Here is a 54,267-nt window from a genome sequence, read left to right as displayed (position 1 = left end):
AAGGAAAAAAAAAAAAAATACCGTCTCACAAACCGTTGTACTTGATCAGAGAGCCTGTGGCAATATCCGTAATTTAAGTAGGCAAGGAAAGGCCAATGGGAATGTCTCTCAGGGACTAAGGCCTTATTTTCTACAAATATCCTACCCCTGAATACACAGGGTTTGGATCCTGGCTCTGTCTTTCATTAGCTGTGAGACTTCAGACAAACGACTTGATTTTTCTGTACCTCAGTTTCCTAATTTACCTGGTTCTTGTAAAGATCCAATGAGTTAATTACCATTAAGCACATAAAAGAGTGCCTGTCACACAGTATGCATATATTATATCCTATGCACTTATTTTGGAGTCCTGGTTGCACAGCGGTTAAGAGCTCAGCTGCTAATCGAGCAGCTGAATCCCCCGGCTGCTCCCTGGAAACCAACACTATGGGGCAGTTCTACTCTGTCTTATAGGTTTACTATGAGTCAGAATAGACCCAGAGGCAATGGGCTCTTTTTTTTTTTTTTTTTTTCTTTTTCTTTCATTGTACTTCAGATGAAGGTTTACAGAACAAACTAGTTTCTCCCCAAACAGTTAGTACATACCTTGTTCTATGATGTTGGTTAACAACCCCACGACATGTCAACACACTCCCTTCTCTACCCTGGGTTCCCTATAACCAGCTTTCCTGTTCCCTCTTGCCTTCTAGTCCCTCCCCCCCAACCCCCACCCCCCCAGGGCTGGTGCGCCCCTCTAGTCTTGTTTTGTTCCATGGGCCTGTTCAGTCTTTGGCTGAAGGGTGAACCTCAGGAGTGAACTCATTACTGAGCTGAAAGGGTGTCTGGGGGCCATACTCTCAGGGTTTCTCCAGTCTCTGTCAGGCCAGCAAATCTGGTCTTTCTTTCTGACTTAAAATTTTGTTCTCCATTTTTTTCCAGCTCTGTCCAGGACCCTCTACTGTGATCGCTGTCAAAGCAGTCAGTGGTAGCAGCTGGGCACCATCTTGTTGTTCTGGACTCAGTCTGGTGGAGGCCATGGTAGACGTGATCCATTAGTCCTTTGAGTTAATCTTTCATTTGTATCTTTAGTTTTCTTCATTATTCCTTGCTCCCAAAGGGGTGAGACCAGTGGAGTATCCTAGATGGCCACTCACAGGCTTTTAAGACCCCAGGTGCTACTCACCAAAGTAGAAGGTAGAACATATTCTTTATAAACTGTTACGCCAGTTGAGCCAGATATTCCCCAAGATCATGGTCCCCACAGGCCTCAGCCCAGCAATTCGGTTCCTCAGGAAGTTTGGATGTGTCTACGGGGCTACCATGACCTGCCTTGTACAGCTTGTGCTGGCTTCCTCTGTATTGTGTACTGTCTTACCCTTCAACAAAGTTTCCACTTATCTATTAAGTATTTTTCCATCGCCACTCCTCTCCTCCCTTGTAACCACCAAAGATTGTTTCTTTTTTTACGTAAACCTTTTCATGAGTATAGACAGTAGTGGTCTCATACAATATTTGTCCATTCATGATTGACTTATTTCACTCAGCATAATGCTGTCCAGATTCATCCATGTTATAAGATACTTGACAGATTTATCCTTGTTCTTTGTCCCTGCATAATACTCCATTGTGTGTATGTAAAACAGTTTGTTTATCCATTCATCTGTTGAAAAGCATCTGGGTTGTTTACATCTTTTTGCTATTTTGAACAATGCTGCAATGAACATAGGTGTACATATGTCTGTCCAAGTGACGACTCTTATTTCTCTAGGATATATTCCTAGGATTGGGATTGCTGGATCATACGGTATTTCTATTTCTAGCTTTCTAAGGAAGCGCCATATCATTTTCCAAAATGGCTGGATCATTTTGCATTCCCACCAGCAGTGCATAAGAGTTCCGACCTCCTCACAGCCTCTCCAACATTTGTCATTTCCTGTTTTATTGATTCCTGCCAATAATGCTGGGGTGAGATGGTATCTCATTGTGGTTTTGATTTGCATTTCTCTAATGGCTAGAGATCGTGAGCATTTCCTCAAGTGTCTGTTGGCTGCTTGAATGTCTTCTTTCGTGAAGTGTTTGTTCGTTTCCTTTACCCATTTTTAATTGGATTATCTGTCTTTTTGTTGTAGAGGTGTTAGATTTCCTTGTAGATTTTAGAGATTAGAACTTTATTTGATTTGTAATAGCCAAAAATTTTTTCCCAGTCTGTCGTTCTCTTTTTACTCTTTTGGTGAAGGCTTTTGATGAGCTTAAGTATTTAATTTTTAGAAGATCCCAGTTATGTAGCTTATTCTCTGGAGCTCGTGTGTTGTTGGTTTGTACCCTGTTAATGCCATGTATTAGCGCCTCTAGCGTTGATCTATTTTTTCTTCTATGAACGTCATGGTTTTTGGCTTTATATTTAGGTCTTTGATCCATTTTGAATTAGTTTTTGTATATGGTGTGATGTATGGGTCCTGTTTCATTTTTTTTGCAGACGGACATCCAGTTTTGCCAGCACGGTTTGTTAAAAAGACTATCGTTTCACCATTTGATGGGCTTTGGGCCCTTGTCAAAGATCAGGTGACCATAGATGGATGGATTTACATCTGGGTTCTCAATTCTGTTCCAATGATCAATTTATCTGTCATTGTACCAGGCTGTTTTAACTACCATAGCTGTACAGTAGGTTCTGAAGTCAGGTAGTGCAAGTCTTCCTACTTTATTCTTCTTCTTGAATAGTGCTTTACTTATCCAGGGCTTCCTCCCTTTCGATATAAAGTTAATGATAAGTTTTTCCATCTCTTTAAAGAATGTCGTTGGTATTTGGATGGGGATTGCATTGCACTTGTCAGTCGCTTTGGGTAGAATTATCATTTTCACAATGTTAAGTCTACCTATTCATGAGCCTGGTACGTTCTTCCATTTATGTAGATCTCTTATGGTTTCTTGCAGTAGTGTTTTGTAGTTTTGTTTGTATAGGGCTTTTACATCCCTAGTTAGATTTATTCCCAAGTACTTTATTTTTTAGGGGCTATTATAAATTTGGTATTGTTTTCCTGATTCCTTTTCAACATTCTCTTTATGGGCGTATAGGAATCCAACTGATTTTTGTATGTTTACCTTGTACCCTGCTCCTCTGCTGAATATTTCTATTACTTCCAGTAGTTTTCTCATGAAGTCTTTTGGGTTTTCTATGTATAGTATAATATCATCTGCAAATAGGGAGAGTTTAACTTCTTCATTACCAATTTGTATGCCCTTTATTTCTGTTTCTTGCTTTATTGCTCTAGCTAGCACTTCCAACACAATGATAAATAGGAGTGATGATAAAGGACATCTTTGTCTTGTTCCTGTTCTCAAGGGGAGTGTTTTCAGCCTCTCTCCATTAAGAATGATGGCGGCCATTGGTTTTGTATATATCCCCTTTATTATGTTGAGAAATTTCCCTTCTATACCTATTTTATTGAGAATTTTTATCAGAAGGGGTGTAGGACTTTGTCAAATATCTTTTCTGCGTTGATTGAGATAATCATGTGATCCTTTTCTTTCTTTTTATTTACATGGTGTATTCTGTTAAATGATTTTCTAATGTTGAACCATCCTTGCGTAGCTGGTGTGAATCCTACTTAGTTGTGGTGTATTATTTTTTTGATATGCTGCTGAATTCTATTGGCTAGAATTTTGTTGAGAATTTTGGTATCTATATTCATGAGAGATATTGGTCTGTAATTTTCTTTTTGTGTGGTGTCTTTGTCTGGTTTCAGTATCAGCGTTATGCTGGCTTCATAGAATGAATTCAAAGTATCACTTCCTTTTCTATGTTCTGAAATAGTTTGAGTACTGCTGGTATAAGGTCTTCTCTGAATGTTTGGTAGAATTCTCCAGTAAATCCATCTGGGCCAGGGCTTTTTTTTGTTGTTGTTGTTGGGAGTTTTTTTTTTATTATTATTATTATTGCCTTTTCAATCTCTTATTATGGGTCTGTTCAGATTTTCAACATTATTTTGTGTTAGTTTGGGTAGGTGGTGTCTTTCTAGAAATTTGTCCATTTCCTCTAGGTTTTCAAATTTGTTGGAGTATAGTTTTGCATGACAATCTGTTATGATCCTTTTTATTTCAGTTGGGTCTGAGCAATGCGTTCTTATGCACTTATTTATCAGAAAAACGTTGACTCTGCTTTGACCGAATCCCTGTACTTGTTAGGGGATTTCCTAAACACTAGGTTCCCTAAGATAAGTTCCCCTTCTAAATGCAATATCCATCATGAACTGCTTCGGAGCTGTTTCTTTTTGTTAACCACAAAAGCTTACACATCTTGTGCAAGACTCATGTGGGACATCCAATATTGTTCGTCTATCCTTCAAATCCTATTTAACTGAAGAAGTCTAGCTCTCCCTGGAGGTCCACTTGACCTAAACCAGCCCTAACTGACTTTTTTCTTACCAGTTAGACTTTCCAGCATCTCATTGTATACTGCTTTGCAGGTTCTTTCTGTTGAATTAAGTGTGTTAATCTTGTCTGCACAATTTAGCCTTGAGCTCCTTAGAATTAACACATGTTGTAGTAACATCACCTTTGCTTTAAAAGCCCAGAGAAACTGTCTGCCTGGGGTCACAGAGTCAGTTAGGGACACAGCAGGGACTACTCTTCCTACTCCCAGTCCAGTGAACTTGCCAGTTGAGAGCCAGGGTACATCCCATAGTTCCGCTGAGGTCCTCCAGTGCCCAGCACCATGATGAGCTCACTATCAGTGCTCACTCAATATGTACTTATTGATAGAAAATGCCACTCAAGTGCTTTCACTACACTTCTCTAATGAGTACATCGCAAGTAAGCCAGGACATAGGCCTTTTCTGGAGACTGTCATATACAGACACCAAGACAATGCAGACACATTGCCATGACAACGGGTGGGAAAGTGGTGATGATCTAAGCTGGAATAAGTTCTGAGAATTTTTCCTGAGAATCCCAGATGCTGTAATTCCATCTCGCCCCCAAGTCATTATGATACCAGAGAAGGAGTTTCAAGCAGATGCTGGGCGAGAGTCTGGACCTTGGATTCTCATTTTGGAAGATCAGAAACTCCTATCTGTCTTAACACTAATTTGGTCTTCCAAAGAATAGAATAGAACAGACCATATATAATGACCTTGCATCGAAGGTAATCCCCCAGACTTACCTAAATTCGTACACAATGACAAACCAGAACTGGTGAGCTATGGAGACTATAGAATGGAAAAAGCATGGTCTAAGATCTAGGAAGCTTAGCTTGCCTTCCTATCCCTGCTATTATCTAGCTTCTGGAACTGGGGAAAATTGTATTACTTCCCTGAACTTCAGTTTCCTCACCTGTAAATTAAGACGTTATTGTAGTTGATTCCTAAGGTCCTTTCCAGGTCTAACAATCATAAACTAGTCTTAGAGGTAAAACAATGAGACCTCAGCTACTTTTGACTCTGGGTCATCTATCACTACTCCCTTTGACCCAGATTCCCTCCAGGTCTTAGTCTCTGTAAAACAGAACTTTTCATTTGCCCGATTGTAAGCTTATTTACCACTAATTACAGAACCTACTTCTGTTAAAATAAAAAGTGTATCATCTTAACACAAGCACCTTAATGTTCCTAACTTTCATTTTAAAAAATAATGAATATTCATGGGGAAAAATATTGACAAATATAAAGAAGTAAACAAAATATCCCATAACCTGGGTATAACCAATGTTAACATCTGTATATACTATGTACTGGGTTGAATTATGTCCCCCGAAAATCCATGTCCACCCAGAACCTCAGAGTGTGACCTTATTTTTTTTTTATTGTACTTTAGATGAAGGCTTACAGAGCAAATTAGTTTCTCATTAAACAATTAATACAGATATTGTTTTGTGACATTGGTTGCCAACCCCACGACATGCCAACACTCTCCCCTTTTTGATCTTGGTTTCCCCATTACCAGCTCTCCTGTCCCTTCTTGCCTTCTCTTCCTTGTCCTAGGCTGGTGTGCCCGTTTAGTCTTGTTTTGTTTTCTGGGCCTGTCTAATCTTTGGCTGAAGGGTAAACCTCAGGAGTGACTTCAGTACTGAGTTAAAAGGATGTCCGGGGGTCATACTCTCGGTATTTCTCCAGTATTGTCACTATACTTTTAAATAGAATCTTTGCAAATGTAATAAGTTAAGATGAGGTCATACCAGCTCATAGTGAGCTCTAATTCAATGACTGGTACCCTTATAAGAAGAAAGCAGAGACACAGACACACAGAGAGAATGTAAGGACAGACACAGGGAATGGAGTGATGTATTTACAAGCCAAGAAACACCAACAATTGCTAGCAAATGCCAGAAGCTTCAAAAGGCATGAAACAGATTGTCTAGTAGAGTCACCAGGAGGAGCCAATCCTGCTGACACCTTGATTTCAGATATCTAACCCACAGAACTGTAAGACAATAAATTTCTGTTATTTTAAGCTACCCAGTTTGTACAAATTTATTGCAGCAGCCTTGGGAAACTAATACATAATCCTTTCAAATATTTTCTGAGTGTATGTGCATACACATAAATAGAGATTATACTGTATATTCCATTTTATATATGATTTTTTCAGTTAATTCTGTATTGTGAAAAATTTTCCATGCTATAAAATATTTTTCTGTAAGTTATCAAACAATGTCTTTAATATCACATGCAAGTAAAATTTTGCTGAAAATCACTCAAAAGTAGCGTCAGCCATATATCGACAGGGAACTGCCAGAAGTTCAAGCCGGATTCAGAAGAGGAAGTGAAACCAGGGACATCATTGCTGATGTCAGATGGAACTTCGCTGAAAGCAGAGAATACCAGGAAGATGTTTACCTATGTTTCATTGACTATGCAAAGGCATTCAACTGTGTGGATCATAACAAATTATGGATAACATTGTAAAAAATGGGAATTTCAGAACACTTAATTGTGCTCCTGAGGAACCTGTACATGGATCAAGAGGCAGTCATGTGAAGAGAACAAGGGGATTCTGAGTGGTTTAAAGTCAGGAAAGGTGTGTGTCAGGGTTGTATTCTTTCACCATACCTATTCAATCTGTGGAAACTCTGGTGGCATGGTGATTAAGAGCTACAGCTGCTAACCAAAAGGTCAGCAGCTCAAATCCACCAGGCACTCCTTGGGAACTCTATGGGGCAGTTCTACTCTGTCCTATTCAATCTGTATGCTGAGCAAATAATTCAAGAACTTGGACTACGTGAAGAAAAATGTGGCATCGGGATTGGAGGAAGACTTATTAACAATCTGCGTTATGCGTATGACTCAACCTTGCTTGCTGAAAGTAAAGAGGACTTGAAGCACTTACTGATGAAATCGAAGACCATGGCCTTCAGTGTGGATTACACCTCAGCGTAAAGAAAATAAAAATCCTCACAACTGGACCAAGAAGCATCATTATGATCCATTGAGAAAAGATAGCAGTTATCAAGGATTTCATTTTACTGGGATCCACAATCAACACCCATGAAAGCAGCTGTCAAGAAATCAAAACATGCATTGCATTGGGTAAAACTGCTGCAAAAGACCTCTTTAAGGTGTTGAAAAGCAAAGATGTCAACTTGAAGACTAAGGTGTGTCTAATCCAAGCCATGATGTTTCCAATCGCCTCATACGCGTGGACAATGAATAAGGAAGGCTGAAGAAGAACTGGAAACCCTGGTGGTGTAGTGGTTAAGTGCTGTGGCTGCTAACCAAAGGGTCAGCAGTTCGTGTCCTCCAGGTGCTCCTTAGAAACTCTGTGGTGCAGTTCTACTCTGTCCTATAGAGTCGCTATGAGTCGGAATCGACTCGACTGCACTGGCTTTGTTTTTTTTGGTTTTTGGAAGAATTGATGCCTTTGACTTGTGGTGTTGGTGAAGAATATTGAATACACCCTGGACTTCCAAAAGAATGAATAAATCTGTCTTGGAAGAAGTGCAACCAGAATGCTCCTTAGATGCAAGAATCGTGAGGCTATGTCTCACATATTTTGGACACATCATCAGGAGGGATCAATCCCTGGAGAAAGACATCATGCTTGGTAAAGTAGAGGGTCAGAGAAAAAAAGGAGGACCCTCAACGAGATGGACTGACGTTGTAGCTGCAACAATGCACTCAAGCATAACAGGGATTGTGAGGATGGTGCAGGGCCGGTGGTGCTTTGTTCTGTTGTACACAGGGTTGCTATGACTCGACATTGACTGGATGGCACATAACATCTTATTGTTGTTATTTGCTGTCCGGCTGCTCCAGCCCATGGTGACCCTGTGCATAAGGAAATAAAATGCTGCCCCTTTCTGTGCCATCCCCATAATCAGTTGCAGATCAGACCATTGTAATCCATCAGGTTTTCATTGGCTAACTTTGGAAGTAGATCAGCAGGGCTTTCTCCCTAGTCTGTAGTAATCAGGAAGCTGCAGTGAAACTGTTCAACATCATTGCAACACGAAAGCCTCCACTGACAGATGATTGGTGGCTTTGAATGAGGTTCATTGGCCGGGAATTAAAGCCAGGTTTTTTTTTTTTTTCTTCTCCCATATGACAGGGGAGAATCCTACCACTGAATGACCAATGTCTCATCTATCCATCTTGTTGTTGTTGTTTTTAGGTGCTGTCGAGTTGGTATTCTACTCAAAGCAACCCATGTGACTGAGAAGAACTGCCCCTAGGGTTTTCTAGGCTATAATCTTTACAGACCAGGTTGCCAGGTCTTTCTTCCACAGAGCTGCTGGGTGGGTTTGAACCACCACCCTTTCCATTAGCAGTGAAATACTCACCCATTGTGCGACCAGGGCTCCCTATCCATCTTAGTGTCTGAATATTCCATCAAATAGGTATATCAGCATTTATCCAACTGATTCCCTTATGTTAGAATAGTTGGTATGTTAAGGTACAGTCTTGATCTGGCCACAAAAGAAAGGCTTTTGAGAAAGGTCACTTGGAGTTCCAAGGACCCCTTTTTGCACTTCTCCTAAAAGGGAAGTGCACCTAGCGAGGGAGCTTCCAGCCATCTGCCTTTTTGGGGGCTCATGTTTTACATTTATACTGCTTGCTCTTACATAGCTATTGATCTGATCATAGGGGGCCCTCTGCTGTTCTCTCTCTTTCTCACAACATATCAGGAACTCTAGTGACAATGAAAGTAATACAGAATAGAAGACAGTTCTCAAATTTTCAAAAGGTCAAAGTATGGTTTCCAGACTGTAAACCTTATGCTGCATCTGTTGGTCATAATTAGAAAGTAGCCAACACAACAATAAAGAAAGAAAAAATATATATGTGTATACATAAGTTAACCATCTTCTTCTATCTCATGCTGAAAATTTTATACTGATTACGTTATATCGGCAGATACATAGAAATATATAGAGATCTATTTATTTTATCTGTTGTGGTTGGCCTTCATAATGTTTTCCTTGATCAGGATTTTCCCGTAAATGAAAAGAGACACATTGGGGAAAATTAGGTCACGGACATGAGCTTTTCTTTCCCTCCCCTTCCTTAATCTTCTTCCCCAATTACAGTTTTCTAATAAGCGAATAAGAGTTTGCATTCCTGTCTGAGGTGTTGATTTCTGGAAACTTTAATTTATATCCCTGAGAACTCTGATATGAAATCTTCTCAACTCACAGATAGTGACTCTGAGACAAAAGTGGAGGAATTCGCCCCAGGCCACACTGTGCATAAGGAGACGTGTCAATGTCAAAACTGAGGCTGCTGACTCTGAGTCTCATGTTCCGACCACATTCCCATCTGCGAGCGCCAGCCATTCTTGCATTTCTTGGGGTAAAGTCAGGATAGGGTTTCAACAAATAAGAGAGCACAACCTACTTATAATCTGAAGAGAATGAGTGTTCCTTAGGAAAATACCTTTCACATGAAAGAATAAGTGTAGTAAAGAACTGCTCATCCTTAAGGAAAGATATGATATTTTTCACTCATCTAATAAATATTTATTCAAAAGTACTATGTGTTACTTTGCTATTATTGTTGTTGTTAGGTGCCATCGAGTTGGTTCTGACTCATAGCAACACTATCTACCACAGAACAAAACACTGCCCGGTCCTGTGCCATCCTCACAATTGTTGCTATGCTTGAGCCCATCACCACAGCCACTGTGTCAATCTATCTCATTGAGGGTCTTCCTCTTTTTCGTTGGCCCTCCACTTTACCAAGCATGATGTCCCTTCTCCAGGGACCAATGCCTCCTTATAACATGTCCCAAGTATGTGAGACGTAGTCTTGCCATCCTTGCTTCTAAGGAGCATTCTGGTCATACTTCTTCCAAGACAGATCTGTTTGTTCTTTCAGCAGGCCACGATATATTCAATATTCTTCACCAACGCCACAATTCAAAGGCATCAATTCTTCTTCGGTCTTCCTTATTCACTGTCCAGCTTTCACATGCATATGATGTGATTGGGTCAGGCACATCTTAGTCTTCAAGGTGACGTCTTTGCTTTTCAACGCTTTAAAGAGGTCCTTTGCAGCAGATTTGCCCAATGCAATGAATCTTTTGATTTCTTGACTACTGTTTCCATGGGTGTTGATTGTAGATCGAAATAAAGTGAAATCCTTGAAAACTTCAATCTTTTGAAGTTGTTACCTTGCTAGATACTACATGTAGAAAACACAAGAATAAGGTATAGTTTCCTCTTAATACAAAACAGCCCAAAAGATATCCCATTTATAAAACAGCTTAGAAAAGAGTCTGACACATGGTAATTAATACGTAAATGTTAACCAATCAATCAAAGTATGTAACAATAATGTCAGCTAAAACATGCTTAGTCATTGCTGTTTTCCAAATGCTCTGTAGTCCTTTCTATTAATGCTTACAACAATTTTATGAGAAAGGTACTATTATTATTCCCATCTTTTAGATGGTAAAAATGAACTTAGAGAGAGAATAAATAGTTTGTTCAAGGTCACAGAGCTAATAAAAGCAGGATTTAAACTAAGTCTATCTGGCTTCAGAGCCCATACCTTTTAACCACAATTCTTTATGCTTCCCTGCCAGGTGATTCTCTTTGTATGAGTGTGTGTGACTTTTGAATATTTAATATATATTTTAGAAAAAAAAATTCCTCAAAATTTTGTTACATCAATTATTTACATTACCATTCAATGTCTTCTGATTTTTTTATTAATGTACAAATGCATTTTATACTACAACAATTAATCTATATCTATTTATGTTTGGCTGTTTTCACTCAAAGTTATTACACATACATGTAATTCCACATATTTAAATTCCACTAACTATATATCATGCTCGTCTGATATAGCGCTGGGAGATGAGCCCCCCAGGTTAAAAGGCACTCAAAAGATGACTGGGGAAGAGCTTTCTCCTCAAAGTAGAGTCAACCTTAATGACATGGATGGAGTAAAGCTTTTGGGACCTTCATTTGCTGATGTAGCATGACTCAAAATAAGAAGAAAGAGCTCCAAACATCCATTAATAATCGGAACCTGGAATGTACGAAATATGAATCTAGGAAACTTGGGAATCGTCAAAAATGAAATGAAACGCATAAACATCAATATCCTAGGCTTAGTGAGCTGAAATGCACTGGTGTAGGCCATTTTGAATCAGACAATCATATAGTCTACTATGACAACTTGAAGAGGAATGGTGTTGCATTCATCGTCAAAAAGAACGTTTCAAGATCTATCCTGAAGTACAACGCTGTCAGTCATAGGATAATATCCGTACGCCTACAAGGAAGACCAGTTAATACGACTATTATTCAAATTTATGCACCAACCACTAGGCCCAAAGATGAAGAAATGGAAGGTTTTTATCAGCTGCTGCAGTCTGAAATTGATCGAACATGCAATCAAGATGCATTGATAATTACTGTCGATTGGAATGCGAAAGTTGGAAACAAAGAAGAAGGATCAGTAGTTGGAAAATATGGCCTTGGTGATAGAAACAATGCCAGAGATCGAGTGATAGAATTTTGCAAGACCAACGGCTTCTTCATTGCAAATACCTTCTTTCACCAACGTAAACAGCGACTACACACATGGACCTCGCCAGATGGAACACATAGAAATCAAATTGACTACATCTGTGGAACGAGACAATGGAAAAGCTCAATATCATCAGTCAGAGCAAGCCCAGGGGCCGACTGTGGAATAGACCATCAATTGCTCATACACTAGTTCAAGCTGAAACTGAAGAAAATCAGAGCAAGTCTATGAGAGCCAAAATATGACCTTAAGTATATCCCACCTGAATTAAGAGACCATCCGAAGAATAGATTTGATGCCTTGAACACTAGTGACCAAAGACCAGATGAGTTGTGGAATGACATCAAGGACATCATCCATGAAGAAAGCAAGAGGTCATTGAAAATATAGGAAAGAAAGAAAAGACCAAGATGGATGTCAGAGGAGACTCTGAAACTTGCTCTTCAGGGTCAAGCAGCTAAAGCAAAAGGAAGAATTGATGAAGTAAAGAACTGAACAGAAGATTTCAAAGGGCCTCTCGAGAAGACAAAGTAAAGTATTATTATGACACATGCAAAGAGCTGGAGATGGAAAACCAAAAGGAAAAAACATGATCAGCATTTCTTAAGCTGAAAGAATTGAAGAAAAAATTCAAACCTTGAGTTGCAATAGTGATGGATTCCATGGAGAAAATATTAAACGACACAGGGAGCATCAAAAGAAGGTGAAAGGAATACACAGAGTAATTATACCAAAAAGAATTAGTCGATGTTCAACCATTTCAAGAGGTGACATATGATCAGGAACCGACAATACTGAAGGAAGAAGTCCAAGCTGCTCTGAAGGCATTGGCGAAAAACAAAGCTCCTGGAATTGATGGAATATCAATTGAGATGTTTCAACAAACAGATGCAGCGCTGGAGGTGCTCACTCATCTATGCCAAGAAATATGGAAGACAGCTTCCTGGCCAAATGACTGGAAGAGATCCATATTTATGCCTATTCCCAAGAAAGGTGATCCAACTGAATGTGGAAATTATAGCACAATATCATTAATACCACGTTAGCAAAATTTTGCTGAAGATCATTCAAAAATAGCTGCAGCAGTATATCAACAGGGAACTGCCAGAAATTCAGGCCAGTTTCAGAAGAGGATGTGGAACCAGGGATATCACTGCTGATGTCGGATGGATCCTGGCTGAAAGCAGAGAATACCAGAAGGATGTTTACCTGTGTTTTATTGACTGTGTAAAGGCATTTGACTGTGTGGATCATAACAAACTATGGATAACGTTGCGAAGAATGGGAATTCCAGAACACTTAACTGTGCTTATGAAGAACCTGTACATAGATCAAGAGGCAGTTGTTCGAACAGAACACGGGGATACTGATTGGTTTAAAGTCAGGAAAGGTGTGCGACAGGGTTGTATTCTTTCACCATACTTATTTAATCTGTGTGCTGAACAAATATACGAGAAGCTGGACTATATGAAGAAGAATGGGGCATCAGGATTGAAGGGAGGCTCATTAACAAGCTGCGTTATGCAGATGACACAACCTTTCTTGCTGAAAGTGAAGAGGACTTGAAGCACTTACTAATGAAGATCAAAGACCACAGCCTTCAGTATGGACTGCACCTCCACATAAAGAAAACAAAAATCCTCACAACTGGACCAATGAGCAGCATCATGATAAACGGAGAAAAGATTGAAGTTGTCAAGGATTTCATTTTACTTGGATCCACAATTAACACCCATGGAAGCAGCAGTCAAGAAATCAAAAGACGCATTGCACTGGGTAAATCTGCTGCAAAGGACTTCTTCAAAGTGTTGAAGAGCAAAGATGTCACCCTGAAGACTAAGGTGCGCCTGACCCAAGCCATGGTATTTTCAATTGCATCATATGCATGTGAAAGCTGGACAATGAATAAGGAAGACCGAAGAGTTGAAGCCTTTGAATCATGGTGTTGGCGAAGAATGTTGAATATACCAGGGACAGCCAAAAGAATGAACAAATCTGTCTTGGAAGAAGTGCAGCCAGAATGCTCCTTAGAGGCAAGGATGGGGAGACTGCATCTTACATACTTTGGACATGTTGTCAGGAGGGATCAGTCCCTTGAGAAGGACACCATGCTTGGCAGTACAGGACCAGCAGAAGAGCGAGACCCTCAAAGAGGTGGATTGACACAGTGGCTGCAACAATGAGCTCAAGCAATACAATGATTGTGGGGATGGCGCAGGACCAGGCAGTGTTTTGTTCTGTTGTGCATAGGGTTGCTATCAGTCGGAACCGACTCAACAGCACCTAACAATAACAACAACAACAACGTATATCATTCTCATGCTGGCATCCATCAAATATATAGTGCTTGTCCATTTCACTATTGTTAGATATTTAAGTTACTACTTCATTTTTGCTATGATGGATAGTATTACTATAGTAAAAAAAATAGCAAGCTAAAAAATATATTCTTTGGTGTAAAAATCTCATTATCATGATTACTGATTCAAATTATTGAACAGCTTGTGAACAGTTTTATTATTACTGGAGTCCCTGGGTGGCACAAACACTTAAGCGCTCCAGTACTAGCTGAGAGGTCGATGTTTTGAGCTCTTCCAGAGATACCTCGGAAGACAGCTGTGGCAATCTGCTTGTGAAAGGCCACAGCCTTGAAAACCCTATGTAACAGTTCTGCTCTGCACATATGGGGTCTTTATGAGTAGAAAATCAACTCGATGACACCTAAAAACAAGACGGATAGATGAAGCATTGGTCATTCACTGGTAGAATTCTTGCCTGCCATGTGGGAGACCTAGGTTCGATTCCATGAGCCAAAATTGACTTGGCAGCGACTAACGACAAACCATACCAAGTTGCTCTCTCTTCAGAAGGCCTGGCCAATTTACAAAGCCACCAGAAAAGTATCAGTGCACCTCTTAGCCCCTAATCCTGCTAACATTTTTTTTTTTTAAATCGCTTGGTTAGTTTTGCTAATTTAACAGATATGGTGGAACCTCATAAAGAATAATTTCTTCATTATCAGAGAGATTAAAAGTTTTCTGAATTTTCCTACCATAAATATCTGTTATTATTCTTTGTTTTTCTTATACATTAAGGAAATTTTAAAAACTGAGGAAAATGTTTCAACGATCATGCTATAAATAACTCTCAAAAACACTTGTGTTCGATTTCAGTACACAAACATTTTTGGGTTACTTGCAGTTTACTTTGCACAGAACCGTCATAAGACCTAAAAAATTATAAAATAATTGTAATTGGAGAAATGCTAAAAATTTGTAATTGGAGAAGTGCTAGCTCCCCAAAAAAAGTGGTTTGGTTTGCTGTCGAGTCAATTCCAACTCATAGCAACCCTATAGGACAGAGTAGAACTGCCCCATATAGTTTACAAGGAGTGCCTGGTGAATTTAAACTGTGGACCTCCTGGTTAGCAGCCGTAGTTCTTAACCACTACACCACCAGGGTTTCCAGAGAAGTGCTAAGTAGTACCAATTACCTGAGGTTCTTTAAATGGTAATACCACTCTCAGTGATGCTCCACTGTTGTTTTCTTTAACAGTTCAGGCTTCTCTGAGCATCTGATAAAAATCTATGGATGATCTCCACAGAAAATACCCATGTGCATACATTTTGTAAAAGATTTCACAGACTTCTATAGGCCCCTCATTAATAAGTCCTGTTTTAGAGTCATCTTTGGCTGATCTGTGTCATTTTTTCCTTTCAAATGTCTTTCATAACTGTACTTTTCTGTATATTCCCATTGCTTATCCCCCTTCTGTGTCTGGTTTACAGAGAGGAACAGCAGAGGAGAAAAACATAAAGGGATGATTATCAATGATGTCATTGCAGAGATGAGTTCTGTGGTAGGGAAAGCCCAGAGAGCTGTGGAGGAGAGCCACCACCCTAGCCTGAGTCATCGTCTCTCACCCAGACAACTGTAAAAGCTTCCTGATAAGCCTCTCATATTTCTCTTTTGCCTTCTGCCCTAGTCCATTTTGTGCCCAATTATCTGAGATATCTTTTTAAAGTCCAATCATATCATGTTATCACTTCTTGAAACTCTCCAATTACACTAAGAATAGAATTCAAACTCCCATTCATAGCCTCCAAGTTTGTACATGAGCTGGCTCTACCCACTACCCTACTGCATTCTATTTAGTTTAGGCTATTCTAGCCTCACTTTCCTTCATCTGCCTCAGGACATTTGCACTAGCTATTCCCGCTGCCTGGATCACAAGTCTCCTGGAACTTCCCATGACTTACTTTTTCTCTCTTCATTTTGGTCTCAGGCAACTGAAAGGAGCTTTCCCTGACCCCACCATCTAAAGTCTTTGCCCCACCCAATCACTCTTTTATTCTTTCCCTGTGCTATTGTTTCATAGCACACTATTGCTTCCAGGCACTTATATATTGTTTGTTTTCTGTCTGCCATGAAGGCAGGACTTTATTTTCTGGTCTAACCTCAGGGCTTAGAATAATACCCACTACACACAGTAAGTTGCTCAACCAGTATTTGTTAAATAAATGCTGAGGTTACCATGTTGCTTATGCACAATAGACCATATCTGATTCCTGCTCACAGGGCAAACAGTTAAAGAAAGTTTTGTAGAAGTAAAAATTCTTAACTATATCAGTCTCCAGGTTATGAACATACAACTTATGGACAATCATACTTAAGTACTAACTGCCATAAAGCCTATTATATTAAAAATTTGAGTTAAATACATACAATAGTTTGTAATAATGAACACATGCACTACTTTGTGATGTTCATGAAAATATAGCATGATTTGGAAGTGTTTCTTAAGTGTTTTCTATGCATAGAAAGGTAAAGTACATACTATATACTAAAACAAACAAAACAAGGGTCCAGGAATCTATGCAGTACCAACTGAGATGTTTCAACAAATGGATGCAATGCTGGAAGCACTCATTTGTCTGTGCTAAAAAATTTGGAAGACAACTATCTGGCCAACTGACTAGAAGAGATCCATATTTGTGCCCATTCCAAAGAGGGGTGATCTGATGGAATGTGGAAATCATCAAAAAAAATCACTAACATCACATTCAAGTAAAATTTTGCTGAAGGTCATTCAAAAATAGTTGTGGCAGTACATCAACATGGAACTGACAGAAACTTAAGCTGGATTCAGAAGAGGGCATGGAACGAGAGATATCACTGCTGATGTCAGATGGATCTTGGCTGAAAGCAGAGAATACCAGAAAAGTGTTAACCTATGCTTTATCGACTATGCAAAGGCCTTCGACTGCGTGGATCATAACAAATTATGGACAACATTGCAAAGAATGGGCATTTCATCAAGGACACAAGGTAATTACAAGCCGAAGAGACAGAAAGGGCCACGTAAACCAGAGACTACATCAGCCTGAGACCAGAAGAACTAGATGGTGCCTGGCTATAACTGATGACTGCCCAGACAGGGAACACAACAGAGAACCTCTGAGGGAGCAGGAGAGCAGTGGGATACAGACTCCAAATTCTTGTAAAACGACCAGACTTAATGGTCTGAATGAGACTAGAAGGACCCTGGTAGTCATGGCCCCCAGACTTTCTGTTAGCCCAGGACAGGAACCATTCTCAAAGCCAACTCTTCAGACAGGGATTGGACTGGACAATGAGATAGAAAGGGATGCTGGTGAAGAGTAAGTTCTTGGATCAAGTAGACATTTAAGACTATGTTGCCATCTTCTATCTGGAGGGGATATGAGAGGGCAGAGGGGGTTAGAAGCTGCAGAATGGACACGAAAAGAGAGAGTGGAGGGAAGCAGTGGGCTGTCTCATTAGGGGGAGAGCAATTAGGAGTATATAGTAAGGTGTAAGGTGTATTAGTAAGGTGTATATAAATTTTTGTATGACAGACTGAATTGATTTGTAAACTATCACTTAAAGCACAATAAAAATTTAAAAGAAAAAAAAAGAATGGCCATTTCAGGACACTTAATTGTGCTCATGAAGAACCTGTACATAGATCAAGAGGCAGTTATTCAAACAGAACAAGGCGATACAGAGTGGTTTAAAATCAGGAAAGATGTGCTTCAGGGTTGTAGCCTTTCACCATACTTTTCAATCTGTGTGCTGAGCAAATAAAAAAAAAATTTGAGAAGCTGGACTATATGGAGAAGAATGGGGCATCAGGATTGGAGGGAGACTCATTAACAACCTGCATTATGCAGATGACACAACCTTGCTTGCTGAAAGCCAAGAGGACTTGAAGCACTTACTGATGAAGAACAAAGCCTACAGCCTTCAATATAGATTACACCTCAACATAAAGAAAACAAAAATCCTCACAACTGGACCAATAAGCAACATCATGATAAATGGAGAAAAGCTTGCAGTTGTCAAAGATTTCATTTTACTTGAATCCACAATCAATGCCCATTGAAGCAGCAGTTGAGAAATCAGACAATGTATTTGCATTGGGCAAATCTGCTGCAAAAGACCTCTTTAAGGTGTTGAAAAGCAAAAATGTCCCTATGAGGACTAAGATGTGTTTGACCCAAGTCATGGTATTTTCAATCACCTCATATGCATTCAACAGCTGGACAATAAATACGGAAGACCAAAGAAGAATTGATGCATTTGAATTATGGTGTTGGCAAAACCCAGCCCAGTGCCGTCAAGTCAATTCCGACTCATAATGACCCTATAGGACGATGGTTGGCAAAGAATATTGAATAAAGCATAGACCACCAAAAGAACAAACAAATCTGTATAGAAGAAGTGCAGCCAAAATGCTCCTCGGAGGCAAAGATGGTAAGATTTTATCTCACATGCTTTGGAAACGTTATCAGGAGGGACCAGTCCCTGGAGAAGGACATCATGCTTGGTAGAGGGTCAGTGAAAAAGCAGAAGACCCTCAACAAGATGGATTGACACAGTGGCTGCATCAATGGGTTCAAACATAGCAATGATTGTGAGGATGAAGCACGTGAGTCGTTTTGTTCTGTTGCACGTGAGTTGCTACAAGTCAGAACCAACTCAATGGCACCTAACAGCAACACATGCTAAGACAAACATTTGACTAACCATAGGCCTTTCAGTTAGTACCCAAGCATTTAAACTTTGCACCACATGGGCTCCTTATAACAATTGTTAGCAGGCTGATACTCATGTCTGAGGTTTTCCTATTCTTGTAAAAAATCGGCTTCTAAAGACCAGATTTGTAATTTTTATTTTAAAAAAGGAGGAAGCCGTCATACATTGTGTTTGACAAAAATGCAGTATATGTCTTGGGTATGTCAACCAATGTCACAAAACAATATGTGTATTAATTGTTTAATGAGAAGCTAGTTTGCTCTGTAAACCTTCACCTAAAGCATTATTAAAAAAGAAAAAAATTTCCTTCCCCCCACCAAGTTGTTTTAATTTTTTTAAAAAAAAGAAACACAATATAGTACATGGTAAAGGATTGAAACTACATAGAAATGTTAAATGAGAAGTAAAATTCTTCCTCTGGCAACCGGTTTAGAGGTATGAAAGACAAAGGCAGACAAATCTGGAAACTCTTCAAGGGGTGTTATTACACCCAGCCTGAGCGATTGGACTGATTATGGTTTTGTTTACAGAGTAGGGAACACATTGGAAGAGGGAAATTTTGTTGAGGTGGGGGAGAAAAAGAGATGAGTTATTCTGTTTGGGTATCTGCTTAGTTAAGTGTCCTGTGCAATGTTCAGATTGAGGTTTCTATTTGATTAAATAGATAAATAGCACAGGAGAGATTCAGGACTTATCACAGTATTGGTAATATGGAAATAAAAGAGACAAACCAGAGAGTGTGTACAGAGTGAGAAGAAGCTGAAAGGCAACATTTAAGGGATCACTAAAATTAGGGGGTGGGAAAAGGGAGAATACCCTGCAATGAACTAAGAAGGAACGGTAACTAGAGTTGAACAGAACCAGAGCCTTTGCCCTAGAAATCAAAAGAAGAGAAAGTTTCAAGGAGAGACTTTTGTATAATGCCAAAGAGATGGCAAGTCACAGGGAGACTGAAAGTATCCACTGTATTTGGCATTAGGAGACCACTGTGACATGATGGGGAGACAAATGCCTGATGGAGAAAATGGATGCTGAGTGAATTGCACTGTGCTTACTGGGGTTACCCAGAAGAGCACAAATATGGCAATGCCCATTTATCCCCTGTGTACAGACTCATAAAAACCTCATATGAGGTGAAGAACAAGGAAGCAGAGACAGCAAGTGGAAAGCATTATTTCAAGGAGATGTTTTCAAACAGTTTTGATAACAGGAGGTCATGCTTTAATTTACAGAAAAAGTAGGACACAGAATTATGTATACAGTGTGGTGCCAATTGTGTTAAAAAATGGCAAAGAAAATCTGATGCAGTAAGTAGCACAGTAGTAGGAACACGGGTAATTTTTTGTTTGTACTTTCTAAATTTCTTTGGAAAAAAAATCAAACATTAAAAGAGAAGAATGGCTAATTGTTGCCTCAGAGAAAACAGAGAGAAAAAGATCAGAGGAGCTAAAGAAAGGACTATAGCCTGAGACAGGACAATAGACTCCAGGAGTAACAAGAGAGGATGGAAATGGTGATTTTCCTCATCATCAAGGGCCATACCCTATTCTTAGCTCCCCTCCCTCCTACCCACCATTCAAGCCTTTTCTTCCCAGATTTTGTCTGCTGACATTCAATTACGTGAACAATGAATTTTTCTTACATAAATCCCACTGCTGTTGAGTCAATTCCAACTCATAGCAACCTTATAGGACAGAGTAGAGCTGCCACATAGGGTTTCCAAGGCTGTAATCTTTATGGAAGCGGACTGCCACATCTTTCTCCCTGATGCAGCTGGTGGGTTTGAACCATCGACCCTTTCAGTTAGCAGCCAAGTGTTTTAAGCACTGCGACACTAGGGCTCCTTTTTTTTTTTTTTTTTTTACATAAGAGGAACATTTTAGAGTTTGAACTATATACACCAGTTGCCATCTAGTTGGTTCTGACTCTTGACAACCCTATGTGTTTCAGAGTAGAATTGTGCTCCACGGGATTTTCAATGGCTATGATTTTTTAGAAGTAGATTGCCAGGTCTTTCTTCTGAGGTGCTTCTGAGTGGACTGAACCTCCAACCTTTCCTTTAGCAGCCAAGCACTGTTAACCACAAGCACACACAAAAACAGCTGCTGTTGCCTTGATTCCTACTCATGGCAATCCCAAGTGTATCAGAGTAGAACTATGCTCCGGAGAGTTTTGGATGGCTAATTTTTCAGAAGTACATCACTAGCCTTTCTTCCAAAGTGCCTCTGAGTGGACTCCAACCAACCACCTTCCAGTTAGCAGCTGAACGTTAACCATTTGTACAAAGCAGGAACAACTATCGCACTTAAAACAGGCCAATATATGTCCGCTGAATTGACATATGGATGAATGAATTGGGTAGGAAGATAGAAAAGTGAAACTGAGACCCACAAGAGATGACACAGAGTGCCCTGTGATAATAATCACTGGAATGAGCTTTATATTTCTGCTGTTTTTGAAACAAAGTGGTTTTTATAGCTTTAGTTTATTTCTTTGAACGGCATATAATGTATATCACAAACACTTGATTCAGTGATGTGGTGCAAAAAGGCTGTAAGCATTTGTATTAAAGCCATAGAAATAAGATGCACCTAAAACAGACATTAAATAACTTAGCAATGTTCACTTCATTTGACCACCCTGGTGGCACAGTGGTTAAGAGCTCAGCTGGTAACCAAAACGTGAGCAGTTGGAATCCACCAGCCGCTCCTTGGAAACCCTACGAAGCAGTTCTACTCTGTCCCGTAAGGTAGCTATGAGTTAGAATCGTGGCAACGGGTATGTATATAGTTCAAATCCTGAAATGTTCCCCCTATGTTATGTAAAAGTTTACTGTTCATCTAATTGAATGTCAACAGGTAAAATGGGGGGAGAGAGTCAGAGGTGCGGGAGAGAAGAGCCATGAAATGCCATTATAAATGGACATCATTTGACCTTTTCTTTTACTCGTTTGCCTTCTTCCTCCCTCCTTCCCTTCATTTACATTTCTTTTTCGTCGTTTCTTCACTTTCTCCCTTAAATCTTGCCTTTCTCTGAGTCCCTCTTTTCGCTTCCCCTTCCCTCCTCCTGGACCCGCGCCCTGCCTCCCAGCACGCTGGTCAGCTCCTCTTGCCGGCTCGCTGGCTCAGCCCCGCCCACTCGGAGCTCGAGTCACGAGTCTGGGGTCAGTGAGCAGCGAAGGAGGCGGTGCGAGGTGGGGATTCCGCAGCGCGCATGGGCGGAGCCGGGTGCGCGGGCCGCCCCAGCTATATCTGCGCCTGCGCGGCGCTGCTGCGGGGCCAGTCGGGACGGAGGAGACAAGATGGCGCTGCGGACGATGCGGGGGATCGTGAATGGGGCCGCACCCGAGCTACCCAAGGCCACCAGTGGGCCCGTGGTGGGAGCTCGGGAACAGGCGCTGGCAGTTAGCCGGAACTACCTCTCCCAGCCTCGCCTCAGTGAGTATCAGAGAGCAAGACGAACGCTGTCTTTGCTACTTAGCCCTGCCCCTTGCACCCACTCACCTGCTTGGCCCTCGGGGGGTGGGTGGTATTTCTTTTTCTCTGCGGCGTTCCTCTGACCCTGACACATGTAGATCTGTCTGTAGAAGGAGGTTTGCGTGCACCCTACATTTTCGGAACGTAGGTGGGCCGAGGACAAGAGCACCAAGGGGACCCTTTTTCTGGGATGGTGGGCTCCTGGCTATTGCCCCACCGTCTCCAAGTTCCCCGAAAGTGGAGCATTCTCAGGCACAAGCGCTTGCTTCCTGTCTCGGAGGGCCGCTTCTTGTCACTTCAGTTTTTATCTTCCCTTGACCACGTTTGGATATTTTAGTGGTCGAGGGAACGCCCCTTCCATGGTCTCCCGCTGGTGAGGAACTCAGGTCCTGTCGTGAGGCTTCTGAGAGCGCGGACAGTGCAGTGCGGTCGCTGACGTGGTCAGGCCTTTGGTGGATGGAGCTCAGGCCCGCAGTCAGAGGAGATGTGGCAGCTTGTTCAGTGGAGGGGCTGCTCTGATACCTAGATATCAGAGAACACTAGAGCTGAAAAGTACCCTGCAGGTCACCTAGTCCAGCCCTCTCGTTTTACAAGTGAGAAGCCTAAGGTTCTGGGAAGGGTAGGACTTGCCAGGTTTCAGACACCTAATTAGTGGCAGAGCAGGAACTAAAAATCCAGTTTCTTAATTCTTGGTGGACCTTTTTCTAGTATTGCCTCTTCATTTACTGATTAGTTAACCATCCTAGGTTGAGTGCAAGATTATCTTGGAGACGCCAAGCAGCTTTGTCCATACTACATCGCTGTGCATGTTAAGTGCTGTTGTGATTATAAAAAAATTTTAATATACCAGGTTTAAATGGACAAGTCAGCAGTTCAGGAAGAAATGGTTTTTGATTACACTTGTGAAGTATCAAACCTCTTCACAGCATCCTTGGAAGCTGGGAATGAGTCTCGGAAGTAGACTTTTTTTTTTTTTTTTTTTTAAACTTGGGAAAGTGTAGGATGTTTCTTTCCTCAGGTGGTGAGACTGCATCTGCACTGGTTAATTGCCAGAGCGCCAGTCTGTGGGTGGCTCATTGGTTAATTTCAGATGAAGGGCTTTAGTCAGGGCGCTTTCCAGCCTGACTAATCCTACCGTGGTCTGTCACTGGGTCATGTGATAGCACTGCAGTGTGAGAAGGAAGGAAAGCACACTTGATTCTATAAATTGCTAAGACATTGCTTTTTACACTGGGAATTACTTGGATTAGAGACTGCCTGTCGGGTATTTATATGAAACCTGAAGTAAGTGTTTTGGGAAACTGACAGGTGTTGCATTATTTTATAGGCTGTGATAATAAGTTTACACTTAAAAATTACAAATTCTCTTTTATAAACTGTATTTGTATGCTTTTCTTTGGATAGGACAGATAGATAGGCTAATGATGCTTGTAGAAAAAGGTTATAAGGGTGCATTAGTCAGTCTCCTTATAATTACTCATTCAGTGTCAATTCAGAGAGTATCAACTGAAATAATGATAACATTTAAACAGCACTGTATGATTAAGGTTGTAAGACTTTAGGGAATAAGTAATATTCTGTGTTTGTGTGTTTAACCAGTGGCCGAAGAACTTACCTTTTTTTAATCCCTAGTTTGCACTTGAGTACAACCAAAAGGTTGGCAGTTTGAATTCACCCAGTGGGGCCACGGAAGGAAGCCTTGGCAATCCATTTCTGTAAAGATTACAGCCAAGAAAACCGTATGGAGCAGTTCTACTCTGTCACATGGGGTCGACATGAGTCAGAATTGACCTGACAGCAATGGGTTTTGGTTTATAAGGGTCCAGGAAGGAACAGTCACCAGCAGCCTCTGACCTGCTGGGTCCCTACGGACCCGGTGTCTCTCTGTTTAATCTCACTGCAATGGAGGCCTTGACTGGGGATGTCGGAAGCAAAGAAATTCATGTGAGGTTGGGGGAACCTGGCCACTTGTGTGTGTAGACTTATTCTACATGCATTCCGGTTTCCCACTTACCAACTTGTGTCATCTTGGAAAAGTTACTTTACCTCCCTGAACCTCACAGCACTAAAAATAGCTCATACCGTATGGCTTTTCTATTAGGAGAGAATGAAATAGGCTATGGAAATTGCTTAGACCAGTGCCTGGCACACAGTAAGTGCTCAATGTGAACATGCCATACTAGTTGCCGCCAAGTCGATTCTGAATCATGGTGACCCCAAGTGTGTCAGAGTAGAACTAGCACAGTGCCTGCCACATAGAGAAACCAAAACCAAACTAAGCCCACTGCCATTGAGTCAGTTACAACTGATAACGACCCTATAGGACAGAAGAGAACTGCCCATAGGGTTTCCAAGGTTGTAAATCTTTATAGAAGCAGACTGCCACATCTTCCTCCCTCGGAACTGCTGGTGGGTTCAAACTGCCAACCTTTCAGTTAGCAGCCTGGTGCTGAACCACAGCACCACCACATAGAAGGTGTCCGAAATTGTTGTATAACTTGCATTTAAATTCCCTGTTCTGATAGTTTAGAGAATAGATTCTTAACATGGATTAAGTCAGTAGGGAGTTGTTACTTAATTGGGTTGATTTGAGTTCCCCTTCTGTACCTCTGTTGTTTTGAAAAACGTAAACAATATACTTAGGCCAATAACTAACTACATTCGAATATCTTTTTCCTGTTTTGCCACATTATTGATTCTAGTCAACAGCTTTAGTTGCTTCTGAATATATATTTATTAACCTCTTTATTTTTCTAGTTAAAGATTGATGATATCATCTTAGGTGATAGGTAATTATAGTTATTTAATATGTGCTTTTCGAGTGAAGGAATGGAATAATATTAGTAGTTCCACTGTACAAATTGGACCTGTTTAAAAACAGTTTGAAGATTATAGCGCTGTTAACAAGAAATGGAAAATGACATATGCAGTCTTAAGATTAGAAAATGACCCTCAGCACTTTAGTCAAATTTCCGAAGTCACGGGGAAGGAAAACTTGATTTTCTTTTAAACCTTGAGCAGGGTTCAGTAATATACATAGAGCTCGTGGACACTAAACATTTTGAATTAGATTGTCTCCATTGTTCTTGAGATCCTAGATCAACTAACCTGAAGTTCCTTACATCATAAACCAGAGCTAGTCCCAGCAGAAAGTCAAATTAAGGAATCCGCCTTTTTCTAGAACTTCTCCTTCCTCAGGTTCTCACTGCTCAGGGTGTGGGTCTCTACTGTTCTTGCACAATGCAAGATGGGTTTTTGTTTCACTACTAAGGCGGAGGCTAGGACTAGGTCTCTTACTGTGCAAAGGCTATTGAATTTTCTCTTGAAAATTTCACAATCATTAAGTAATGTTAGTTGTACATTGGACAGTCTTATATCCTGCAGGAGGAAGAGGATGTCATCTGACAAAATGGGCTTCTTAAAACTTTTGTAGCTTTTGGTTTTTAAATGTTAATTTCATAAATATTTATTGCCTGCTTGATAGTTCAAAATCAAAGATGTGACTTTTTAGTTGTAAAATGTGTTAAGCAGGTAATGTAATGTAATGTAAACATGTATCTGCTGTATTGTCAGAAGTTCGGGTTGTCCCTCATATATCTACCTATGGACCAAGGTTCTTATTCATTTGGAAATTTTCAAGAGGACAGTGGTCATTATTTTGGCAAATAGAAATATTTATGGAATTTCTGAATGAGTTTCGAGTTTCTTGAGGAGACAGGTTCATGTCTTTGGCAGCCTTAATCTAAACTGATATCTCTACTTTAGGCTGTTATTGGTAATGGCTGAATAAATATTGTCGAGGGATAAAATGTAGTATTTGATATCATTTCGTTTGCAAATTCTTTTATTACATGGGAAAGAGCTATAGTTTATATATAAACTATCTTCTAGAACCTGTCTATACTCTGAGTACTAGAAACTGTAATTTCCATGTTTTTAAATGATACTGGAAATTAAATTCGTAAATAGTGTGGGGTCATAGAATACCCACTTTAGAGTAAAATACACATGTATAAAAGTTCTAATCTGTGCTCCCCCATTTAGTAACAAGGCAACTGTAGGCAGATCACTTAATTCTGAGACCCTTAGTTTCCTTAAGTTGTGATGGTGGTATCAGCCTTGCTTACCCAACAGTGTTTTATGAAGATAGGGGGATAGTGTTTGTTCAGTGGTAGAATTCTCACCTTCCATGTGTGACACCCAGGTTTGATTCAGGGCGCACCTCATGGTGCAGCCACCACCGGTCTGTCAGTGGAAGCTTGCACGTTGCTGTGATGCTAACAGGTTTCAGTGGAGCTTCCAGACTATGACAGACTAGGAAGAAATGCCTGGTGATCTACTTCTGAAAATAAACCAGTGAAAACCATATGGATCACAACAATCTGATACACAACTGGTCATGGAAGTGGCACAGAACTGGGCAGTATTGCTTTCCATTGTGTGTGGGGCCGCCATGTGTGGGGGTGACTCTGGCAGCTGACAGCAATGTGAAGATGCTCTTTCAAAGTGTTACTTTCTAAATATAAAGTTTGGTGGTGTTTTTATGTAGTCTGGGTTATGAAGTTTACAATATATCATTTATCGGTATATATCCATTGCTGTCAAGTCAGTTCCAAGTCATAGCTGTAGGATAGAGTAGAAGAAACTGCTACCCTATAGCTTCCAAGTCTATAACCTTTACAGAAGCAAGACTGCCACATCTTTCTCCCACGGAGGGCCTGGTGGGGTCCAACTGCTGACCTTTCGGTTAGCAGCCAAGCACTTAACCAGTGCACTACCAGGGCCCCTTATTTATTGGTTTAGTGTGTGTGTGTGTATATATATATATATCAGTCTAGCTTAAACCAAACAGATTTCTTAACCTTTGATTTAATTGAATTGGTCGTCTCCTGTTTTTTGTGCTTTTCAGCGAGGATGAACTGCTGAGGCATCGCCATCAGATACTCTGTTCTCTACTTAAACTCTCCCAGTGACTACACTCCATTGGAGAAGGATTGTTTTGCAGTATTGACAAAACGTAGACACTAGGGAAATATTGCCCAGTGCATTGAATACTAAAAATGACTTATTTTTCATAACTAAAGTTGCAGACTTATAAAATTATTTTAGGTGTTGTAGCTAGATAAGTCTTGCAAATGAGTATAATAATATACCAGACCATAAAAACAATCACTTCGGTTTTAGAGTTTGGGCTGTGATATAGCCATAGAGTTAAAGAACAAGTGACTCTGGGACCAGACTATATGGATTGAGATTCTTCAGCAAGTTACTTAATTTCTCTGAGAATCATTTTTCTCATCTAAAGCTTGGGATAAGAATAGTTATTACCTCATAACTTTGTTTTGGAGATTAAATGAGAATTCTTGATAAGTACTCATTAAATGTGTGTTGGTATTAATCAGTTAACTTGTAGGATATTAGGCTTTTTCAAAAAAGGCTGTTCTTTAGATGAAGTAGAATCTTGTCTTCTGAGTAGAAGTCAGCTTGATTCACTGTTTCCAGGAAGAGCCATGACTGGTGTTTCTTTTTCTCAGTCATACTTTTGCTCGTGACTGGCAAAACTTAATAATTTTGAAGGAGGTTGAATTTTAAACGGGAGATTTTTTTTTTTTTTAATTGTACTTTAGATGAAGATTTACAGAAGAAACTGGTTTCTCATCAAACAGTACACACATTGTTCTATGACATTGGTTAACCACCCCACGATGTGTCAACACTCTCCCTTCTCAACCCTGGGCTCCCTATTACCAGCTTTCCTCTTCCCTCCTGCCTTCCACTCCCTGCCCCAGGGCTGGTGCTCCACTTTAGTCTTGTTTTGTTCCATGGGTCTGTTCAGTCTTTGGCCGAAGGGTGACCCTCAGGAATGACCTCATTACTGAGATGAAAGGGTGTCCGGGGGCCATACTCTCAGGGTTTCTCCAGGTTCTGTCAGGCCAGAAAGTCCGGTCTTTCTTTTTGAGTTAGAATTTTGTTCTACATTTTTCTCCAGCTGTGTTCGGGACCCTCTATTGTGATCCCAGTCAGGGCAGTCAGTGGTGGTAGCCGGGCACCATCTAGTTGTTCTGGTCTCAGTCTGGTGGAGGCCATGGTAGATGTGGTCCATTAGTCCTTTGGACTAATCTCTCCCTGTATCTTTGGTTTTCTTCCTTCTTCCTTGCTCCCAAAGGGGTGAGACCAATGCAGCTCCGTAGATGGCCGCTCATGGGGTTTTAAGACCCCAGACGCCACTCATTAAAGTAGAATATAGAACATATTCTTTATAAACTATCTTATGCCACTTCAGCTAGATGTTCCTGAGATCATGGTCCCTACAGTCCTCAGCCAAGCAATTCAGTCCCTCAGGGAGTTTAGATGTGTCAATGGAGCTACCGTGACCTTGCCTTGTACAGGTTGTACTGGCTTGCCTAGTATTATGTACTGTCTTACACTTCACCAAAGTTTCCACCCTTACCTCTTGTCTATTAAGTGTTTTATTGTGCTTTGGATGAAGGTTTACAGAGCAAACTAGCTTCTCATTAAACAGTTAGTACACATACTGTTTTATGGCATTGGTTAACAACCCCACGACATGTCAACACTCTCCCTTCTTGACCTTGGGTTCCCTATTACCAGCTTTTCTGTCCCCTCCTGCCTTCTAGTCCTTGCCCTTGGGCTGGTATTCCCCTTTAATCTCATTTTGTTTTACGGGCCTGTCTAATCTTTGGCTGAAGGGTGAACTTCAGGGAGCGACTTCATTACTGAACTAAAAGGGTGTCTAGGGGCCATACTCTCGGCGTATCTCCAGTCTCTGTCAGGCCAGTAAATCGTGTTTTTTTTTGTGAGTTAGAATTTTGTTCTATATTTTTCTCCTGCTCTGTCCAGGACCCTCTATTGAGATCCCTGTCAGAGCAGTTGGTGGTGGTAGCCAGGCAGCATCCAGTTGTACTGGACTCGGTCTGAGTCTGGTGGAGGCCATGGTAGTTGTGGTCCATTAGTCTTTTGGACTAGTCTTTCCCTTTAAACATGAGATTCCGAAGCATCCTTGTGGTACCAGGTAGAAGCTCAAAGGCGATGCAAATCTTGTTGATAAAGTAAAGAGAATTTTAAGCACCTGAAGGATTTTACTGATGTTACATTTTATTCAAAATAGTTGCCTATAAATCTCAACTAGATCTCCCCTGAAGCCCTGGTGGTATGTAGTGGTTAAGAGCTCAGCTGCTAACCAGAAAGTCAGCAATTTAAATCTACCACCTGCTCCTTGGAAACCCTATGGGGCAGTTCTACTCTGTCCTGTAGGGTCGCTGCGAGTTGGAATCGACCTGACTGCCGTGGGTTTGGTTTTGGTAGATCTCCCCCACCACCACCACCCCCAACTCTTTCTACTCCCCGCCGCCCCCTACCTGTTTAGGGAAAGATTTTGAAAAGTCTTGTATTTCTGTATTTTTTTAAAACTGGGCTCTAAGAAAAAATGTTTCTACTCGGAAGTCACTAAAAAAGCATTGTTTTAAAATGAGAACAGTGAAGAAATTTTTTTAATAGGTTGGGATTATGTTTTAAAAAGTATTTGATTATTTTAAAACAACGGGAGGGATTTTAATAAAAGTGGCAGAAAACGTAGCAAGTGGGGGTTTTTCTAGTAATCTTAGAAGAATGATTAATCCCTTTAGATTATCACACATTGAAGCAGTTTAGCTTTCTTTTTAAGTTGTGACTTGTTTTTTATCTAAGGTAATTAAAAAAAAAAAGCCAGTGTACAGGCTTCTCTTGAGACATTTACAGATATATTCAAGCAAATATTTAATGTCTGGACTTAAATGTCCAGTTGGTGTGAATGAAAGGGGCTCCTGATAGTGCTTGCCTACTCTACCTCAGCATTTGTACCAGGGCACATCCTTCTTGGCCTTAGGCTGAAGGAATTGTGTTTTTAATTCTGAAGCCCCTTGAGTGAACAGACTGATTATTCTTAGAACCATTCTTGAGAGTCTGTGTTTGTGCCAGGAATCTCTACCTAAGCTCATTATAAGACCTCAGAAGATATCAAACAAGTGTAGTGAAATAAGTCAGCCACAAAGGAACAAATAATGTATGATGCCACTTACATGAAATGCCTTGAGTAGGCAAGTGTATAGAGACCAAAGTTTATTAATGGTTACCAGGCCCAGGTAGGAGGAAGGAAAAATGGAGGAGTCACTGCTTATTTCATCTATTCTAATTTCAAATTTAGTTGATTCTGACGTCGTCTGTTAGAGTGTTCTTTTTTACATTTAATGAACATTACACTTGACATAGGTGTGATACGGTTGAAGATTGGCTACTTTTCTATAATGAGGGATTTTGGTAGTACCTTATAGAGTAGACTAAGAGATTACTTCTAGGGCATAATTTGCAGTGTCTGAACTGACAGTATTATTTGACTTTTTATAGAAGAGGCACTTATTTAACTTGACCTCTGGCTTCTCATTTCATTGTCCATTCTCTCCTTTTTAAAGTTCTTTTCCCATAATTTTTATGACACCATTTTATCATGGCTTTTTTCCTTACAGATTATATTTTGTATTTCCAGTACATTTGCCTTGTTATTGTGTGTCATCAAGTCAGTGCTGACTCATAGCAGTCCTACAGGACAGAGCAGACTTGCCCCAGAGGGTTTCCAAGGCTGTAAACCGTACGGAAGCAGACTGCCACATCTTCCTCTTGAGGAGCAGCTGGCGAGTTTGAATCGCCGATCTTTTGGTTAGCAGCCAAGCGCTTAACCACTATGCCACCAGGGCTCCTTGCATTTGCCTTACAGACTATAGTTTGTCACATTTCCTCTGTAAGTTCTGTTACTTCTGCTTAAACTTAATGATTCCCTTCCCCTCCCTCATCTACTTTACTAACTCCTATCCCAAGGTTCAGAGCCCTGGTGGCACAGTGGTTGCATTTGGCAGCTTACCAAATAGTTTGCAGTTTAGATCCACCAGCCGCTCTTTGAAAACCCTATGGGGCAGTTCTCCTCTGCCCTGTAGGATCTCTAGGAGTCCTTAATACACTTGATGGCAACTGGTTTATCCCAAGATTCAGCCTTAAGTGCCACCTCCTATAAAACTTTGTCTTTTCTCCCTGGAAAGTAAGTACAACTGCTGTTTTTTCTGTGTGCACACAGAACCTTTGCACAGCTCATCTTATCACATTGTAACTACCTGGCATCACCCTTCCCCACCGTAAGATTGTAACGCTTCGAAGACGAGTCTTCAGGTCTCCTCCTTATTTGTTTCTGTATCTTGAGCACCTAGAACAATGACAGGGCTGGCTGGAGTAGGGGCTGAAATTGTTTCTGGTTGGATGAGGGTAGACTACGAAAAGCTGTACAGCACAGGTATATTTCATAAATACATTGAAACATGTTTTAACTATTCGAGCGTTCCATATTATAAAAGTTGTAGTAAAGTAGAGAGAGGTTTTTTGATAATACCAGAGAGGTAGTTTAGGATGTTTTGCCATTTGACTACAGCTGACTCTTCTGTGTTTCTTTCCAGCATACAAGACAGTATCAGGAGTCAATGGTCCACTAGTGATTTTAGATCATGTTAAGGTAATACCACTGTCTGTTATAATCTGACCATTTATGAAGTTAAATATCCTGTAACTCTTTTAAAATTTATGTTATGTTTTTAAGCCATTCCTTGACCTGAATGTCAGTGCTACACAGGAGCCAAGAATTTTACACCAGAAGTCAGAAGACCAGATTCCAGTACTGGATCTACTGTGAATTCTGTTTGTAGCATTGAGTCCCTCATCTGCAAAAAAAAAAAAAGAGAGAGAGACAAATAATGTTCATCCTTCATGTCTCACAAGGTTATTAGGAAGAAAAACAGAAATATTTGTGAGTGTGCATTATAAACTGTAGGATACCGTCCAGATATCTGCTATCATAGGACCCGTAACTCATAGACTGCCATGTGTTACAGCTATTTGCACACTTGTCTTCTCTACTAAATTTTAAGCTCTCTGAGTGTGTAAAGATTATTACCTTTTCTTTGTGGGCTTGGTGTTCAAGTATTGAATGAACAAGAATATATTATTTCAACAGTGGCAAAGACCCGAAAGCAAAGAATAGCGTTTACCTATTCAGTTTGTAAGTATCTTTAGTTATATATAATGTTTTCACCCACACCTATATATAAGAACTATGAACACTATCATTGTTATCCTGGAAAAAGAGGTATGGGGTATAGTCTTTAAATGACACATGGGGCTCAGCCTTCTGCCTGAGCTCTATGATCAGAATATCTTGAGAGAAGATAATTTATATAATACGCTTTCTAGAACAGTAATGCTATAATGATCGTTATTGGTGTGGGGTAAGGGATGAGGCACACAATTACTAGTTTGTTGAGAGAGGTTAATGATACGAGTATGTTGGCATGTGGCCCCTCTGGAAGCAGAAAAATATTGGGGAAACATTCCTTAAAGACCAGAGTGCGCTGACTTGTCAGCTTTATTACTAAGATGACATTTTTGTGTGTGACAAGGTACCTGTACAAATTAATCTCAAGATTAAGCATAGCAAATTTACTTCCTGGCCACTGTTTCATTCTAATCTGCAGATTGACTCAAAGCCTCAATATATAGCACCCTTACACGGTACAGTATTCAGGCAAGCACTGATGAATGTTTTGTGAAAGAGAAGTGCCTACACTTTTGGGGGGGAGGGGGGAGGAAAATATTAGGAAGCTTTCTTTTTTTCTTTCTTCTTTTCTATTAATTGAAATTTTAGGTTCATATTTTTTAAGTTTTCATATTTGAACTTCAACTGTTTTAAGTGCTGAGTTCAGCATAGAAAATATGACGGTGAACAATAGAAATGGCTCTGTTCCTGCTGGAGCCATAAGTAAATATATAATTAAAAAATTATGGTGTGTGCTGTGAAGGGTAAGTGTAGGAAACTATGAGAGACAATAACCAGGAAGAAGTTAGAAAATATCTTTGAGGAAGCAGTTTTAAGGGAGCTAAAAAAATTTTTGCTAATTATTATTTTATGGTATACCTCCAGGTAAGGAGAGACTATTAAACAAATTTACCACCAGATTTAGGTCTTTTTGTTTTGTTTTGTTTTGTTTTTCTTTAACAAACTCCCTGGTATTCTTCACAATCTCCCCCATGTCACCCCAAGGTTTAGCTTTGCATTTTCTCGTTTGCTTTCTCAGACCTGTGACAGGTTTTATTTTTGGGTTTTGGTGTTAACGTAAAGCATACATACAGAATGAAGGAACAGATAGGTAATCTCCCACACATTGTGTTAGAGGATAACGGAAGATGGAAAGCTGCTCCCCAGCGCATTTCAGAAGTTAGTGTTACTTTGATTCCAAAGCTAGACAAAAGGTAGCGCTGGAAAAGAGAAATACAGCCATTTTCACTTAAAAACACAGATGCCAGAATTCATAGTAAAATACATTCATGTGTTAGGTATTAGCAAAAATAACTATGTAAAAAAAACAAAAAATTATGACAAAGTAGAGTTTATCTCAGCAACACAAAGGTGATTTGACATTAGAAAATATATCAGTGTCATTCAGCACATTTATGGATTAAACTAGAAAAGTCTTATGCTCTTTTCAGTAAATACAGAAAAAGTATTTGATTAAATACTCATTTCTTAAAAGAAAATCCCTCCTAGAAAACGAGAGTAAAACAAACTTTTGTTTAACTTCTTAGAGGATGTTCACCACAACCTTTAGCAGGCAGCGTACTTAAGGAGAAACTCTAGAAACATTCTCATTTGAATCTGGAGCAAAACGAGGCTGTCTGGTGTCATCATCACTATTCACCCTTGTTACTTGGAACCTAGCCAATACTGTGAGAAAAAGGCTATAAAAGGATTAGAAAGGAAACAGCATGAACTATCATCGTTTCTCGTGGGGCTTTAGTAATTCAGTAGTAGAATTCGTGCCTTCTATGTGGGAGACCTGGGTTTGGTTCCCAGCCAGTACACCTCACGCACAGCCACTACCTGTCTGTCAGTAGAGGCTTGCATGACACTGTGGGGCTGTGAAGGTCTCGGTGGAGCTTCCAGACTTAGGTGGACGTACGACAGCGTGGCCGGTGAAAACCCTGTGAGTCACAGTGATCCAGTATACAACCTATCATGTGGATGACCCAGGATCGGGCAGCATGTCCTTCCATTGTGCGTGGGGTTGCCATGTGTTAGGGGCCAACTTGATGGCAGCAAACAGTCATTTCTTGATATGATTAACTAAACAGAAAATCTAAGCCATTCAGTGGACTGACTGTTAGAAACAGTGAAACAGTGGTAGGGGACAGTTGCTGAATATAGGATCAGTCTGCAGAAACCAGTAGTGTTCTAGATGCTAGAAGTAACTGATTGAATTAAAAAACCATAAAACTTTGTACAAAGACGTGGAACCAAAACCAAACAGTTGCTGTCAAGCCGACTCCAACGCACAGTAACCCCAGGTGCGTCAGAGTAGGACTGGGCACCGGAGGGTCTTCAGTAGCTGAGATTCTGGCAGTACGTTGCCAGGCCTTTCTTCCCAAGCACCTCTGGGTGGACTTGAACCTCCAGCCTTTCAGTTAGCAGGCAGATGCATTAACTGTTTGTACCACTCAAGGACTTCAGTGACATCAAAGAAGATATAATAAATGGAGGTTCCATATTCATGAATGGAAAAATTGAAAATCCCTAAATTAATCTGTAAATTCATTTATTTCTAGCCATAGTCCTGAAAGTATGTATGTGTATGTGTCAGTGGCACTGACAAACTGATTTAAAAATTCATATGCAAGAGTAAAGTTCAGTGCTTGCAATGATAATGCTGCAAAAGAATGAGAAAAGAGACTTCCCCTGCCAGATAACAAAATAAGATAGAAAGTGATTAAGAATAAGGATTTGGCACAGGAATCAGCAAATATCAGTGGAACAAAATTAAACGTCCTGAAACAGTGGTCTGACCTAGCACATGAGAACTTGGTACATGACAGGCACATTGTAAGTCAACAGGGAGCACTTGGGGCTTTTTAGTAAATATTGTTGTAGCAATTTAGTTTTCCATATTAAATAAAAATAAAATTAGATATCAAAAATGAATCCAGATGGATTAAAGACCCAAACATGAAAAATGAAATATAAAACTATTAGAAGAAACTATAGGAGACTGTCTTTATAACTTCAGGTTGGAAAATTTTCCTAAACAAGACAAAAAGGTGCAAGTCATACAGGAAATCATTTTATTACATAAAAATTATTAAAAACTTCCGTATGACAACATAAACTATTAAAAAACAAGAAACAGGGAAAACATTTTTGCAAAGGAATTACTATCCAGAATATATAAACTACTGCCAATAAATAAGAAAAACAAATCCTGTAGCAAAGTGAGGAAAGGATATTAGCAATACATTCATAGGAAATGAAGTCTGAATTGTCAGTAAACATGAAAAGATGCTCAGTATTATGAGAAATTAGGAAAATGCAAATTTAAAAGATGCCATTTTTTAATTTCTAAAAATGGCAAAAATTTAACAATATAAGGAAGGCAGTGGTGTAGGGGAAGGATATTTTTGTGCACTGCTAGGGAGATTGTCAGTTGATAACGGTTGCTCTCCAGAGTGATGTGGCTGAAGACAAGCATACCCTGTACCCCATCATCAGGGAATCCCTGGCACACTTGCATGAGGAGCTACATGCAAGATTGTTCATTTCAGCGTAATCACTGAGGCATCACAGTTTAATCGGCAGGCTTTTTTTTTTTTTTCCCTTCATGTCACACAAAATAGCGATGCATCTTTTGATAGATTATGTTGCTAAAATAAATATTTACATGACAGATCAAAGCAAAAAGTCAAAAACAAAAGTTGCAGAATGATTCATGCAGTATATTGCGATTTATATAAAACACTTTACAATATATTTTTGGGAATGTGTCATAAAATATTAAAAATGGATTAGAGGAATACATATCTGATTAGGAGAATTGGAGGTGGAGTGGGTTAAGGGAGATGTTAGCATTATTTTATTATATTAATAATTTTATTAGTAACATTTTATCCCTCTACTGCCCCCCAAAAAGCACACATGTGATTATGCACACACAGTCCAGAGGCAAACACCGGTTCTGAGTGGTGGGAACACGGGTATTTGTATTTTTTGCACCTTTCTGTAGTCTCAGAATTTTAAAACATTTGCACACAGGAGAAAAGAAATGTAAATGCCATATTTTATGGATTTAAGACCTTTCTCCTTAGTATGTTTGCCAGTATGCATGTCAGTACTGTTTTATTAAGACTTCAGTACCCGAGGACATTATACCTCAGTATGTACTTGTGTGGAGGTTGGGGGGGGGGGGGGAGCGTGTGCACGCACACAGGCTGTGTGGAGAAACAGCATACGGAGTACTTAGGGGAGGAGTTTTTTGGGGAGAGGACTCTTAAAATGTTGGTTATTGATCCTTTATTTCTTCCTATTTAGTTTCCCAGATATGCTGAGATTGTCCACTTGACATTACCAGATGGTACGAAGAGAAGTGGACAAGTTCTAGAAGTTAGTGGTTCTAAAGCAGTGGTTCAGGTGAGCATCACTTTGAGAACTCAATTGAACTTTTTCCTAATCTGAAAACATAGGGAACACTGCTTGTTTTTTCTAGTATTTAATTGAATGAAATGATGTTTTTAGAGATTGTTTACTGGCCATGGAAAAAAAATACTATTTTTGCTTTTTTTTGGCGGAGGGTGGGGGGGGGCCCTGATATCAGCTACCTGTCTATATTGTTCTAGCCCAATAGCTCCACCAGTAAAATTGCTTTTTTTCAGTGGATAAAATGAAGCAGAAAGTCACACAGGAGAGACATGAAAACCAGAATTCAGTGATTATAGGTTAAAACCAAAATGATATCTTGGGGAGGAGCCTGTTCCTTTAAATTGTTTCTTAAAATCCCTGATTTTTACTGGTAACTTGATTATGAGAAATGCCAGTTTTCTCAAATAATTTGCTCTCCTAAAAAAAAAATTTAGAGCAAGCTTGGCAGACTTTCTATAAAAGGCCAGATAATAAGTACTTTAGGCTTTGTGAGGCCACGTAAGGTCTCTGTTGCATAATCTTACTTTTCTCTCTTTTATTTTGTTAACAACCATTTATAAATGTAAAAACATTTAGCTTGCCTGTCAGATTTAGCCTGCAGGCATAGCTTGCCAACCCTTAGTCTAAAGATTAATGTGAACATTTCTTTGTACTTGTATTAATATAGTGTCTGTTTATGTATTTCACTTTATATGGGCTGTTTAACAGATAAAATTTAAGTACCCATGTAAATTTCTGATAACATCTCTTCCTTGATAGGTATTTGAAGGTACTTCAGGGATAGATGCCAAGAAAACGTCCTGTGAGTTTACTGGAGATATTCTCCGAACACCGGTGTCTGAGGATATGCTTGGTGAGTGGATATAATTATTCTTCTGAGCAGAGATCTTGTTCCTTCTAAACACATTGCCAGAAAGTCTAGAAAAGTAATGAACATTTAGAAATCAGTGTCCACTCTGTTCTGTCTTACTGTTTTACAGGTCGGGTATTCAATGGGTCAGGAAAACCCATTGACAGAGGCCCTGTTGTGCTGGCTGAAGACTTCCTTGACATCATGGGTAGGGACAGTGATGGATTTCTGTGTTTGGGGGAAAATAACCTCTACCTGTATTGTACCTTTACCAGATGGAGGGGGGGGTGGGCGGGTGGGTGGCTGTGGCTGTGTGTGTATGTGTGTGTGATTGTTCTAAGTAGGTAACATTTTACCAATAATTTCCTTGACTATTTCCATATTGAATAAAATTATTTTCCATAGAGACCATCTTTACAAATATAAAGATCTTCTGTATCTTTACATATAATATCTTAAAACACTATAAAATATCACTACAGGCTAGTGAAATGTAAATGGTAAAATCATGGCTTTGAAATAAGGATTCCTGTCTTACTTACTTTGCCCTTGTTTAACTTGAGGAACTTTTTCTGCTACCATATATTTTGTGAAGGTACAAAAGACTCACGGAAAATAATTATTTTAATAGTTTCAGGTTTCAAGAATAACTGATTTTTTTTTTTAAGAGTAGAAAGAAATGCTTTATACCATTCTGATCTTATGCTGCTTTTTGTTTTTCTTTTCATTTGATTTCTACTTCCATTCCCAAACAATGTGCAGACATACTAAAATTTTCTCTTTTGGAAATGTATTAGGCCAGCCAATCAATCCTCAGTGTCGAATCTACCCAGAGGAGATGATTCAAACTGGTATTTCAGCCATAGATGGCATGAACAGCATTGCCAGGGGGCAGAAAATTCCTATCTTTTCTGCTGCTGGCTTACCACACAATGAGGTGAGAACGAGGATGTGGTTGGTGGGAAATTTAACTAACGGAGAAGTATTTCTAAATGCTTTACTTGGGCTGGTTTTACTTTTATTGACAAACCAAATAAAGGGTTTTCAGAAAAAATACCTAATGTTATATCATGATTTCTGTCTTCTTAGCTATGTATCTTTGAAAAAAGTACAAAATGTTTTTGTTGGTGATAGACCTATAAAACATCCCAATTTCATTCGTAATTACAATTCCAGAAAGTTGGATAAAACTTACTTCTTTGTAGACATGTAATTCTAGATTTTAACTCAGTTCTTTTATAATCCTCATCAGATTGCAGCTCAAATCTGTCGTCAGGCTGGTTTGGTAAAGAAATCCAAAGACGTAGCAGACTACAGTGAAGAGAATTTCGCAATCGTATTTGCTGCTATGGGCGTAAGTATAATTATTTTCGATTTTAGTGCAGTGTGTAAAACTAAATATTTGTGTTAATGGAACAGTGTGGTAAACTACACATAAATAGCTGACTCTCTCTAGGTGGACACAGGTGGAGAAATTGCCAACTTGACGTGTTGGCCAGACCACAGAGTGAAATTTAGCATTTGACTGTGAGACTGAAGATTGATGCTCCTCTGGCCCGCAGCAGGCTGTTCACTCGGTTGGCTTGTACGGGAACCTTTTGGGTGTTTGAAAGCTTAAGAATAGGAAAAATTCAGATTCATGGCCTGGCCTTGATTAGGAATAGATGTTAAGAATTTTCTTCTCCTAGCACTGATTAAATTATTGCTATTTAGGTAAACATGGAAACCGCCCGATTCTTCAAGTCCGACTTTGAAGAAAATGGCTCAATGGACAATGTCTGCCTCTTTTTGAATTTGGCTAATGACCCAACGTAAGTAAATAAAGCTAGCTATTTCTTCTTTTCACCAGGATCAAAAATGTTACCTTGTTTTCTGAGACTATTGTTGTTGAGTCGATTCTGACTCAGAGTTACCCCATAGGACATAGTAGAACTGTGTATAGGGCCTCCGAGGCTGAAATCCTTACAGGAGCAGATCACCAGGTCTTTTCTCCCACTGAGCATCTTGTGGGTCAGAACTGCCCACCTTTCGGTTAGCACTTAACCATTGCACCACCAGGGCTCCTTTTTTCTAAGACTAAACCAAAACCAAACCAGTTGAAATTGAGTAGGTTCCGACTCATAGCAACCCCATAGGACTCTGTAGAACTGCTGCCCCATAGGGTTTTGAGAGTGGTAAATTTTTATGGAAGCAGACTGCCACATCTTTCTCTCTCAGAGGGGCTCATAGGTTCAAACCATTGACCTTTCGGTTAGCAGGCGAGAGACAAAAAATACTTGTCTCACAGGATTGTTTTACATATTAAAATAAGATCACACCTACATTATAAATTGCCTAGCACATACACAGAGTGGATACTTAGGAAATCACTCTTTTCTCTTGACTGAGAAATCTGGCCTCTGTTTCTTTTCCCACTTTCTCTCACCCTCTTAGTTTTGAGATACTTATATCGTTCTGAGAAATTATGAGGCATTTATAAAGTAATCAACTTACACTTTGTAGCAGTAAATAATTCTTATTATAAAATGTATGAAACATCTCTGCCTTGCTTGGGAGTTTTTAAAGTAACAATTTGTTTAAACTTTGAAAAGGAAGACTGTATACTATTTCTAGAATCTTTTGGATTTGTTTTTGGCCTTTTCATCTGAGTGACATAGGACTTAATGTCCCATTTCAGCATTGAGCGAATCATCACTCCCCGCCTGGCTCTAACCACAGCCGAATTTCTGGCCTACCAGTGTGAGAAGCACGTACTGGTTATCCTCACAGACATGAGTTCTTATGCTGAAGCACTCCGAGAGGTAACTTTTGGTTTTTTGCTTTTCATTTTTTATACCTGTTGTTATCAGAGAGGATCTGGTGCTTGACCATGGTAACTGTTCAATTAATTTTTTTTTCTCAATTAAAACAGGTCCATTTTTGGGGTTATCTTGACCTTAGCAAGTTTTCATTTTTCTTTTCTCATGTTTTTTAAACTTTATTATCTATTTATCAATAGAATACCCTAATCAGAAAGGAAAATAAGGCATCTTTTGTATCTCTCAACTTGGCAAAATGATTAGAAGGTGAGATTTAAATTATCAATGAATTTATCATGCTGTTACTCTCTCTCTGGATTAAGAACTGATTGTGAAAGGGAGTAAATAATGCCAGCTATTTCTTCATTCCTTTCCCAAAAAGTTTGTCTCTACCCAGATTGTCAGTGTTTAACCATCTTCAGGATTCCACTTTTAATGATGTTAGCGTTTAAATAGATGAAGACCATTTTCTGGCAGTACCTTTCAGAACTTTTTCCTTCAGAAAACCCCGTGTTTTTTGAGGAACAGTGTTAAGAATCTACCAGTATGTCTCAGAAGTTTTAGGATATTCTACAAGTTACTGAAATTTTGAGTAAGCACGTAGAAAGGAAGAAGACCTCTGAAGGGGTATGCTATATAATTATCTAGATTCTTAAAATTCCCTAAAATCGTTCTCCATATTTCACTCTATTACAGTGCTTTTTCAGACTAGCTGGTGAAGGACTAGTTTTTTGTTTCCCTATCTATTGCAGACTAATACTTTTATAAAATACAGTAGAAATGAATTATTATAAAAGTGAAAAAAATTTTAAAGATTTGTAATGTACAAGCCCTGAATGTTTTTTATTATTAGATTTAACAGACATGAAATTATTCTGTCAAATTGCCATTAAAGTTTTTAGATGCTCATCTCAGTTTCTCTATTATTGAACACTGGTAACTCCAGACCATGTTCTGAGTAGAACTATTACAGTTCACTCTGTCGAAGGTTTCAAAATATCCTTAAAAGTTGCACCTTATGATGCTTTAGGGTTCTTGGTGGTTGTAGATTAGTTAATATATATGCCTGTGTTCTACTGTGCATATCTCTTAAGAGAAAGACCATCATTACTATTCTTATTTTGTGCAGTGGAACGGACTGCTAGCTTTGTGGTCTTGGGAAATTATTTAACTTATCTGACTCTTGATTCCAACTGTAAATTGGGGATAACAACATTCTCTTCTCTCATAGTGCTGTCGTGAGAGTTAAACAATATGGGTAAATGTGGCACGTAAATCCAGGCCTACATTTCCTTCACTTTTGTCATAAATATGGCCAGATCCATAGCATGAACTGTACCTCGTGAACAAAAAATGTTCTCTCAGTTTTAAAACTGTCTTCGATTTATAAAATTGCAAGTAGATTTTCTTCTAGCAAAACTGTTTAAAGATTTACATTATGGCAATATGGTTTTAGCAAAAAACTTTTGATCCCCTATTGTCATCATTTTCGTTGCAGGATAATTTGAAGTTATGTTTCTCGAAGATTTTTCTAAAACATGTTCAAACAAACATACTCTAACCAAACTTTACTTTTAATATTCTGGTGTGTGATATTCTTTTCCTTGATTTACTGTTAGGTTTCAGCAGCCAGAGAAGAAGTTCCAGGTCGTCGAGGTTTCCCAGGTTACATGTATACAGATTTAGCGACAATATATGAACGTGCTGGCCGAGTGGAAGGTAGAAATGGCTCTATTACTCAGATCCCAATTCTCACCATGCCTAATGATGGTAAGTTCTCAGTTTTTAGAATATAGTAGATCTAATCTTTTTTTTTTTTTAATCATTGTAAGAGGAGCCCTGGTGGTACAGCAGTTAAGCACTCGGCTGCTAATCAAAAGCTTGGTGGTTCAAACTCACCAGCCACTCCACAGGAGAAAGACGTGGCAGTTTGATTCCATAAAGATCATAGCCTTGGAAATCCTACAGAGCAATCCTACTGCATGCTGTAGGGTTGCTGTGCGTCAGAATCAACTCAAGGCAATGGGGTTTTAATCGTTCTAAGGACTTTGAGTCTAAGAGAGAAGACTATATAACTTTTTTTTTTCTTTTCCCTTTGACCACATGACTTTTTGAGTTGAAATTCTTTTGAGAGCTTATCCTCCAAGAGTTCGCCTTAGGTAGAATAATTTTTTTTCTTTTAAAAATTACCTGTAATTATCATTTTGTAGAAGAAAAATCAATTTTCTTTGTAATTTGAATTTTTTTAATTTTCATTTATTTTGTTTATTAAGCAGAAGGCACTCACTAAATTTCACTTATTGAAATTTATATATCATTATATCTAAGGAATTGCAAAAAAAAAAAACAATTTGTGGCCTCTACTTAATTTACTAAATCTAGTTGAGGATATATTTTGTGTATGTGCGTCAATAATTTAAGGCAGCTTATGTGCAGTGCCGAACGAAGGCATAGAAAGTAAACACCACAGACTTCAGAGAACAGAATGATCACCAAAGGCAGGTTAGAATCTGCTTTCTTGTATTCCGTATGTGAAGGCGCCCAGTGCAGTGCCTCTGAGCGTGTGCTCAGAGTGGCTTCGGGGGTGAAGATCGTTTGGCATTTCTCTTACATTATTGCCTTTTTGTCCTTATCTCAGTTTTTAAAAATTACTTTTATGAGATGTTTTCAAAAACAGTACTAACTCACTGTGTTGAGCACTGTTCTGATTACTTTATAACTATTAACTCATTTGATCCTCATAGCAACTTTGAGGTTGGTGTTGTACTCTGAGGCACAGGGAGGTAAAATAATTTGCCAAGGTTAAGAAGTAATATAGTCTGAATTTGTAATTCACACTAACCATTGTACTCTGCTGCCTCCTGATATGAAAATGATTTTTTCCTGGGAAATAGTCACTTTCCTATGTTATTTAACAGATGTAGAAATGTATTGCTTTTTGGGACCTCTTTCCTGCGTGAGTACTGTTCCTTTACTTGTCTAATATCTTTATATTTTCCATGTTCAGATGTTACATTTCCATCTATTATGGCTTGTGAACTGAGAATATTCTCTCAGTAATGTTCTCAGTATATATGTCAGGTTGACAAATTTCTGCAAGGGAACTTCATGTTTAGAAATGGAATTTTATTTATATTTTGGGGGGAGGTCACATAACTAGAAGAAATAGTGCTTTTTTTTGAGGGTAGCTAATTTACCTCACAGTACCAACACATGTCTAACAGTGTGCTGGAAACAAACTGCCTAGTGTGGTAGCTGCTAGCCACATGTAGTTATTTTAGTTTAAATTAATTAATATTAAATAAAATTTGAAATCCAGTTTTTCAGTTGCATTAGCCACATTTCAGGGACTCAATAGCCACGTGTTGCTAGTAGCTGCCTAATGGGCCAGCACAGATGTCACTGCAGAAAAGTCTTTTGTGTAGCATTGTTCCAGGTAAATGCTGTAGGTAAAACAGATTAACTTCTTGTGGGTTTGGTTATATCAAATGGTCACTTTAACTAAAACGCCATGTTTAATGTAAAACGTCTTCCTCTGGTAGATATCACCCACCCCATCCCTGACTTGACTGGATATATTACAGAGGGTCAAATCTATGTGGACAGGCAGCTGCATAATAGACAGGTATTTGATTTTTGAACAATGCTGTGCAACTTATTTAAACCTCCTCTTAATTGGTACTGTTTTGTGACTTTGGCTTTTGCTCTTAGGAATTATTTTGTTTGGAAAAGATCAACTTGATTTCTATAATAGAATTGTTTCTGTATACTAAAATTCTGATGTGACTAAGTGCTAGAATTAAGAATTAAATTTTCACTTTTCTTTATTGTGCCTTAAAATGGAGTCAGTTATCCCAAAGAACTTTCGGGGGTATTTTATTCCATAATGGTATAATTTCCCAATCATGTTATTAACTTAAAAAAAAAAAAGATTTTTGATGGATCTCTAATAGATACTGGCTTCTAAAATCAGCTTTTAGGTGGAATTATTTTTAAGCTCTTAGTTTTCTATATGATGTTATGAATCAGTTCAGAATACCATTTAGATTTGAGACTATGGTACTGCAAGACAGATGGAGAAAATTTGTAGACTTTCAGTATAGTCTTGTACTGTTTTGTAGATTTCACTTTTAGGATTTGACAATGTAAATAATTTTTTTCTCCTGTTCCACCTAAGATTTACCCACCTATTAATGTGCTACCCTCATTATCACGGTTAATGAAGTCTGCTATCGGAGAAGGTATGACCAGAAAGGATCATGCTGACGTGTCCAACCAGCTGGTACGTATGTCCTCCTGAGAATGGTGTTTGAAAGAAATGAGTACCTTTGTCATTCTACTCTCTACTGTCTTACACCTCTTGTCTTTCTCCCTTATCACTTTTCTTCTCCTCCATCCAAAAAGAAAAAAAAGTAAGCATGTGTGTGTGTGTGTACCTCCTGCATTAGTAGAATTTTAATGTAGGCTTGATGTAGACTATAACTCATTAGAACCCAATTAGTCTTTTTCTCATAAGGATAAATACTGGTAAGATTAAAATATATATGCTTGAAATCCATGTCCAGTGATGTATAGTTTCTAAATAAAAAAATAATAATAATAAAGCCGTTTTACGTTTTTATTAGTAATTTTAATAATCATTCATAAAAGGATACTTTAACATATTTCTTGCTTAACATATTAAGCAGTCACCAGAACACTGAAGTATACAGTTTTCTATGCTCTGTGAAATCCTCTGTTTATATGTTAGGTTGTACACCAACTGCAAATAAAGAAAAATACTTTTGACCTTAAAGTAGAAATGCTAAACCTGATATCACAAATATTTTTACTAAGTGGAGCCGCACAGCAAACTTGTCGGTGGTTTAAGTATGAATTGTTGTTTCAAAACACTCTGTAAAATGTAAACTCGTTTCGACATACTGACATATTGAGGAAATGTGTTTTTTGGTAGAGAATTGGTAATGTCTCTTCTACATGCCTCAACGCTCCCTTCTGAGTGACACTATAATAAATTTTTCCTATATTTGTATATGAACTTTATATGAATTATGTTTATAAATAACAGTGAAATTTCTTTTGTGGTCTCTTAGGATGACAGTTACAGCAATACACTGACATATCCTAGACTACTGTTCATGTGTGTAGTCTTACCTGCGTTCATCTAAACCTTTTCTCTCTTCAGTATGCCTGCTATGCTATTGGCAAGGATGTCCAAGCCATGAAAGCTGTAGTTGGAGAAGAAGCACTTACCTCAGATGATCTTCTTTACTTGGAATTTCTACAAAAGTTTGAGAGGAACTTTATTGCTCAGGGTAAGATGACTATCTTTTTAGGAACATAAACAGCCTCATGGGTGATTTTGAAGATTTCTTTCCCAGCCTGAGAGCATTTATTTTGGCCTCTATTCGGTTTTCCTTCTGGTTAGAGAAGAAGTTCTGTCAGTCTCCTCCTGGGCCATATTTTTGCTGGGTCTTCCCCTTTGCCTTTTAAACATCTTGGGAAAATCTTAACTTGATTATCCAGTTATTTGTCTACCACCTTACTGTTTTCCTTCCTTCATTGCCAAACTCCTTGAAAGATGATCTGTACTTCTGAAGCCTCCTTACCACCGGCCTTCTGTTGTACTAGCTCCAGTGACTTCTCATTGCCGGTTCTCCCTCATCATAAATAATCTTTCTGAAATGACCTTCTCTGGCTGTGGGAGTTGTGGACTTTTCTGATTGATCTTCTGTTTCCATCTCTTTTCTGCTTTCTTGTATTCCTGCCCCTTAATTAATTGTTAATGATCCAAGAGGCTTTGTGACCTTACTTTATGTGCTTTTTTTCCTAGCATTGACTTTTACCTTATGCTGTTAACTACCTTCTTTCTAATGCTCTAATCCCATGTCTCCACATGTCTTAAACCTATACACCAAACCCATTGCTGTTGAGTCGATTCCAACTCATAGTGACCCTGTAGGACAGAGTGGAACTGCCTCATAGGGTTTCCAAAGCTGTAAATCCTTACAGAAGCAGACTGCCACATCTTTCTCCCACAGAGCAGCTGGTGAGTTCACACTGGTTGGTAGCTGAGCATTTAACCACTGTGCCACCAGGGCTCACTCTCCTAGTGCCTTAGGGAATACCTTTATGATTCATGCTCCCATTCCCCCTCAGGCTCAACATGGTCAGAACCAAAGTTTTTTCCCAACTGACTTCTATCTAGCAATTCCCTTTTCAATTTCTGTCTACCTTTGGCATGACCATTGCCCTAGGTCACCAAACTTAGTAGCTGGACGTTATTCTTAACCGTCATTTATTCCCCAGTGATCAATTACTGGCTAATTTGTATTGTCCTCTTTTAAAATACCCTGTTCTGTTTTCATTTGCATTCAGTGTCTAAGTCCAGTGTTCCTCAAACTTTAATATGCTTTTGAGTAACTGGAGGTCTTGTTAAAAATGCAGTTTCTGATTCAGTGGATTTGAATGAAGCCAGAGGTTCTGTAGTTCTCTAAGCTCCCAGGTGATGCCAGAGCTGCTGGTCTCTGACCACTCTTTGAGTCAGACTACACTCAGAATCTTCAGGCCCTAGTCCAAGCTTTTGTCTCGTGATCCTGGGCCTTTAGTACCACGTTTCTCACCAGTCCTCTGACTCCCTGTATGCCATTGCCAGATTAAATTTATTGCTAATTTTATCAATTATCCCTTTACTAAAAAGAGTATAGTGTTTTTTTGTTTCGTTTTTGATTACATATCATATGTAGAATTTATAAGTTGTTTAGCTTGGTCTCTACCCTGCCACCCTGTCACTGCCTTCTTCAACCAAGGAATCAGTATGGCTAAGGTTCTTGGTTCTTTTCTGACCGGAAGAACTTCATTTTTATTTTTTTAAGGTATTGAAGTTCTGCCTCAAAAAGGAACAGTCATATACTTTTTAGAGTTTAATGTTGATGTAAAATTTTATTTTATAAATAGACAATACACAGATCCTAAGTGTACAGCTTGATGCATTCTTCCAGTGTAAACAAAACTACTGTAACCACCACTGAGGTCAGAATAGAATATTACTAGTGTAGGGCTAGCAAATCCCACTTCTGACACCAGCCGCATCATGTGAGAAGTTCAAAATCCCATTCTGTCCTCAACTATGAGGATATAACAAATCCCCACTTGTTACTTCTCTGTTATTCTTATATCAGCCATCCATGTGGCACTTCTTTTCGCTGACCTTAGCCACCTAGAACTAAATTAAACATCATTCTTCAGACTGCTGAATAGGCAGGTGACAGCCACAGGTTTGGGAGTCCATACAACATTCTAACTTCTCATCTGCTGGCTACAAATTCAGGGTTTTTCCTCTGCCCCTTAAGGATGCCAGCCATAAGCTTAGGAATCCCCCCTGAGCTCCCTCAGTTCTGACCTGTTGGCTCCTACTGCTACTTTGGGATCAATAATTCGATGGAATGATTCACAGAACTCATGCAGAGTGCTATGTGTATGATTATAGTTTTATTATAGCAAAAAAATATACAAACAGATGCCTAGGATGAGGTCTGGGAGGGTTCCAGTGCGGTTTCCATGTCACAACAGGCACATTACCCTTCCACATGCATGGATGTCTTTTACTAACCAGGAAGCCCATAGAACTTCTATGTCCACCGCCTTCATTGGCTTCACTACGTAGTCATGATGGAGGCCTTATTGCATAGGCATGATTGATTGAATCATGCTCCCCTTCCTCCCTGAAGTCAGCTGGTATCAGGCTGCCAGGTGGTCTTTGTGGCATGGCTAGTCCCCCATTCATTTGCGTAAATCCTCCAGTGTTGTTTAGATATTATTCAACAGATTTCAAGGGTCTAGAGTTATCTCAAGGAGCCCTGGTAGAGCAAAGGTTGAGCACTTAGCAGCTAACCGAAAGGTTGGCAGTTGGAACCCACCCAGCAGCTCTGTGGGAGAGAGACCTGGTGATCTGCTTTCATAAAGATTACAGCCAAAAAAACCCTATGGGGCAGTTCTGCTCTGTCACATGGGGTCGCTATGAGTCAGAATCAACTTGAAAGCACCCGACAATGACAGAAGTTACTGCTCAGTAAACAAGGGCAAAGATCAGATTACTTTGGGTAATGTTAAATTCTTTTTCCTATAACCAGCAATTCAGGTGGCTCATGTATCTCTTACAAGATTTATTTGGGAGATAAGGATGAGTCTGCTATTAAAAAATAGTAACAACAACTTTGAAAACCATTGATGTGTACCTGCATTCAGATGCTCCATCAGCATTTACGCTTTCCGAGCACCTGCACTGGTCTCCCGCAAATTCAGCCTCTTCTCTCTTCTCTTAGTGAGGCTGCTTTTCTCACTAATCTCTGGACAAACACTGAGTCTAGGCCCAAGACGTTGCTCACGTGTGGTTTCCATTGCTCAGGGTCTTTAAATCCTAGCAAATTGCCAAAGCCCAGGTCAAGGCCCCCCGTCTGCAGACATCCCCCCCACTCTAGCCCAGGTGCCTCTCCCTTTTCTCAAATAGTTTGCCTTCATTAATTCAATCTCAAAAATTTTTTTAAGGTCCTTATGAAAACCGTACTGTCTACGAGACCTTGGACATTGGCTGGCAGCTGCTCCGAATCTTCCCCAAAGAAATGCTGAAGAGAATCCCGCAGAGCACCCTGAGCGAGTTTTACCCTCGAGACTCTGCAAAGCATTAGCTGCTACTTCATCCCTGGCTCGATACGCTTATGAAATACTGGTTCTATTTTCTTTATTCCTTTTGCACTCCTCCATCCCCATCTTTGTGTTGAAGTTTACCATGTTACCCTGTAATTAAAAACAAAGAATAGGTAACATAATGTGCCAGTGTTCCGATGTTTTAAACTGATAACAGACTTTAAAATATCTCCTATTCAGAAAGCCTGGATCTTCAATGCCTTGTTTAAAATAGCTGCAGGGATGGAAGTGACGTTTTCTTATCTGATGTGTGTATTTGTACATAGTGACGTAGGTAGTTGCCTAATAATGTCCTCATTATTTGGGTCTTCTCGACCTGGTCCCTAAACCCCCTAAGAGCATCACTATCTGAAGTTATAAAGCTTTGGCCTCCAAATTAGGGGCCAAGATCAGGTCTGAAAGGATCCTCCTTTAGGGAGAGGCATGAGGCTCTTTCTGAACTTTGGCTTTTGGATTACGTTGTTGTGCCCCTGCTATGCTGCTGCTCTAAGCAGGTGGCTCTTACCGCCCACTTGCTCTTTCCTTCCTGATGAACAGATTTACAAAGGAAGCTTTGTTTTCCTTTTAATTTTACTATGTGTCGAGTTGGGACTCTTGTGTCTTACAGTCGTCCCTCTCAGTAACACAGAATCATGCAACCTTTGCACGGCTGGTGTGTCTGGTAGGAGTGAGATGCCTCGTCTCGGCGACCCATCCTGGGTTTCCATGCAGAGGAATCACAGAATTAAAATAACTCACAGAATTGTCGCTTGGAAGAGTTGGGGTGGAATCAAAAGAAGAAAGCAAAACCTAGTCCCGTTCCATTCTGACTTGTTAACAGCGGGTTCAAGTTTCTACAGTGTTTATCAGATGCAGAAGGCAGGATGGGAAGGAGAAAGGTGACCACTCATGTGTTTTATGGATATTTTAAACTCTGTTAGAGAGCACCTTGGGAAATTTCCCCTATTTGTTCCTGCTTTCTGACCTGTCTTTGCCTTTTCAGGGTAATCTTGTGGCACAAGTGATAGCATTTAAAAGCTTTAGAAGTGTAATTCTTGCTCCTTCCTCATGTTAGCCCTGAAGCTATCTTCTATGCAGCTCTGCCGTGTCTACTCTTTGGTCACTTTGTGTTCTGTGTTACTTGGGTGCAATAGCAACTTCTCTACTCTGAGCATTCCATCTTTCAAGTTGTGTAAGTTCTTTCCTTTTTTTCTTCTGAGGGTGTAGGGGGTGGGGGGAGCCAGCATGATAATATTTTAATGTAGAAAATGTGACATCTGATATAAAATGAAAATAAATGTTAAATTAAATGGAAGTTACCTGAAGTGATTGTTGTATCTTCTGATTAGAAAAGCAATAGCAACAAGCAAATACCTACTACATACTAATGCCATCTCATTGATTCACAGTTTGAACATCATAACCAGGACTGTGAACCAGATCCCTGTGTTGTAGGTCCATGTTTCATACCCTATTCTCATCAGGCTTCCCTTTTCAGCTCGTTTTAGCACTATCTCTTACAACATGTAGCTCGATCCCAGGTTGAGAGTTAGTACAGGTGCTCCATAGCTATCTTTGTTTCACACATACTCAGGGACCTCTAGAATCTTCCTGCCATCAATGAAAAGAGGATGATAAATAGGAAATGAAATAGCTCTTTTAGAAAAGTGGCTTGAAGCAAGCCAACGCTTGCTGCAAGCAAAATCTTAAATAGGTGAGTGGGGCCAGGGAGGCCTCCTGTCTCTCTCCCCTCTTCAATTCAAGGCAACTTTGTAGAGACATAGAGGGAAGGGCCCAATCACAGCAAGAACTAGGTGGACCAAGTTCTAGTTCTGGTTCTGCCACTAACTATGTGGCCTTGCTTAGTCTTTTAACAAAGTTGAGTCTGTTTACTTATGTGCAATTTAAAGTTATTATGAGGATAAGAGTTTATGATTGTAAAACACAACAATAGGTACTCACAGTGAGTTACTTTATTGAGGCAGATTTGACTTTGATTACTCTTATAGAATATGGTCAGATAGTTGTTCAGCTAGCACTTATTAATTTGCATATTAAGCATTCAGACTTGCAACTTATTTTTTAATGAAAACATTTTTTTAGTGAGCCTATTTGTACTAGTTTTAGACCTAATATTAGCACTTCAGTATGGACTCTCCCTATAATCAGATTTTTTTTTTTATTATTTTCATTTTGGTTGACTTAAAGTGTTTGAGAGATGAAAAAGTATCTTGAAAGGTCAGGCTAAGTGACTCATTAAACATTTATTGCTTGCAGTTGACTGTCATTTCAGTTTGAGTTTCATGTGAGTGAAGAAATATGTTCAGACTGAGGTAATAAATATCTCACTAAGATGTTTTATTTTCAGGAAGTGAGGGTGGTGCAAGATGTCTGAAGCCAACACAGCATTGTTTGAGTATCTGAAGTGTTTTGTTATACTAGGAAGTGGTAGGTTAATCCAGTATTAGGGGCCAAGAGAATATAGTCGCTGAGACTAAATTTTCAGCTATCATTTAGAAACCACAGCAAGAAGAGTGAAGTAAGGCAGTTCTTAAGAGAAAATATCTCATGTGAGAAAAGTTAGCTACAAGGAAATGGGTTTTAAAAAATGAAACGTTCATGTTTCTTACTGTGGTACCAACTGTACTTTTTTATCCCAAACCATTTTCTCTAACTTGGGGTAAACCTGCTTAGCAGTCAGACAAACTGGGTGGTGTCCTAAGTTGTCCACTTCATCCATATGAAGTCCCACAACTGCAACAGTGAACAGATGACTAATTTTTAGGGACAGTAAGAAATCCCTTCCAGTGACTATCTGTCACAAGAACCTTTTACTCTCAGCACGAGTGGCCAAACCTGCCCGGAAAACTTTGTAAATGTCTTCAGTCACCTGGGCCACCTAGGAATTGTCGATTCCTCCCTGCTTAGTCTACCGAACTTCTTAGTTCAAGGAAAAGAAATGCATCTAACTGTGGCCTGTCCCTGAGGCTGGAGGCCATGGATAAACAAGGTCTGGAGTTGGCCGGTCTGGTTTGTAGGAGCCTGAAGTACACTTCCTAGTCTAGGATAAAACACAGCCCTTTGCTGTGATTAGCAACTACAAGACAAGTAATGCACATGTGACAGACCACTTTTTCCCAAAGTATTTCACCTCCAAACTCCAGAGCATTTTATACATGTAATAAACTTGTGGCATTTCAGATTGCAATGCCCATATAGCTCCTTATAAACAGATTTTTTTTTATTGTACTTTAGATAAAGGTTTACAGAACGAACTAGCTTCTCATTAAACAGTACACATTGTTTTATGACATTGGTTAACAACCTCACGACATGTCAACACTCTCCCTTCTTGACCTTGGGTTCCCTATTATCAGCTTTCCTGTCCTCTCCTACCTTCAAGTCCTTGCCCCTGGGCTGTTGTACCCCTTTAGTTTTTTTTAATGGGCCTGTCTAATCTTTGGCTGAAGGGTGAACCACAGCAGTGATTTCATTGCTGAGTTAAACGGGTGTACAGGGGCCATACTCTCAGGGTTTCTCCAGCCTCTGTCAGGCCAGTAAGTTTGGTCTTTTTTTGTGAGTTAGAATTTTGTTCTACATTTTTCTCCAGCTCTGTCCAGGACACTCTATTGTGATCCCTGTCAGAGCAGTCAGTAGTGGTAGCCAGGCACCATCTAGTTGTACTGGACTCAGTCCGGTAGAGGCTGTGGTAGTTGTGGTCCATTAGTCCTTTGGACTCATCTTTCCCTTGTATCTTTAGCTTTCTTCATTCTCCCTTGCTCCCAAAGGGGTGAAACCAGTAGAGTATCTTAGATAGCAGCTCACAGGCTTTTAGGACCCCAGATGCTACTCACCAAAGTAGAATGTAAAACATTTTCTTTATATAAACTATGTTATGCCAGTTGAGCTAGATGTTGCCTAAAACCATGGTCCCCACAGCCTTCAGCCTAGCAATTCAGTCCCTCAGGGAGTTTGGATGTGTTTATGGAGCTTCCATGACCTTGCTTTGGACAAGTGCTGGCTTCCCCAGTAATATACATTTTTCTTAATGAACAGAGGTAAAATGACTTGGTCACACAGGGAATGACAGAACATGAGCCTACTGGGTCTTTAAACCTGGTTCAGTGCTCTTTCCACAGCACCATGTTAATATGCAATGGTCACTCCATAAATTGAAATGGGGCCCACAAATTCTGACCACTCTTCTAGAAACCCCTCACCACATCTGTCTCGTTTGTCATACTGTGGAGGCTTGCATGTTGCTGTGATGCTGGAAGCTATGTCACTATTATTCAAATACTATCAGGGCCACCTATGGTAGACAGGTTTCAGCTGAGCTTCCAGGCTAAGACAGACTAGGAACAAGGGCCTAGCAGTCTACTTTTGAAAAGAATTAGCCAGTGAAAGCCTTATGAATAGCAGCGGAACATTGTCTGATACAGTGCCGGAAGATGAGGCGCTCAGGTTGGAAGACACTCAAAATACAACTGGCAAAGAGCTGCCTCCTCACAGTAGAGTCGACCTTAAAGATGTGGATGGAGTCAAACTTGGAGGACCTTCATTTGCTAATGTGGCACGACTCAAAACGAGAAGAAAAAGCTGCAAACATCCATTAATAATCAGAACGTGGAGTATACGAAGTATGAATCCAGGAAAATTTGAAATCATCAGAAATGAAATGGAACACATACACATTGATATCCTGGGCATTAGTGAGCTGAAATGGAGTGGTATTGGCCATTCTGAATCAGACAATCATATGGTCTACTATGCCAGGAATGACAGATTGAAGAGAATGGCGTTGCATTCATCGTTAAAAAGAATATTTCAATATCTCTCCTGAAGAATAATGCCGTCAGGATAATATTTATATGCCTATGAGAAAGATAATATGGCT

The 54,267-nt window shown here is 39.6% G+C and overlaps 1 protein-coding gene across 1 annotated transcript; it reads left to right on the top strand.

The window, feature by feature from the left end:
* Positions 1–22,271: 22,271 nt before the first annotated feature.
* ATP6V1B2 (ATPase H+ transporting V1 subunit B2) lies at positions 22,272–50,680 on the top strand. The gene is made up of 14 exons (XM_049866181.1): positions 22,272–22,444; positions 31,981–32,036; positions 36,930–37,028; positions 37,797–37,890; positions 38,018–38,095; positions 38,685–38,824; positions 39,140–39,241; positions 39,601–39,698; positions 40,565–40,688; positions 42,305–42,455; positions 44,228–44,310; positions 44,863–44,967; positions 45,871–46,000; positions 49,233–50,680. Exons 1-14 carry the CDS (start codon positions 22,309–22,311, stop codon positions 49,370–49,372), a joined length of 1,536 nt encoding a protein of 511 aa, XP_049722138.1. The 5' UTR covers positions 22,272–22,308; the 3' UTR covers positions 49,373–50,680.
* The last annotated feature ends 3,587 nt before the right edge of the window (positions 50,681–54,267 follow it).

This window comes from Elephas maximus, chromosome 22 (assembly GCF_024166365.1).
Source record: "Elephas maximus indicus isolate mEleMax1 chromosome 22, mEleMax1 primary haplotype, whole genome shotgun sequence".
Classification (NCBI taxonomy): Eukaryota; Metazoa; Chordata; class Mammalia; order Proboscidea; family Elephantidae; genus Elephas; species Elephas maximus.
This window is presented reverse-complemented; position numbering and strand designations above follow the sequence as displayed.

Excerpts from the sequence above, each read along its gene's own strand:
- ATP6V1B2 (XM_049866181.1), top strand. The coding sequence starts at position 22,309 with ATGGCGCTGCGGACGATGCGGGGGATCGTGAATGGGGCCGCACCCGAG. Across the intron at positions 37,029-37,796 it reads GTTCTAAAGCAGTGGTTCAG|GTATTTGAAGGTACTTCAGG; the intron begins GTGAGCATCACT and ends CTTCCTTGATAG. Across the intron at positions 39,242-39,600 it reads TCGTATTTGCTGCTATGGGC|GTAAACATGGAAACCGCCCG; the intron begins GTAAGTATAATT and ends ATTGCTATTTAG.